The 72,089-nt window shown below is 39.2% G+C and overlaps 2 protein-coding genes and 1 long non-coding RNA gene across 4 annotated transcripts; 2 read left to right on the top strand and 1 right to left on the bottom strand.

The window, feature by feature from the left end:
• Positions 1–3,391: 3,391 nt before the first annotated feature.
• LOC110776491 (GCN5-related N-acetyltransferase 8) lies at positions 3,392–4,587 on the top strand. Its single transcript, XM_021981046.2, has one exon. The coding sequence runs from the start codon at positions 3,516–3,518 to the stop codon at positions 4,293–4,295; it is 780 nt and encodes a 259-aa protein (XP_021836738.1). The 5' UTR covers positions 3,392–3,515; the 3' UTR covers positions 4,296–4,587.
• Positions 4,588–6,535: 1,948 nt separating this feature from the next.
• Positions 6,536–7,771, top strand: LOC110776493 (pollen allergen Che a 1). Its single transcript, XM_021981047.2, has 2 exons — positions 6,536–6,807; positions 7,198–7,771. The coding sequence occupies exons 1-2, from the start codon at positions 6,645–6,647 to the stop codon at positions 7,539–7,541; spliced, it is 507 nt and encodes a 168-aa protein (XP_021836739.1). The 5' UTR covers positions 6,536–6,644; the 3' UTR covers positions 7,542–7,771.
• A 36,767-nt stretch (positions 7,772–44,538) lies between these two features.
• On the bottom strand, positions 44,539–48,973 carry LOC130460774 (uncharacterized). 2 transcript variants are annotated; one of them, XR_008920894.1, is made up of 3 exons: positions 48,681–48,973; positions 46,864–48,066; positions 44,539–44,740 (listed from the first exon to the last, which is right to left on the bottom strand). It is a non-coding gene; the product is annotated as an uncharacterized lncRNA (long non-coding RNA). The 2 variants fall into 2 exon arrangements; XR_008920893.1 differs by having other exon boundaries at positions 46,864–48,018.
• Between the last annotated feature and the right edge of the window lie 23,116 nt (positions 48,974–72,089).

The raw sequence follows: 72,089 nt of genomic DNA, 5'->3' as shown, positions 1-72,089 counted from the left end.
GATGGCGGTCTAGATGTGTGTGTTGACTTGACTGGGTCTTCCCTTATGACGCTATCTGGGTTGTCAGACTTCGTTCCGGGTCGGGTTGTGGCGGTTGCAGCGCAGCGGAAGCAGGATAAGTATGCGGCGCGTTGTAGGGCTTTGGGTTACGGTTTCTTTCCTTTTTCCTTCTCTTTCTTTGGGAAATTAGAGAAATGGGCTGTTTCGTTGCTGAAGCGGGTCCAGACGTACTCCAGGGCTCAGGACATTGGGGCACGGGCAGCTGCCCACATTTTCAGCAGGATCGGGTTTGCCATGGCTAGAGGAGGGGGGGCTCAGATTGTATCTCGGCTCCCCTCCAACTTCTTGTAGTTCACTTGATCTTTGTAGCTTGTTGAGCTTGTAACGTTTTGGTGTTTTTCCATAATAATAATAATAATAATAATAAATTGCTAAACAATATTTGTAATATTTAATTCAATTCGATATTCTAATAATATAAACTATATTCACTCAATAATTTGATCAAATTACCATATTAAGCATTTAAAATATGTAATACACAATATGGAAAAAAATTCGTATTGGATGAATATACACCGTATGTTAAAGAATTTTTTAATACGACAACTTTTTGGTAAGACCGTCTTACCGAAATGACTACTTTGGTTGCTTAAATTGGTTTCATTGCTTAACTAATTAGTTCTAGTGCTTAACTAATTGGTTTCATTGCTTAACTATTGATTTTAATGTTTAACTAATTGGTTTCATTGCTTAACTATTGATTTTAATGCTGAACTAATTGGATTGGGGTTTGGTACCATACATACAATTGGTGGAGGGGATAAAAGTTTTACGCGGGTACGGTTGTGGAGGCTCTATCCGCCCACCTCGAAGTCATTTATAGTCGAATAAAATAGATGGAGGAGGTAGGTGTTAAGTGATAGACTAATGAGATAGACGGTGAGGGAGTATTAGAGGAGTATCACTACCGAAGTATAGGGTGGATGAGAATAATTTTATGTTTGACACGGGTGATGAACGAGGACGAAAACAATCATATCTTTGTACCCTTATTTGTTTAATTTTTTTTTTTAATAAATAAGACATTAACAACATATTTTATCCATCATTAATTTTTAAATAGAAAATATTTATAAGTTCTATTTCTTTTTATTATAAATTGTTTGCAAATAAAATTTAGATTTCATGCAAATTTAATATTAGGATTATAAACCGTGCATCGCACGGGCACTATACTAATTTGATATAATAATGATGTAACTGAGGTAGTTGACAATAAATAAATATATTAAAAAAACAAGTGAGGTGTAAAAGTTATTTAAAATGGAGTTATTTATGATTTAAGTGTGATCATAAGAAAGTAAAAAATAATAAACAATTGAGAAATGAATGTAAAAGTACCAAAAATGGAAGTGTGATTCTTAAAAAAAAAATACGGTTTTTTCATGAAATACCCCCGAGGTTTGCAAAAACGCACCAAATACCCTCGCGTGTTTCGATTCACATAATATACCCCTATTTTTTTCCAAGTTTGCACCAAATACCCCTAAACCGACCTTCCGTTAGTCCTCCGTTAAGTCGTGTTTATAATTCACAGAATACCCCTATTTATAAACCTATTGCACAATATACACCTATTTTGAAACTAAGTTGCACCAAATACTCAAACTGGTTTTAAACTGCAGAATTTGATTTCCACAAATTGTTCACCTAATTAATCAAATTAATCAACCTAAAAGTTAAACATAAAACAAAAATAGAAGTAATAATCAAAGAAAATTGAAATGATTAAACAACAAATCCAATAAGAAATTGATTGAATTGAATTATATTGTTGGTGTACATATCGATCAGTGCATTAGTCAAGTTTAAAACTCCACCACCAAATCAGTGCGATTTTTTGGTGTAGTATTTACAGGTCAGGCGCTTAGAATGAATGATTTACTTCATTCGTATTAACCTTTTAAACTTATAGGAGCTACCTGTCGTCAATCCTAATCTTCTAGCTCTTTCCCAAAACTCCACCAAATCAGTTGCAATGCTACCGATCAAATTCCATGTCAAGTTCCCAATTTTACCACTTCAATATTTATGAAACAAATGGGTCCCAAGTACTATACCAGCAAGTCAGCAACATCTAAGTACACTCTACAGTCTACACCAACAAAATAATGGCAACAACCAATTTTTCAAATGACAGATTAGTTAATTCCTCTGAATCTCTGGTTGTTTGTCACCAAATTTTTTATCAGGACTTGGTGCCATGTATCCCAGTTACGCTTATGAAGGAACAGATTGAAGTGTGGAGAGGACCGAACCATGAACCTGTGGGGAATGGAACTTTTCTTTCAACGCGGGAGTCCGTTGAGAATTCCATCAAAAATTTGGTTTGGGATTCTTGAGGACACGAGCTTGTGTACGGAGTTGCTACAAGTTCAAGGGAGATCTGGGAGCAGTTTAGTATTTGCTTAATGTCACAGAAACTCAAGTGGTGGATCGAGCTGGGCTAAAATACCCGACCCAGCCAACACAAGAGCAACCACCCGCGCCAGCAAACCTATCCGTGGATGCGAAAGACCACCCAGATTCCACCACCCCCGTCGCATCCATCAGCAACCACCACCCTACTGTCGCAGCCATCAACAACCCCCTCCCAGCCAACACACCGCCGCGAAACTTCCGCGCCACCGGAGAATCGACAACCTTCCCAATGCGGCCACCGGAAAACGACCACCCTCCGCGAAGCCAAGTCGACCACCATCAGCATCTGATTTAAGTGATCCTCCGGATCACTGCCGGCGACCAGAGATCGGCCTCCGCCGGCGAGGAGAGAGAAATAAAAAAATATGAGATCGGACGGATCTACCCAGAATTACTGGGTTTCGAGTAGGTTGAAGCTTGAAGAACAGGGGAGAGGAGAGAGAAATAGAAGAATATGAGATTTTTTTTTTTGAGTTTCTGCCAAAGGGAAGGTAAGTAAATGGGGGTCATAACACAATTAAGGGCAAAATAGTAAAACTCCAATAACGGTAGACTAACGCCGTTAACTGTTAGGTGCATCTCATGAACAGTACGGATAAATAGGGGTATATTATGTGAATCGAAACACGCGAGGGTATTTGGTGCGTTTTTGTAAAGCTCGGGGGTATTTCATGAAAAAACCGAAAAAAATATGGCAAGAAGGAGTAAATGTGACTAAAAAAGAAAAAGAATTGAGGGAGTACGAATTATGGTAAAAAGAAATCGCGAAAGATAAAATATAGAGTAAGAATATGGAATATTCCCTAAGGCTAATAAGTACTCCGTAATAAGGAATTCACTATTACCAAATATTTTTTTTAATAAAAAGAATTAATTTTAATTCCTATAAATAGGGACACATCTGTGTGAACATTTCCCAAAAAAAAAAAAAACCTTAATTAATTCGTTCTCTCGTTGATTTCAAATAAAAAACACATAGCTAGCTACTTCTCCTTCCATTCCATTTAAGCATTTTCCACTTGGATCCATCAATGGCATCCACTGGCCCCACTGAAACAACCCTAGAACAAGCAAAGATGATGAACCTCCCAAATGAGCAGCAATTATTAAGTGATGATAATAATGTTATGTATGGTCGAGTTCGGCTGGCAACCGAAGCCGACGTTCCTTTCGTTAACAAACTCATCCATAAGATGGCTGAGTACTACGATCTCGTTAGCGAATGTGAAGCTAATGAAACTTCTCTCCATACCGCCCTCTTCAATTCCTCTTCAAAAGAAAACCCATTTGGTTGTACTGTCAGTGTGTTCCTCCTTGAAGTTTCCCCTACTACTCTCCCTCCCATCAATCAAAATTACCTTAATAATAAGGAGATTAACCCTGATCCAATTTACAAGACCATCAACCTTAATCACCTCATCAATGACCCCGAGGAGTCCCTTTTTTGTACTGAAAAGGGGACAATTATAGCGGGCTTTGTCATCTTCTTCCCAAGCTACTCCACTTTTCTTACCAAACCTGGTATTCATATGGAGGACCTTTTCATAAGGAAGGGTTATCGAAGTATGGGTTTCGGAAAGATGCTTATGAAGTCTGTGGCTAATCTAACGGTTAAGTTAGGGTATGCAAGAATCGAGTGGACAGTCGTTACTTGGAATGTGGATTCTCATAAGTTTTATGAGAAAACAGGAGCTCGTATTTTGCAAGATTGGCGTATTTTTCGACTTGATGGCGACTCCTTACTATCTTATAGTCAGCTTATTGATCAAATTCCTAATGCTGTTGAGGAATTGCCCAACAAAATTAATTAATGCTATTTCATCCAGGCCGATGATCGTTCGATCGACTGTTTTCAATTTCTTTGCAGTTTGCATGCATGTCGTTGTGTTATAATAATATTATGAATAAGGTGCGATCTAACCTTTGAATTTAATTCAAGGAAATTATCGCGCGTCGTTGCTAGTTCCATTCGTGTGTTTTTAAATCCTTTTTATTCATGTTTTAAGCAAGCTAGGTATACTAGCATTTTATGCATGTACGTTATAATTTAATTACGTTGAAGAAGTTGCTTTTTGCATGCATGCAAACTTTTATTTTGTGTCACTGTAATGTGTTTTTGATGGTTTGAACTTGTTATCTATCCACACGATTCAAATTTAATAATTATGATTCTATTTTGTAAACACTACGGGTGCGTTCTGTTCACCTTAAAAAATTAAGTTATCAAGAGATCATTTATAATAACGACTTCTGGAGTTACCTAGAGAATACATATTACTCTGTCCTTAATTTATAACATATTCTTATAGCATGTAGTATGAAAAAGAGAGTAGAGAAACTAAAGGAACGACGTACAACCAATTACGGGTAACATAATTTTTAAATTGTAATGAGGATTTAAAGCTTTAACAACCTTGTCCCTTTCCACCAATTGATTTTAAATTTATTTTAATTAATTTGTACTACCTCCGTTTTAGAAAGTTCTTTACGCTTTGGAAAATATGTCCGAAGTATGAAAATTTTGACCGTAAATTCCTACTATTATATATATCAAAATGTTACATGTAAGATCTTGTTAGATTGGTCTCGTTATTCATTTTGAGAATATTAACTTTTTATAATTTTTTTCCATACAAAATTGGATATATTAACGGTCAAACATTGCACCGGAGTCCGTACAAATAGTAAGTGTAAAAATCTTTTTGAAACGGAGGAAATAAGAATTACAAGAGGTTTTTTTAATGTCTAAAAAAAAAATGTAGCCACTATAATTTTGTTCAATCTTGACAGGACCTTTAATATTAAGGAGTAATCTCGACTTTAAAATAAAAAAGTAAAATAACAATAAAAACAAATTGCTTTCAGTGTTTCCTACTTTTCTTCGGTGATAATATATCGGCAGAAGATTGTATTAAACCGATATAACAATATAATTCAGATGGAGTCCCTAAGGAGGAGCATAGTATGATAAAACATTACGTTATGTACACACACATAAATTTAAGTACAATAAAGGGGGAGTCTCGAAACAGGATAGTCTCATTAATCAAGATCCATCATATCTGCTCATCTTTTGCCGTACCTTCCATCAGTGCCGGACCCAGGGTTTCAAGTTAGGGGTGACACATCTTACTTCTTAGTGTCCATAGTATCGTAATTTTTGGTGTAGAAAATGGGTAGTTCGTATGAATTTTTTAAGTTCAAATGTGTTAATGGTTGATCGTAGACGTTATAAAGTTCAAAACGATTATGATATTTTTTTTAGGAAAATTTCAAAATTACCACCTTATAAAGTCCACTTTTTCAATTTTACTACCTTATAAAATTTTAATTTAAAATTACCGCCTTATAAAATCACAAACCTTTGAATTTACCACATGTTAACAGATTTTGTCAGTTTTTATGTTAACAGGTGGTAACTTTGAATGTTTTTGATTTTATAAGGTGATAATTCTAATTACAAAAGTGGAAATTCTGGAGAAAAAACATAATAAACCTTCAAGTTACCACCTGTTAACGGAAAATTTGAAAAAATCCGTTAACATGTAGTAAATTTGAAGGTTTGTGATTTTATAAGGTGGTAATTTGAAATTAAAATTTTATAAGGTGGTAAGTTTGAAAAAGTGGACTTTATAAATATGGTAATTTTGAAAAAATCATTTTTTTAATCAATACTCCCCCGTCACTTTTTAATCAGATATACGTCGTACTACTTAGTTCTTATGTAATCAGATTATATTTTGTCTTGTTTGGTTGGAGTCTTTGATGACCTGTTAAGTTACAACCATCATTTTACTAAATTTGTATTTGCTTAATCTGCTTGCTGATGAGGTGATGAAGGGGAGCCAATAAAACTCTTTGTGAACCTCCTTATTTTAAGAGAATTAGGATAGCCCAAAATAACCATTAAAATTAAAGATGCGTCAATAATTTACCAAAATTAGTAAATGACCAGAAATTACATTAATTTAGCTATAATAAGCCCACCTTTAATCTTCTAAATAAAGTAATATATTTCCCTTATATCTTGTTTATAAGCCTAACAACATCTTCACCAATTATCTTAAGCTCCATCGTTTTGGACCTTGAGAATCACATTTCAAACATTCAAAGATTCAAAAGTTTAATTTGTTGATAACAATTAATTAAGTCTTAACGAAATGGCGAAATGTCAAGCTGTTCTTCTTTTGGTCGCTGCTCTCTGCGTCCTCTCTTTGGCCGGCTTCGCTCAGGCCAAAAACAGCCACTACAAAGTCCAGGGCACGGTGTACTGTGACACTTGCCGTATCCAGTTTATCACCCGCATTAGCACAATGATGGAAGGTGCGTTATATTTGATCTTAACTTAATTGACTATTTAATTTTGTACATCTATCTGTTATCTATCTATTACTATATACTAAAAAAAGACACCAGGAATGACACGTGTCAGATCCTAGTGCGAATTTTTTCCGCCAAAAATTTAGTTTATAAATAATAGCAATAATAGATACGGCGTAATGGAAAATATATCACTCAATATTTTGGTCAAATTATCATATTAGCATTTTAAATATGTGAATAAATTTAAACGAGTATGTTAAAAATGTTATAACTATGCATTAGTTTGTTAGATATTCAGTTAAATATTTTATGAAAAAAATAATTAAAATCCGTGCGTGCACGAGATCTAATCTAGTGCATTAAAATATGATGCTTATATTGCAACAACAGGTGCGACAGTGAAGTTGGAATGCAGGAACATTACTACACAGGCTTCGACATTCAAAGCTGAAGCTGTAACTGACAAGCTAGGGATGTACAGCATCCCAGTAGATGGTGATTTCGAAGATGATATCTGTGAGATTCAGTTGTTGAAGAGCCCAGACAGCGAATGCAGTGAGATTTCTCATGATGTCTACGCAAAGCAATCTGCTAAGGTTAGCCTAACAGCTAACAATGGTGAAGCTACCGATACCCGAAGCGCTAACGCTCTCGGCTTTATGAGGAAAGAGCGCCTTCCACAGTGCCCTGAAGTTCTCAAGGAGTTGGATCTCTTTGATCTCCCAGCTAATTAAGTATTTATCCAAAATGTTACCTTTTTTTTCCAGTTTAAATGTATTAATTACCAGAATAAGCATATGACATTTTTTTTATTATTAAAAAAATGGGTGTAAGGAACAAAAATATTTTTATTTATATAGAGGTATAATTATACATCAAGTTTTAAAAATTTGAAACTAGCCTTGTAATGTTAAATTATTGAAATTTCTTTGCACCCTTTTTGAGTTTGGTGTTCTATGTTCTACATGTAATGTCATTTTGCTCATTTTGGTACTGTCTCTATATATTTCCTCCCCTTTTTTTTTATTTAATCCATACAAAATACCTATTATTTAAGAACCACCGTTTATGCCACTTGTCAACCCCTCCCTTTACGTATTCATCCATTTGCTTTTTAGAAAAATCCCTTTAGTGTTTGCTCCGATTTCTCACGCTTCTTCCAATTTATCTTGATGGAGAAACGACATAATGTGCTAACTAGTTTGTAATTAATCAATAATTAACTCTAGCTAAAAACAATTAAGCAAGCGAACCAAGTATGAAGGTAGAAACAAGGGAATTACCGTGGGGATCGAAGTGTTGGGAGAAAATACATCAATCCATTATGCAACACATGTTGATGATGATGAACAACAAAAATAGGAACCTTTTAACCAGTGGTTGTTCCAATAAGGATTCAGTGGGTTCAATTGATCCCGTACTGGATTTTGAAAAATCTTATAACAAGTAGAGTAGAAATATAAGCTATTAGCAATTGCACACACAATTAATTCAAATAAACAAGGATGAGGCAGTAGTCTAAATTGCACTATGTCTCCAACTGGACACGAGATCAATTCCTGCCTTACTCTTTTCCTTTTCATTATCTAAAAACGTCTACTATCAAAGGACCAACTCAACCAAAAGCTTAAGCTGATGGTTGAAGCCCAAGATTAGTTTTTATACTCTATCACGCCCCCTCACATGAAAGCCCTTTTGGCTTGAAGTGTGGATGCAACATAGGTCTCCTCATACCCAGCGCGAAATATTCCACTTTGAAAAGGAGGGGTGGATGAGATTCGAACCTGTGACCTTTGCGTCACGTTGGCTCTGATACCATGTCAAAGGACCAACTCAACCAAAAGCTTAAGCTGATGGTTGAAGCCCAAGATTAGTTTTTATACTCTATCATCTACTTTTCTTTTCTAATAAATTATAACTATAAATTTGCATTAACAACACATTCACACCCAATATTACGGCAGTAAGCAATTAGGAAAATGATATATTATTTTTTTCATTATTTATTAATATCGATTTAAATTAAGTATTCTATTTTTTTAAAAATAAAAATTCCGCACCCTTAATTGAAAATTCCTGAAACCCCACTGCATTCAACAACCATAAATGTTTCCCTTTAACATCTCTCTATCACCTAAACCCTAAGTGTTGTGGGTAAATCTACCCGGCCTACGTGGCCCTACCCGTAAGTGCCACGTGGTCTTACTCAAACATGTCAGCAAGCCACTTGCCTCCCTTCCACTACTTAGTGGGGCACATATTAGGCAATATGCCCACCAATTCTTTTGGCCCATGGCCCAAAAGAGGAATATCTTGATAGTGACACTTGTCCTCTTCTCATTAATTAGCCAATCAGAACTTGCCTATTTAGGGTTAATCCTAAATATGACAAGTAGTATATAAATACCCCATTTCCCTAGAAAAGGGGGGAACAAGTTTCAACACCCAAATACCTCATCATTGATGACATCAACTCTCTCTCTCTCTCTCTCTCTCTCTCTCTCTCTCTCTCCCTTAATTTAATACTACTTTATTCTTCCAAAACCCCCAATCTTACTTAAGCATCGGAGGGAATATTCCTACGGGAATATTCTTGTTTTGCAGGTGATTTGGCCGGACGTGACGTGGACTTATCTCTACCTGGACTGCATACCTCATCGTCAGCAACATAAGGAAAAACTGTCACATCACTAAGTGTTTAAGATTCATTGAGGATAAACTTTTTAGCATTTCATAGTTACAAACTTATCGGGCGTACTTGAACATCTTTAGTGTAAGGCAAACAACATAATCTAATGGTTAAACATAATTTACTGTCACTCAATCAAAACACAAATAGGAAGGAAAACTATTGTCCCACCCGAGCCGGCGGGCGCAACATTTTAATTTCTGGGAGCTCAACCCATTTGAATGCGATGTAACTATATACGTGGAAGAGCTTCGAGATTTCCATCAAACAACCTGCGGGTTTGGCATTCGTCTTGCGCGCGCAATAGCTCATCCCCGTGGATTCATGCTAAATAGTCAAGTCCATGGTCTACCTTATGCCTTTTGATTTATTTGTGCATTGAACCCCATCTCCACATGGACAACACCTTTTCAAAACACAACACATATACCACATTCAACATCAATTCACCATTCAATTTGAAAGAAATGTGTTCTTCACCCAAAGTGCATTGGTCTAATACTACTTATCGCCTATATCATGGGCCAAGTAGCACGAATAATCGTATCGTACGACATTGGATCTTCAAGTATTATACGACATGCGGACAACGAGGAGCATCATTTCCATCCCACGAGCCAAGCACGCAAGCGCGCATGGCTTATGGGGCAGCATCGCGCTATGCCGCACAACAAAGCGCTAGGCGTACGCAAGCAGCAGACACATGGCCTTGTTGCGGAGCGCGTGCGGGCCAAGCAAAGAAATAACAACATAAGAACTGTTGTGAAGGGGCCAAAACAAAGGTTTTTCCAAATACATGGTTCAACAAATTTTTATTGCGGATGTGGCAATCATATTATGTAAAAGAGGAATAATCAGGTGGCCATAGCCGTTTTACTAGATCTTGGAATCGTCATTTAGTTTTCAACGACATTGAGGATAACTTACATAGCCCAGTTAGTGTGATACGCAAGTAGCAACCGAAACTTAGGCTCACGTATTTGACCACAACGGCCTTAGGTTCCCTAGTTTGGAGATCGCTCAATGTACGTACATCCGCAGAATAGGGATTGAGAGTTCTGGGGACATTTACTAATATGGGGAGTGCCCAGCATTAGCCCAATGTGACAATCTTTAATAGTTTAATTCACCGAAGAAAAGGACATGCGTTATACTACATTACTTATATGGATTGGTTTTCATGCACAAATATTATATAAACAACGACAAAAGAGTGATTTAGATTGATAAAAGGCGCTTAGCAAATAATCAAATTTGTCTAGAGATTATATTCTTAGGCATGAGTACTAAAGCAAACATATGTGAACAGATTTATAATAGTGATGAAAGCGATTAACAATATTATGCTTATTACAATGTAGTGGAGACTATATTGCGGTTCTTAGGAACACTTACCACACGCCTTAGCAAAACCTCATTTTAGCTTTATAACGACCTTTGTACTAACTGATTGATCCTTATCTTTCCTTCTATTACGACAGAGTAACCTTTTTGTTATTCTAGAGTATTAATATCCCCAGAGTAACGTTGAGGAGGTTCATATATGGGCAAGGCTAAAAATAAGATCAAAGGAATAATATTTGGGACGGGACTTTAGTAGAGATTCAAAATGCAAGGAGGAGAGAAGATAAGAGAGAATTCAGAATATTAGAAGAGTGAGACTGAATGTGGATGAATAGTTTGGAGTGCAAAAGGGTTATATTTATAGTGTAGACTAGTAGAGATCTGATAGAATTAGGATTTCTAATCTAGATGACATTGTGGTTGAATCGTATTCGAAACCGATGGAAACTATAATAGATCTGATATAATCGTACGCGTAAACATATTTGATTAGGCTTGAAACTGTGAAAAGCGCTAGAAAAACTAGCGCCGGTATGGAGAGCGATAGAAATTAATAGCGCTTGCCTTTCAGCGACAAATTTGTCTCGTGCTGGCATAATTGTTTCCGCGGATTCCAGAAACATCGTTCTTCAACAACTCATAACTTCTTCATACGAATTCGGATTCTAACAAATAATATCTTGTTGAAAAGCTACAAAATCCAAATTTCAAGTGGCACCACTTTTGCATCAATGTGATTTGTAAATCTCATGTTATGTCCCAAAGAGTGGAGGTCGGTCCATTTTGGCAAAGCCCAAGTAAAAGCTTTATAACTCATTCGCTTTATGATAAGTCTGTGGGAAGCTAATTCCAAGGCCTATACAACCATGTAATGGTCATGGTCCAAATCATAATTTATAAGAAAAACTTTAACTTTTTGAGGTTATATCATTTGCTAATGAGCTAACGAGCCTTTTCTAAGCACTCGTTAGCATGTTTAAGTAACTTGGGTTAACATTTTCATGTGTTGTGCCCAAGAATTATGAGTTCTGGAAATGTTATCATGGGAGCTATGTTATTCAAGATCCCAGAGGAAAGCAATAGAACATTGTGGCGCATGGAGGCATGCTGCACTGTGGACAATTACATTCTACCTTTCGAATGATGCGCAACCATGTATCAAGATGTATCGGGATGCTAATACGACTAAGTATGTGTCCAGTCTAGTTTAGGAGGCTTTCTATTTATGGAAGTTACTATATTTAATTTGTTCTGTTCCGGGTGGTCTCCTTAGTCAGTCTAGGGTAGTTCTTCAGCAAATCAGAGTGCATTATTGATGAGTGGGGTATAGTTTCATCATTGAACCTTCCAACACGGGACAAGGGGTAAAATTTCGGCATCTACGGTTAGCCGTCACTTTGATTGAGTCCAGTTAAGACGATGATCAAAGTATTGTGGATTAGGTGCGTTTGGGAATCTAGCCTTGAATGGACCAAATTCATGCGAGCTGAGGGTCTCACGAGCCCCCAAGTGATAACATTAAGGGTCATCACTTGGAATGTCAACATTTCTCCTCACGAGTCATTGGAGATCTGTTGACCTGAACTCATACCTTCTCATAAAGTCATTGAATATGTGCAGACGACGAATGAGACTTTTCGAAAACTTAGGTAGAAATTTTGAATGAAGAAGAATTACTGAAACTCTTTGACTTCAATTTTTTTTTTCCCAAAGAGAAATGAAAAACTCCTAGGCATTTTTACAACGAGAAGAGGAATGGATAAAACCCCTGAAATAGACATTTTTACAACGAGAAGAGGAATGAATAAAACCCCTAAAATAGATATTTTGACAACGAGAAGAGAAATGAATAAACCCTTTAAATAGACATTTTTCCAACAAGAAGAGGAATGAATAAACTCCCTAAAATAGACATTTTTTAAAGAGAAATTCAAGAAAACTGTACTACCTTCTACTACCTTATTTTGTAGAGAAAATGGGAAAAACTCATGAACACTTGTTTATTTAGGAAACGAAAACTATAATTTTCATTTTTCGATGAAAGAAATGAAAAAACTCATAATTATAAAATTTGATAAAATTGTCTTCAAGATTTTTTATTTTTAGGAATCAAACGCGTGAGAGCGCTTAAAGCCGTTACATATAAGTGGGTAACGGTTATTTCCTGAAATTTCATAGCCTGTAAGTAGGCTAACGGGACTTATTATTTTTCTATATATGTATATATTATAAAATAATTTTGAAAAGCTATTACTCTTCCCGCGGGAAGGGAGTGATAATGGTAACGTTTACTTGCATAGTAAAGTGGGCGACGTGGCCCGCTTTTGCTCAATGGATAAAACAACGCTAGAAAATTCTAGTGAGGGAGACGTCAGCGCTGGAAAAATCTCGCGTTGGACCGACTTGCGGTAGATTTTGGCGGATCTATTCGCCATTTCTGCCGCTATTCATGTTTATCTTTTTCACTTTCTTTCGACGTTCTTACTTATCTTGGTCATATTTTCATATGCGAAGAGTGTCTATAGGATGCAGCGTCACGAGTGGTTTGCCTCGTCGTTATCCGGGGTTCGCGGAAAAGGGATTGTCACGTGTGCCCCGTTTTATAGAAGAACTTGGGGTTTAGCCCCTGAGTGTTTACTTTTGCTTTTCTTTTTCTTGCGATAGGAAATTTCTTAATTCTTTTCATAGTCCTTTGAAGAAATGGTCGAACTGCATGAATGAATATGTGCAGAGTGATTTTCATGCATGTTCGCTGAAGTAGGATAATCGGAATTTTCATAAACTCGCGATGCTTTATTTCTCTGTTAATTTCGAGCAACTTTCATGTTCTAAGTAGAAACACCTTGCTTAGATTTTAGATGAGAGTTTTAGCAAATTAAGGTTTGGTTTATGCGATTGAATACTAGGATTTTCTCCCTAATACATATGTGTAGCATTAGCGTCAAGAATTTGCTATAAATTTGACGTTTGGAGAAGTTTTGAAGTGCTTTCCTCAAGTCCCCAAGCATGGCTACGGGATTGGCTTTGTGTTGTAATGCTGACCAAATGTCTTTTGCATATCCATGATGCTTAGAATGAACATAAGTCATCTCTCTATGAATATTTCATGAATAGTTTGAAGCATACTCGTTTAGTGCAAGGTATGTTCGAGGGACGAGTAGTAATTACTACTTGTCGTTTTTCCTTTGTAGGTGTGGTATTAAGCGATAGTGTCTTGGTCAAGGTTATCATCATGTTTAAGTCTGCCTTGACCAAGGCTAGGGTGATTCTCATTGATCAAAGTGAGGAATTTAAACTTGCACTCAAAGAAACAGACATAAAACGGCAACATGCACATTTCTAGTTTATGGCCAATAATGTCTTTTTTGCACATTTAGTAGATTTAAGACTGTAGAAAGATATAAATAAAAACGCGCAGATTTAGTTCTAAATTGAGAAGTCTGGTTTGTTCAATCATTTTTTAAGTAGAAGGATGGATATGTTGGCTTTAGCTAGCCCCTAGTATAGAGCAGAGCAATGGTTTTGCCACTTTTGAATTAGACATGGGACAAGTGTATCCAGACTTCGCTGCTTGATAGGGGATTTTCGTGTCTTTATACAAGCATCACCTAATTAAATAAAATTTGTAGAACACATAGCCTATCAACTATATTGACTATAGTGATCAGTTTTGGGATCGTCCCAACGAAATGGTAAGCAAGAGTCTAACTAGTTCGGGCTAGCTTAGAAGAGAAATTCAATTTGATTAATAACAGACGAGCAATTCTACACTAATTAGCAAGTGAATCAAGATGGAAATAACTAGGGAATCGGGAATCAACTCGGTTTCATTGGGAAAAGGTGAATAGAATTCAATCACAACAATGCAAAGACATGAATCATAAGGGTTAAACCATAATATAACACCCAACACCTCTCGGATAAGATGTAATATCCAACTAATTCCAATGGCACGCTCTCGCGTCACCTCAAAACTAGCAAAGCTCAAAGAATCAACGAGTTAACTCTTATGCTCTCACCAATTCTAAATCTCTTGACAAATTAGTGTTGAACATTCCAATCATATAGCTATCCTAGTATTTGCAACTAATATTCAAGCTAAACATGGAAATCCTATTCAACACATCACATTCTAATCACACAATCATCATGAAACTAACAAAGCCTCACCCCTAACCCTAGAATGAAACTACTCAAGAGCCATGGGAAAATAAATAAATATAAGTATGGAATTCAAACAATGAAGCGTATTAATCAATTAAAAACGAAATTTAAATCAACAATTCAAACAAACATGTTTTTGAGGTTTTCTTAATATGAAGGAAAAAGAAGAGAAATAACAAGTAGTGAACAATATCGAAAAGAAATAAAGGAAGAGCATAATGAAATATGACAAGATTATGAGGAAAGAATTTTACTAAAAGCTTGAGATTGTTCCACAATTGAAGTTGAAATCCAAAAGTAATGAACTAGGTTAAGTGTTTCTCTCTCTAAAAACTAAGAAAATATGGAAATTAGAACTAGAATGGAATGTGTTCAAAAATCAGAAAAAGATCGATATCTATTTATATGCTTTCCTAAATTAGCTTAAATTACAAAGGAATATCTGAAGGTGATATGTCCTTCACCCAAGATGCATTAGTCTAATACCAAGGTTGAGATTAATTACGAACAATTAATTCAGTGAGATCAAGTGATCAGAACAGCTAGCTGGAGCAATGCTTTCGATTAGTGAGTTATAATCTATATTAGGGTCACAACTTACTCTTGACTGAACCTATAAGGTCACACCAATGGCATGTGAGAGATCACCTTATTAAATGAATCAAAAATTCATTTAATAGCTTATCGGGAATTAGTTCGGAAAAACATAAATATACGATATGACTTTGGATCGGAATCGTATATCGTATCGCGAATATTCGTAATCTAGGCGAAATAAATAATCGTATCGTACGACGGTGATTCATCAAGAAGGATAAGATAAACAATAGCCGTAAGGCGTTGGTCGCGAATACGAGCCGAGACGAGGCTGCCGGCCCATCGAGCCAAGCGCGCATGCGCGCAAGGCCCAACGAGCCAGAAGCTCGCCTGCAAGCGAGGTGCCAGCCCGTAAGGTGTGGTCATGTGCGTGCGCGGAGATCAGAAAGGCAGCAGGCAAAGCAGCGAGGCCCAAGGCCCACGGCTGCGATGCCCGCGTGCTGCTCGTGGGCTTGTGGTGCGTGTGTGTGGCCGGTTGAGGCCTTGTGCCTTGGCCTGTCATGTTATAACCTTAGGGTTATAACACACCACCAAACTCTTATGTTTTTCCAACCCTATTGAATTCTAATTCTACGTAATTTCAGTTTAACCTAAATTAAAGAGAACCCTAATTCTCTCTTTGCCTCCGTTCATACATGTCGGTGAACCAAATAGAGGAACAAAAATTGGAGTTCTTTGTTCGTGAATCAATAAACTAGGGAAAACACGCTTCGAATGTAAGTTTGCTTAATCTGTACTTTATAGATGCTTCCTGGCATTGAGGATTGTTCCGCACATGTTAATATGTATTTAACTGTATTCCCATACAGTTGTATCAGGAGCCTTATGTATTAAAGTTCTTTTTAGAATGATTAATATGTTTTTGTATGTTGTCGAAAATTTCTGAATTTTTAATGAATTTACGAAATATTTTGGATTATTGGATGAATCGTAGAATATGTTATGAATTCCAAAAGTGCTGGAATTTCAATTTTTCTGACCCTAATCTGACTGAAAACGATTTTCTAAGATCAACTCATGAGAAAAGAATCGCAAAAATAGGCCTCGAATTTTGAGTTTTTGGGCGTTTTTGTTAATTAATGAATTAAATTAACAATTTTGGAAAGTTTTTTAATTAATTGCACGACCTAAGCTACTCAGAATTGATTGAAATTTTTCCCTACTGTTCTTGGGTATATTTTAAAATTATGGTAAAAGTTTCGGCCATAAATGTTAAGTATAAACCCTAATTTTATTTACCATAATTTTATTTTCCCTAAATTTGAAATTTTTAGATCGCAAATTGATTTTTTAAATAATTTAGATATGGAAATTTGGTTAATTGGGAAAGGAAATATAATTTCATGATAAGTGGAAGTTTTTAAAAATTATTGGATTAAAATTTTGATTAGATTCGTTAATTTTAATCGTCACTTAAACCAAATTGGTAAAAATCTGAAATTTACATGTTTAGAACGATTTAAAGTTTTAGATTAGATTATAAAAAAATTTCAAATTTTTGTTTACATTGTTCGTTCGTTAAATTTGAATATTGATAGCCAAGATTTAATAAATTTTGCAAAATTGGATTGTTGGAAAATTAATTAAATCACCCACTTTGTTATTTTTCGAAAATAAAAACGATTAATTTTGTTAATTTCAGGAAAAATAACTCATGCAAATAAAGTTTCGTGAAATTAAAATAATTTTTTTAATTAGTTGGCTCGTATGGCACGAGCCAAAGGCGCGGAGCGAGGGGTGTGCAGTGCGTGTGACTCGACGTAGCACATGCGCGTTGCCTCCCCGCAGCTTGGCGCAGCAACGCGAGGCAGCCAACAGCGAGTTGGGTGTGCCAGCGCGCGAGGGCCACAACAGCGAGCAAGGCAGTGACGCTGCCTTGGCTCAGCGATGGAGCAGCGAGCAAGCAAGGCAGCATCGATGCCCTTGCCTTGCGCGCAGCGACGAGCGAAGCAACCAGCAGCAGCGAGTGGGCTGCGGTGATGTGCGATGGGTTTTGCGAGGGAGGGGCATTGCTTCTCGTGGCCTCGTACGGCCACAACGCACTTGGCGATGTTGGGCTGGGCGCAAGCCTAGCTCGTGTTGCACGAAATTGGCAATTTTGTTCGTTTGGGCGTTAAATTTTATTTTTGAATGAAATGGCTACCGATGGATATTTATTTAATTATTTTATTTAACTTGGGCCGGGCCGTGAGTTTAATTAAATATTTAAAATTAAATTATCCAAATTAAAATATTGGTTTGAGTGGGAGCCGCTTAATGAAATTAAAATGAAATAATTATTTTAATTATTTTTGTAGGGCACTATTATTTTCATTAAATTAAATTTTGATTAGAATAAATTCTAAGGATTAATAATTCGGAATTGATTAATCTTTTAGGACGCGTTTTATGTGAACGTGATTTTTAAATAAATCATGTAAATACTTGCATATTTATTTGGGCCATTCGTTTTAGGATACGAATGGATCAATGCATAGAATGTATATTTTATGTATTGCAGGTACTCAAGTGACTAGTATGGCCAATCTAGGAGAGTTAAATACGGTCTGCGAACCGTTTTATCTTTGAATGTAAAGTTTTAAATATGGTCTGCGTACCATTGAAATTTTGATGTATATTTTAATTATTTCAAGTATTTCTAGTTTAGAACTTTAAGTTAGCTTTTTAAGTTAGCTAACAAGGTGAAGAAGATTGGATGCTTCAAGACAAAGTTTTGGGCCATACTAGTCACCAAGTTTATTTATGCACTATATATATTGTGAATGAATGTATATTAGGCATGAATGTTGTTTGTATGCTCGATTAGATTTAGTTCACTAAATAATCGAACCAACATAGAAACAACTAGGTCCAAGTAATATTGAGTTTAAAATTGCCTTTCAAATCAAGCACTTACAAAATTCTAAGGATCTAACGTAGTAGGTCTCCGCCAAAGTGAGGTGCTATTTTAGTTGACTTAGATGGTAAGGTATCCCAATGGAACACGTTGATTGTGGTTTTAACTCAAACAACAATGGCATATGTTGTGGCAACGGGATAAATTATGGTATTAATTTATTAACCAAGAGTAATTTGGAGATTACTAGCAATTGGTTTTGCTTACCTAGAATCTTAAAAGACTTAAGACATGTCAAAGCTGCTTAAGGATTTAAGACTTTTAGGGTCTTGGAATCGTTTCATTCATTCTGGGCCATGTTTTATTTTTGCATGAATGAAATGTTTAATAGCTTTAATGATTGCCTGAATGCTTTTATTCAAGTTATTAAAGTATGATAAATGTTTTCTTTACTAGTTCATTTTGTAGAATTATAAGTCTTCAATCTTATTGCGTTCGGATAATAGAACTACAATATTCCCTCCATTTATTGGTCACTAATTTTGAGAGCGGTTCTCAAAGAAAAGGAGAATAGGAGCATATCTTGAATGCTATTTTCTTATAGTGATCTTCATGGTTGTTTTCAAAGTAAAATTTGAATGGTAGACCAATTGGACCTTATATACTCAGAATACTGGGTAGTTTTGGAATAATGAAGTATTGGGTTAAAGGCTCATGTATAACCAATGGTTAACAACCAATTTTCTTTTGATTCGATAAATGAACTAGACTCATTGGATGTTGTCATTCAAAGTGAATGAAAGAAAGGGACTTTGTAAGCATAACAAAATAAGAAGATCAAGCAAAGAGTAAAATCTTTTGGACTATAAGAAAACGTGCTAGAAAGGATAGGAAAGGGGAACGAAAGGAATGAATTTAGATATTCTATTTCTACCTTGAAGTTTATGTTAAAGAGAAACGACTAAGAAAATAAACTCCTATGGTATAAGATTACCTCTTGAGGTTCTAACTCTTGTTAAGAACTCTAATTCCGGGAGCTAAGTTTGGTTATTGACCTACAAGTGGGAAATGAAGCAAAATTGTGCTACATTAATTGTATGGTCATCATGTTTGTTTTAAAGTCCTTTCAAAGGCTGGAACTTAATGGAATTATGTTCCATTAATCATCATAAATAATTTATGTTTGGACAACAGAAAGACTCACATTCAAAGTAAACAAAAACATTCGTGGAGTGTTTATTTGAAAGTAATGGTCATTTAAGGGTTGAGTCATATGATTGATTAATAAACAAACAAATCTCTTCACACTCAAACTTCAAAAGGTTCAAATCAAATATTTTGATTTGTGTTCCACATATCTTTGGCAATGTCATGCGACCATATCAACAAGACAACATTCTAAGTTTCCATGGCATGGATTTCTGAAAGTTGGTTAATTTAAGACACGTGGGTCTTGCTTGTTGAACATGACATCGAAATGGACTATTGTTAGAAGAGTTTATACAATTATGTTCGTGGGCCAAATATGGATTTTATGACTTACCTATTTCACAAGAATTGAGAAAATATGGCTATATTTACTCAAGGTGAAATATGTAAAATGCTTCAATGCAATTCACAAAAGGGTATAAAATCAACTTGGCAAGAATTTTGGAACATCTAGGCTGGGTCAAGGTGATGTTTGCATGAGCCAAGAAAGATTATCTAGATTGTTTATATGGCATTATAACAATCGAAGCTCCATAAGAATATGGTATGTCCAAATGGAGAAATCGGAATCTATTCGATTAACGATAATCACAACTTTTTTTCCTATATAGTTTCTAAATGATACTCTCAAGCGACTGTCACACTAAACAAAGTTGTCAAAGCTAAGGATAAGATGTCATAAGGATTAAACTTCGGTTCAGTACATCTTTTCAGCATATATATATCTAGGGTTGTCAAACCCAGTGGGAGTTAGTGTTTACATCAAACAAACTCAAGAATAAAATAGATATATGTTTCTTTTTGAGCGACTCATAGAAACAAAAGGTATTGGTTCTACCACCAATCTGAGAACATATGGTTGTTTCTCTAGATAATGTCTTTTAGGAAACCATCATATTTCCAAAAAGGCAAGTGGGAGAAAAATGACCTCGAAGTGACCTCAAAAGAACTTTGAGTCAAGCAACAAACAAATGTAGGATTCTTAGGAGTCTTTGGAAAAGCTCCGTACTTAGAAGCCTTTGGAAGAGCTTCAAGAAGACTTTGGAAGTGCTTCAAGAGAACTCTAATACTCAAAGGACTTGAGTAATGTCTTTATAGACACTAACGTTTGATGTTCAATACCTAGGTAAATCATATAAGGAATAGAATTCAACCAAGATAGATACATAGATATCTTGAGGAATGAAAACTATGAAGACTTTGGAAGTGCTTCAAGAACATACGAGTTACTGGTTAGCTACGACGAATTGAAAATTCCCAAGTATGTTTGAGGCCATCAGAAACACAAGTATGGTTTGAGGCCATCAGAAACATAAGTATGGTTCGAGGCCATATAAAATGGTTTGAGGCCATTTTATCCAAAGTATGTTCATCTTAAAGAATCAAATCTATGATTTGGTTGATTTTCATAAAGGGTTCACTCCCATTGGTTGCAAACATACATGTTTTCTAAACATACAACGTTGATTTGCATAAAGGGTTCACTCCCATTGGTTGCAAACATGTTTTCAAAACATACACAGATGATATTGTATACACATACAAAAGAAAATCTAGATTGGTGGTTAAAGATTATAAACAACTTCACGGCGTTGATAATGTTGAAATCTTTTTCACCAAGTCGAAATGCTTGAACTATTTTTGATAAATCTAGTGCATATGGCAATATGGAAATTGAAAAATGAAACACCTTCCTCAATTGGACTTGTAGAAAGGAATTGTGTACATCACACAATGTAAAAGTTTTGGATGCTAGATAAAATAGCAAGCTTAAGAAATATATTCGTAGACTAAAGCACGCAAGTGGGAATTGGACCATGCTTTTCAACAAGGCTATTGAGCAATCATAGCTTTATGAAAATATGGATCATCTTATAGATGAGGAGTTTAGTGGGAGCTAAGTCAAGTTTATTGGTTCTATATATATGAGATACACATCTCTATTAAAAATGACATTCAAATTCTAAATGGTTAGATTTGAAAGTAATTGTCAATATTAGAACCATGGCGAAACATAGAACATACTGGGTTAAAGATCTATTGGATAGTATCTAAAGCGTTGTTTGGATTCTGTAAAAGTAATTACTAAATCAAACACAATAGAGAAACTCAAAAGAGACTCTCAACCCATATGAGTAAGTCTAAGTAATAAATGATTTAACTAAGTATAAAGCTAGGCTGTTATTACTAAAGTTAAACATGAAGGACCTTGAGGAGGTGCCTTCACCTTATATCACATGGAAATGCCAAGAGTTTAGCAAGATTCAGTATCTCTTGATTTTAAAATGCGAATGGTTTTTGCATTACAATCAATCATGTATGTTGTGATATATAGATCGTCTCGTAAACATTGAATCGTGACGAGTTTATACCAATCTCTATTGATCAAGATCAAAGATCATTAGAACAATATCAAGAACATCCAATACATTTGGATATGTAGGATGACCACTTGATAAGAGGAAGTGAAGATGAACTAAAGTTTTGATGCTACATGCATTTTACCTAAGAAAAAGTTGAATCTTGTTGTTAGGAAAACCACAAACATACACGGAAAATTAGGCGTCGTGATTAAAAGGTGGTAACATAGGTTCTAAACCATATGTGATGCATGGGAAACTGAATCAATGATTAGTTTCCAAGTTCTCAGTTGAAAGATGTATCTCCCACATCTCTGTGAACTGGTTGGAGTATTCCAAAAGAATAGTATCATTTATAATTCTATATAATTGAAATGAATTCATCATTGCCTAAGAAGCAATGAAAGGGAATTGTTTCTAGTGGGATTTCTTCAATGAACTCAGTTTGATCACAAGCCTGCTATCTGAATGGTTTTCTACTTTAAATATGATTATCATTCTAAACAGCAATGAAATACTAGATCATTCTATAAACATATTCAAATATCTTTTCATCTTACATCGAAAGGCTTTCGATAGAAAAGATGCTAAGAATAGAAAAGTATGATAAACTAAACCTCTGCATCGAATGAGATACAACACTCATATGCAAAAATGGAATCAAGTTTAAGCTCCATGAATGTTTTAAGTATTGTGTGAAAGGCCTATATTTGTAAAACATTAAATGCTTGATTTTGGGTTAGAGGCCCACAAATTTGTAAGCATTTGGTTTAAACATTTATCATTTTATTAAATTATATTTCATAGATCATTTAATCTTGGTTTAGTATTAAATGATGAAGTCCAAGTAATTCAAACATTCAAATGGGATGTCAAGATGGATTCTTTTACAAAGAAACACCCATAAGTGAACTTGAATATTGAAATCACAAAAGGATCCCTAATTCAAGTCATTGAAAGGTTGGACGACCAATGACTAATGAAGATTAGATTGCAAGTTGATTTATAGTTCAGTTTGTTGAACTAGATGGACTGGATGTCAGAAATCATTTGCATAGATACTTATTGGATCTTGTATCGGATTGACCATGAGAACACTTTAAGAGATTAAATTCATGTCATACGTAGTTCTCATTAATGGTGATTGGAACCTATTCCTCGGAACCTGATTAGTTATGGCTTATTGTTTGAGAATTAGTTCGCTTTGATGCTCGCTAAACGTCGCACCGTAAAAGGGGACTATAAAAGCAGTTATTAGGCGTACTATAAATCGAAGTAAGTTGTTGATAAGTTACAAGAAGGGATTGTCCTCCTATCTTTGATAGGATATGGTGTTGTTGTTGTACAAGGCCTCTCGAAGAGTTAGATACGGTGAAAATGCATGGCCGTGCTCAGAATGGTTAAGGCTTAACCTTCTGTAAAAGTGTATCAGTTGAACTCCGTAATTCGAGAAAGACTTCTGGACCTAATAAGGATGGCTTGGATCTTACCTTATGTTCAGTAAGTAACAACAACAGACAAAGGAATCAGAATGCACACTTGTCTGAATGAAGAGTGGGAGGCTGAAGGAAATATGTCCTTCACCCAAGGTGCATTAGTCTAATACCAAGGTTCAGATTAATTACGAACAATTAATTCAGTGAGTTCAAGTGATCGGAACAGCTACCTGGAGCAATGCTTTCGATCAGTGAGTTCTAATCTATCTTAGGCTCACAACTTACTCTTGACTGAACCTATAAGGTCACACCAATGGCATGTAACAGATCACCAGATTAAATGAATCGGAAATTCATTTAATAGCTTTTCGGGAATTAGTTCGGAAAAACACAAATATAAGATATGACGTTGGATCCGAATCGTATATCGTATCACGAATATTCGTAAGCTAGGTGTGAGGGGGTCGAAAAAGCGCGAGGCTAATGCGTGACCTCGTCCCTCGTGGGTGTGACGATTCTTTTTGTTCAATCAAGTGTAATTGGATTTCCTGTGAGTACACACCCAATTGACTAGTAATATAGGAGTCGCCATTCAGTTTTTAACGACAATGAGAAAAACTGACAAAACCCGGTTATCGTGACATAAAGGGAGTACAATTATGTTTGACCACGACGGCCGTAGGTTCCCTTGTGATCCCTGGTGTGGGGATCTCTCAATATACACCTGCAAGGTAGAGATTGAGGGTTCGGGGGACTGTAACTACCGAGAGGAGTGCTTCGCTCGTCGATAACTCCAGAGGCAGGATATCCTTACTAGCTCAGCATAAATAATTGAAGGGACATGCGTTAACTATTAAACTAATCTGAGTTGATTTTAGCAATATGCAACATATAATACTAATTCGATCGTGATTATCTGATTTAAATAGCATTAAGGGACCTAGCATGATAATCCGATTTCCCAAAAATATTATATTTGTTAGGCGTGATAGAACAATCAGATTAGGTTAGTTTAACAGCTCATAAAAAAAGGGCGAGGAAAGCAGTTAAATCATCGAAAAGGGACGCATTACGACGCACCCTTGAGAGGTGCGTCACGGTTCTCAGAAAACTAACCACTTTGACTTTGGTATTTCTCCTTTTTATTTAACGAATCTCAATTATGGGACAGGATACGTTCTGTTCGATTTATGGATCGATTGTGACAGAACGCGTGAACAATTTCGCAGCGAGAGGCTTAGGCTAAGGGTTGGAGTCAATACTCAGAATATAATTATGTGTTGTTGTGTTCCTTCACGTCGAATTTAGGGGCCTATTTATAGGGAAGAGTTCGTGGAAAGATAGAATTGCAGAGTTCTAATCCACAAAGAATTAGGAAAAAACACGTACCCAGGTATTTTCAGCGCCCAGGGCTGGGCGTCAAAGATTTCGGCGCCCATCTCTGGGCGTTGAAAATATGATCCAGGCAATTTCAGCGCCTAGGGCTGGGCGTTGAAATAGCTGTTTGGGCCGTTTCTTTGTTAGATTCGGATTCCTGAAATCCGTAGAGTTTGAGATTAATTCGAGTCTTTTAGCGCGTATCAATTTTATGACGGAATGCGTCTGGGCCCGTTACGAACTCTAGGCTAGTTAGGATTTTAATTAATACGTAACTCTTATTTCCGAATCCTATTAGGAATAGGATTCTCGCAGTTTTCTATCTCATTTAGGATTTATGTTGGAGTGCAACACCTAATTCTGACAAGTTTCTATCTTTTATGATTTGCCACTTTTAGAAGCTACCCTTTACGGCAGTTTACTATTTTTAGCAGGTTTCCATAAATAGCAGGTTTCGGGTAAAATGAAATGGGGAATCGAGATTCGTTATTTTATAGGAGATGCGTTGTCAAGTGGAGATTTATGCCTTCATCATCGAACCTTCCCTTTCGGGAATGGGGACAAAAGTAGGTGTCTACAGTTAGCCCCCACTTTGACTGAGTCTTGGAGTAAGACGATGGTCAAAGTATTTGACGGAGTGCGTCACACAAGCCACAGTGTATTGTGACCTGTTTTGCGAGGGTCTCACGAGCCCCCGAGTGATAACATTTGACTTAAGGGTCATCACTTGAAGTGTCGACATATCCCTCACGTGTCATAGGGATTTGTCAACTGATAGTATAGAAACTTCCTCACTTTGTCATTGGAAGGATCTAAAGGTGCGTAGAAACTCCCTCACTTTGTCATTGGGAGTAGCTACAGAGTTTTTCGAAATCAAAGCTATAAAGTGTAATTGGGCCTGGCCAAGCCCAATCACGAGGTAAAAACGTTTTTTAAAGATTCTCATTTTCAGGGCTAGCTAAACGAGAAAACCCCCTTGTTTTTATAGGACGTAAAACGAAGGAAAATCCAGCAAAAGTTATCGCTGCAGCGACTAAGGACCTGCGCGGTTAGTGACGCAGACCCCGCCAGCTGAAGATGGCGAGCCTGTCCGCTGAGGGTGGATGCCCCGTCCGATAGAAGTGGACGAATCTGTTTTGATGTTTTGAAAATAAGGACCTACGCGGTTTGTGACGTAGACCCCGCCGGCTGAAGATGGCGAACCTGTCCGCTGAGGGTGGACGCCCCGTCCGATAGAAGTGGACGAATCTTTTTTGATGTTTTGAAAATAAGGACCTACGCGGTTTGTGACGTAGACCCCGCCGGCTGAAGATGGCGAACCTGTCCGCTTAGGGTGGACGCCCCGTCCGATAGAAGTGGACGAATCTATTTTGAAATTTATTTTGCTTTTTTTTGAAAATAAGGACCTACGTGGTTTGCGCCGGAGACCCCGCCGGCTGAAGATGGCGAGCCTATTTTAAATTTGAAGATTTTGTTTCTGTCGAAAACTGAGGACCTGCGCGGCTAGTGACGCAGACCCCGCCCGCTGAAGGTGGGCGAACCCTGTCCGCTAAGGGTGGACGCCCCGCTTGCTGGAGGTGAGCGAACCTGAATTCGTCTTTTCGATTTGGGATTCGTGTGCCGCGATCTTGCCTGATTGAGGTGGGCAAGTCCCTATGTCATTTCTTTTCTTGTGATTTCTTTTGAGAATTTATTCTTCCAGGAGCGAATTCTTTCGAGGGATGCTCGGATTTAGTTGCAACCTGAATGTGTGTTGACAATATGCTTAGACGGACCATTGTCTTGTGTTCATCATCCTTTATGGTTTTGAGTTAGTCCTTACGGCTCAATTTTGCCACTACCTGGGTCCTTGATTAGGGGACTATGTATAGGTATCAACGGCGACCTTTGTCTTGAGGTCGTAAACCGGTTTATTTTTTATTTTTTGAGACATCCAAACACGGGACTTCGTATAGCGTAGTCTGGGAATATTATTTTTAACTTTGTATACTTTATATTTTCTTTCGAGCCCCCAAGAATTCGTGCTTGACGGTCATTTCTTGTTGAAGAGGTTCCTTGGGGATACGCATTTTGTAATGTCCTTGATCGTGTTTGGGATTGCGCTCGTAAGTGCGAGCGATCTTTGTAGTGGTGTGCTACTTTGACAAAGTCGTGAGGTGCGACTTTCGGCAATTTTCAAGTCGAATGAGTATGGCAGGGCCCACTAGAAGATAGGGCCTTTTTTGAGCCTGGGTTCATTTTCGGCGCCCAGGCCTGGGCGTTGAAATAATTCACGCCCAGGTGGGGCGTTGAAAGTGTTGTTTAGGCTGGTCTTTTGATAACACAGTTGGCCTCTTGTTCATTGGTTTATTTCACTTGGAAGTTCTATGTATTCTCTTTTCTTTTGTTTTTTCTTTGTTTTTAGAACGTGATGATTTTATTGAGAAGCCATAGCCGATTGGTGGACTACGGTGCTTGTCGCTTTGGGGCGATTTTTTTAAGGAACTGTTGCTCTTAAGGCGTACAGTTATTGCGATAGTTGGGCGAGTCTATATGGCCCGAGGAACATACCTTGAGGCGTAAGACTTTGACCGCTCTTGTTGTTGTATATTTTTCCTTTTGAACGCGTTCGTGAATGTTCAATACTTAGAATGATGATATGTATGTGCGAACGAGTATTCATAGAATGGCCGTTGTGTGCGGTCCATTAGTCAGTTTGCTTGAATCATTTTTTGAACAATGACTGATTTTGAATAGTTTGCTTAGAAGCTTGATAGGGGTCAGGCCCATTCATGAAGTGGGCTCAAACATCATGCCCTTTCGATTGTTCGAACATTTGTTTCGAGATTTTTTTTATTTTGCTATGGTGTAGCTTGGAGCCCCCAAGTATACATGTTGGCATGCTTCCTTTTGGCGTACGATTTTTGGTAGGTTCTTTTGAGAAAGATGCCTTGGGGTTCCGCTCGTGTAGGTGCGAGCTATCCCTTCCGTGGTAGGTAATATTTTGCTACCTTTAATCCTTAATTTAGAAGTCGTGTGGCTTGCATTTTGAATTTGGGCGATAAGTAGTCTTTGCCTCTTTTACACATGCTCTTGGTCGTGCCTGCATTAGTGCAATATGCCTTACTCTCTTTTTTTAGACTTGTACCATGGGATGGTTGAACTTATGGTGCGACTTAGGCTTGTGTGGCCTAACGGCGTGTCTTAGAACATTCCTCCAGGCGTTGGGATATCATTATTATTTTTGCATTGGAGTATTTCATCATGCCTCGTTCAGGTGTTTGAACAAGTGTAACATCTTCTGCGTGGGTTTGCACGTCTTATTACTTCGTTCGATGCGAGGATTCATAGGTGTTTCTTTCTTATTTTTATATCTGGGCAAAAATTGGCTAGCAGAAAGAATCAGCGCCCAGGCTGGGGCGTTAAAGATATCGGCGCCCAGCTCTGGGCGTTGAAAATGATTTCTGAGTATATTTTGACAGTTCTTATCCTTGATTTTTTTTCTTTCGCTTTTGCTTTGGAACGAGGTAGACTGTGTAACGGGCGCTTGTAGGGCGAGCGTTATGTGCAGTAGTTTGATCGGAGTTTTGGTGACTCGCGATTTTCAGTTGCCCTTGTTAGTGGGGTGACTTTATGTATTCTAAGTAGTGTTTAGAATTTGGGAGGGGTTGTAGCCATTCTAAGGTTCGTTTTATATGATCAAACCTTAAGATTGTGCCCCTATGACGTATGTATAGCATTAGCGTCGAGAATGTTCGATAAAATCGTCATTTCGAGCATTTTTAGAGTGTTTTTCTCAAGCCCCCAATTGTAGCTACGGGATTGGCTTGGTGCTATAATGCTTTGCATACGTTTTTATGCATTCATGGTGACATGGATCATGAATAGTTTGAACCAGACTCGTTTAGTGCGAGGTACGTTCGAGTAGTGATTTTGCTGCTTCTCTTGTAAATGTCGTATTGTGCGACATTGCCATGGTCAAGGTAGTCACATGTTGAAGTGTGCCTTGTCCAAAAGCTAGGTGCCTTTCTTTACCCATAATCATATTTGGAAATCTTTTGACTCACTTGCAACATTGAGATAAACACATACTTAGCTTAAACCAACGACACTTTATTATGTTCGAAAAAGTCTTTGAAAATTATTTTAAAATTCGAATCCTACTGTGTACAATCCGAGGTGTCCTAAGTAGGTTGACTTATAGAAGGGTTCGTACAGGATTACATGAGTGAATCAAAATACTGTTACGATTTTTGGAATGCTGTCTAAGGATTTGCTGGAAGCCAGGGTGCAGGCGTCAAGATATACTTGCGCCCGTTCGGCATTTTCTTTAGGCTTTTAGGGCCGTCTTTTCCGGAATTTGCGGGAATACAAACCGTTTTCAAATCGACTTAGATTTACTTGGTGTATGTCTGCATAAAAGGTCAAGGTATACTTAGTTCTTTCCCTAGCTCTTTCATTTCAATTTTTGGCCCCCAGTTGCTGTTATGTCTTCCCATTAATGATGCTTTCAGATTTCGATTTTAGATGCCCGTGTCATATGTCTGAGTGGGGTGAGCCTTGGTTAAGTGCCAAGTCCTATTGACAATGTCTGATTTTTTTCAAAGGGGATTCGCGAGCATTTGAGTTACCATGAACGGGTGCCCTGAGCTCGAAGGAACGATGGGGCGACGCCGTAGAACAATCCTCTTTATTGCAAGCTTACTGCCCTTATTACTTGTTGGCGATTATGACTGTGTCTTAGTGGTGAAAGAAGGTTTTTAAGCGAACGACTATGTCTAGTGGTGAAAGAAAGTCTTTAAGTGAGTTAGTTCGCTTTATGGGGGGTCAAGTCGAGTACTTTAGAGGTCATGGACGCTTGCGCTAGCCCCCATTCAATTGAGGCAAAGCGATCTTTTGAGTCTTGGCTAAGTGCCTAGGAGTGTGAGTGCTCCTTCTGGCAAGGGTACGTGCCCTTATTATTTTTCGATGTGTGCTCATTAATTTTGGCATCTTTATGACTTGGATTCTTCTTTTGACTTAAGTTTTTCTTTCGACTTGGATTGCAAGTAATTAAATTTCAATAAGGGACTTCTATTTTTATATTCTTGTTTTTCTATAGGCTTTAATATTTTTGCAAATCGGTTGGACCGAATCATGGATTGCCTACGTATCCGCCTTAAATAGATTTAATTTGGAATCAGGTCTTGCGTAGTTCTTAGCCAGAAAATGGTTTCTTAGAATTGAATGCCGAATTCGATAAGTATGTTCTGAGGTGGAAACATATTATTTGAAACGGTAGAATAAGTGAAGTTTATTATTATTTTAATCTGCTGCCTTGCCGTAAGCCAAAAATTTGTTTTATATAATTTTTTTTTAAGTACATGTATTTTTTGGTGGTACGTATGTCTGAATACGTGTTGTACCCCTCCAAGTGTTCGTTGTTTTTCCGTGCATGTGCGGATAAAATGACGAGCACTTCTGGACAAAATTTAGCAAGCAGGGAGATTTAGCGCCCAGGCTGGGGCGTCAAAGTTTTCGGCTCCCAGGTGTGGGCGCTGAAAATTATTTCTGGGCGGATCTTTTTTTGTGCGCTAAATGCTTCTTTATTTCTTTTTAGACTAACTTTAGAGGCGCTTTTGCAAAGTTTCTTTTTTATTATTCACATTTTTTTTGTGCACTTTTCATTTGTCTTCCTTTTTTTTATTTGTGACTCAAGACGGTTTGATAGGATAATTTGTATAGGTATTGGTCAAGCATGAGGATTATATCTGCTAGGACTCACAATTTGTAGTCTCAAGCTAGTGTCACGAGTTTACATCAACTAAGGCCGATGAGTAGCATGGGGACGGCTCACAGGTATATCAACAGGATGTATCCAAACAAGTTATATGGTCATTATGCTAATGGTGGTGTAAGAGCAGGTTTGGGCTTTGGGAATAATGAGTATGACGCACGTGTCAATGGCCGTGTATGGTTTGCAAGAGTCGAGGTAATGGTTTCTTGGGTTATGGCAATGAGAACATGGATGGGTTAAATGAGCTGAACAGGGGCCCCAGAGCGAAGGCGTCTAAGAACATAAGGATTGGAAAGGGTAGATATCGTAGAATTTTATCATTTGGATTGGTTGACTCAATTCTTTTCCTTCGTTTACTCGGGTAAATTTCGCACTTTGGGAGGTACGGGCTAAGTATTTCATGGCTTGCTCTTTTCGCTCTCCCTTTTTTTTCTTTCTTTTTAAGTATTCTTTTTGCTTGGGATTTCTCCCCAACATAAATCCTTCAAAAATTTTATTTGGGCTAAGAGGTAGGTGGTTGTGGTCTTTGAGTCACGAGGCGAGACTGAGTGAACCTCATTTAGTAGGCCTATAGTGGACCTTTAATTTTAGTGGGCCTAGGGTGGACCTTTAAATTGACTTACTTTGCAAGCGTGTTTAGTCGTTTCTTAAAATGTGCAAATAGCGTAGATTCAAAATGTTATTTTACCTTATTGAATTTTAACGAAAGAATTACATCGAAGATAATTTTTGCTTCTTTTCAGATTCCGGTTTCCGGGATTTAACTGGAAGTTGTGATTTTGACTCAAACTTTCATTAATCTTTCTGATTATAACCCGTGTATGAATACAAGGAGGTGGCCTAGACTCAAAATAATGACATGGCGTAAGCCTATAATACTTGACCAAGCGACTCTCAGACTTAGGCTAATTGGACCATAACTTTCGTTGGTTGACACTTTAGATTTTAACCCTTGGGTGTTCATTTGTCATGCGCCATTTTGCTTAATGTTGGCAAGGTAGTTAATTGGGGAGATCGAATTTTTATTTTTGCAAGACTAGAATCATTAGTGCGGCTTCTCTCTTAGTGTGTATTGCTTTACCCCAATGGTAGCCTTATGGTATGCCGATTTGGGTATTTTCATGGTTGGTCATGTTGCATTCATGGAAAATCTTTTAGTCCGTACTTAGTAGTATTTCAAGGAGCGAGTGACTCGAGAGGACTATGATAGTCGTGACCCAATGTGATTATAAGCCTCGGGGCCATTAATTTTTTCTTTGCCAATGGTATTAACACCTTAGGTTCACTTTGGGGGTTGTGCGACTATGGGGGAATGATTTCAAGAATGTGACCGTTTCCATTTTGCAAATACTATAATATATTATTTTTATTGGTGGGAGTGAGTATTGAGACCGTAGATTCTTAGCAAGGAATGACAATTACATATGGGTGCTCATTGATTTAAATAATAGGGAGGGAGACTCAATATCGTTTAACCTTTTAACTTGCAGAACGACACCAAGCATTAGGACCGATTCTATGGATAAGACAACTAAGACTTAGGATTTGGATTGTACTTTGGCATAGCCTAGTCTAGACTCGGATTTATTTGAACATTTATTTTTTTTCTTGAAGACTTTATTCGAACATTATTTTTTGAATAATTCGCCCATGTGACATTCATAATTATTAGCATGTTTGGTTTTTAGTGCCGAGCATTGTCGTCGTAGGAGGCCTAACAACGACGCAAAGAGTCATTAATTTTTTACGAGTCGCTTTTGAAATCCAGTACTTTTCTTACGCCCTCGTAGCAATTTTTTCGAAAAGTCTTTTTTTTTTTGCTACGTATATATTTTTTATGCGCGTGCACCGAGGCTGCTGTGCCTGACCAAAAGGCCAGGCAGCAACTTCGGCGCCCATAAGTGGGCGTGAGAAATTTTGGCGCCCAGCCAGGGGCGCTGAAAATGCGTCCCTGACTGGTACTCGTTTTCAGTTTTCGTCTACTTTTGTTTTTGCGACTTTAGTTTTGCGTGCTTGCCTTATAACGTCCTTTACGCGTTGTGCAGCGTTTGTGGAATTCGTTACAGGCCATCCCGAGCGTCGCTTATTTTTGTGGCGATCGTTCGGGCTTGCGGAACACGTATGTTGGTATAACTCTTTGGCCAATTGGTTCATGAATGTTTGGGCAATTTTTAAGGTCGTTGGTTTTCTAGCATTATTTGTCTAGCATTATTCGTACGCACAATCATAACATAGTCACATAGTTCGCTACACATAACTACATTACAAACATGGATTTGAAAATTAAATATGTCACGTAGTTTATGATAGGCTTCTATGGGTAGTATTTGCGCCTGGCTTGGTACCGCTTCTATCGTAGATCCAACACATGCCCCGGTCGAGGTAGTGTCTTCAACAGACGAATTTCGCTCAAGAGGCCAACCCGCAAGTGCAAGCCAAGGGGGCATGTAGGCGAGAGGGACCTAATGAGCGAGCGATTGGATTCGGGATAGGTGTACTACCTGCACAAGTACCGAGTGGGCAACATGCGCGGCGTATGCACCCCCCTATTGGCGAAAAAAGGTATCCATAGTCCCAACTCCCGATGGAGCCGAGATTCGTTATGCGGTTCTGCCCGTTCACATTCATATGCTGATTTTCAGGTCGTCCCAACTTGATGGGGAAATAAACGCGGGGTAGGATCGTTTCACCCTTCGGCTATTTTGATTACCTACAAGCACGAGTATTTCCTTCACTATCCCCAGCGGAGTCGCCACTGTGAGGGGGTCGAAAAAGCGCGAGCCTAATGCGTGACCTCGTCCTTCGTGGGTGTGACGATTCTTTTTGTTCAATCAAGTGTAATTGGATTTCCTGTGAGTATACACCCAATTGACTAGTAATATAAGAGTCGCCATTCAGTTTTTAATGACAATGAGAAAAACTGACAAAACCCGGTTATCGTGACATAAAGGGAGTGCAATTATGTTTGACCACGACGGCCGTAGGTTCCCTTGTGATCCCTGGTGTGGGGATCTCTCAATATACACCCGCAAGGTAGAGATTGAGGGTTCGGGGGACTGTAACTACCGAGAGGAGTACTTCGCTCGTCGATAACTCCAGAGGCAGGATATCCTTACTAGCTCAGCATAAATAATTGAAGGGACATGCGTTAACTATTAAACTAATCTGAGTTGATTTTAGCAATATGCAACATATAATACTAATTCGATCGTGATTATCTGATTTAAATAGCATTAAGGGACCTAGCATGATAATCCGATTTCCCAAAAATATTATATTTGTTAGGCGTGATAGAACAATCAGATTAGGTTAGTTTAAATGCTCATAAAAAGGGCGAGGAAAGCAGTTAAATCATCGAAAAGGACTCCATATGAGTTATGCTTTGGAAAGCCTCCAAATGTGTCTTTTCTTAAGATTTGGGGATGTGAAGTATACGTCAAACGATTAATTTCAGACAAACTTCATCCAAAATCTGACAAATGTATCCTTGTGGGCTATCCAAAGGAAACAAAGGGGTATTACTTCTACAATACATCTGAGAACAAGGTGTTTGTTGCTCGAGATGGTGTCTTTTTGGAGAAAGATCACATTTCCAAAATGACAAGTGGGAGAAAAGTAGACCTCGAAGAAATTCGAGTCGAACAACAAACCCTAGAGAATGCTCAAGATGACATTCAGGATGAAACTCAGAGATCTTTAGAAGAATCTGGTGAGAATCATGGTCAATCTAGAAATGTTACCCCGCGTAGGTCACAAAGATATAGATCTCAACCGGAAAGGTACTTAGGTATTTTGACGAACGAGAGCTATGACGTTCTATTACTTGAAAGTGATGAACCTGCGACTTACAAACAAGCTATGACGAGCCCTAGCTCCAAGCAATGGCAAGAAGCCATGCAATCTGAATTAGACTCCATGTCTGAAAACCAAGTATGGGATTTGGTCGATTTTCCAGATGGCTACCAAGCCATTGGAAGCAAATGGGTTTTCAAACTGAAAAAGGACAAGGATGGGAAACTTGAAGTTTTCAAAGCTAGATTGGTTGCAAAAGGTTACAGGCAAGTCCACGGTGTGGATTACGATGAAACCTTTTCACCAGTTACAATGCTAAAGTCTATTCGGATAATGTTAGCAATCGCTGCATATTACGATTACGAAATATGGCAGATGGATGTCAAAACTGCTTTCTTAAACGGCGTTTTAACAGAAACTGTGTTTATGACACAACCTGAAGGTTTTGAGGATCCAAAGAATGCTAAAATGGTATGCAAGCTAAAGAAGTCAATCTACGGATTGAAGCAGGCATCCAGGAGCTGGAATATACGTTTTGATGAAGCAGTCAGTGACTTTGGTTTCATCAAGAACGCAGACGAATCTTGTGTATACAAGAAGGTCAGTGGGAGCAAAATTGCTTTCCTAGTATTATATGTCGACGACATATTACTTATTGGAAATGACATTCCTATGTTGAACTCTTTCAAGATTTGGCTTGGGAAATGTTTTTCGATGAAAGATCTAGGAGAAGCGCAGTACATATTGGGCATCAAGATTTACAGAGATAGATCTAAAAAGATGATTGGACTTAGTCAAAGCACTTATATCAATAAGGTGCTTGATAGGTTCAAGATGGCGGACTCCAAGCGAGGATACCTACCCATGTCTCATGGAATAACTCTAAGCAAGACTCAGTGCCCAAAAACACTTGATGAGCGTAGACGAATGAATGGGATTCCATATGCATCATTGATTGGTTCAATAATGTATGCTATGATATGTACACGCCCGGATGTTGCGTACGCACTCAGTGCTACGAGCAGATACCAGTCAGACCCAGGAGAGGCGCATTGGACTGCTGCCAAGAATATTCTGAAGTACCTGAAAAGGCACAAAGATGACTTCCTGGTCTATGGTGGAGATGATGAATTCATTGTTAAAGGCTATACGGACGCAAGTTTCCAAATCGACAAAGATGATTTCAGATCACAGTCTGGGTTTGTCTTCTGCCTCAACGGAGGTGCAGTAAGCTGGAAAAGTGCTAAGCAAAGCACCATTGCGGATTCTACAACTGAAGCGGAGTACATTGCTGCACATGAAGCAGCAAAGGAAGCTATATGACTAAGGAAGTTCATAGGTGAACTTGGTGTAATCCCCTCCATTAAAGGACCAATAGCCCTGTATTGTGATAATAACGGAGCTATTGCACAGGAAAAGGAGCCTAGACACCACCAGAGAGTCAAGCATGTACTTCGTAGATTTCACCTTCTAAGAGAGTTCGTTGAAAGAAAAGAAGTCGAGATAAACAAGATTGGAACTGATGACAACATATCAGATCCATTGACTAAACCTCTGCCGCAGGCGAAGCACAACTCGCACACTGCAGCTATGGGAATCAAGCATATTAGAGAATGGCTTTGATATCCCTGTTTAATGTTTTAAAGTTTTAGAGTTTAAATCTTTGTAAAACATTATTGGTTAATCATTCACAATAAATGCAGAGAATTCATTTTTCCATTTAATTTGTGGTTTATTAAATGATGAGTCCCTTCAATTTGACGATATATTCAAGATAGACTGTCAGGACCAGTCCTGTGACTAAGAAATGTCTATCAAGTGAACTTGAATGTCAAAGGTTGAAAATGGTCCCTAGTCGGAGTTTTCTATAAAATTGGACGCATAGAAAACGTTAGACGATTAGAATGCAAGATGACTAGTAGTTCTGTTTCTTGAACTATGTGGACATGGTAATGTCATAATCATTTGCATAGATACTTACTTTGGGAAGACTAGTATCGGACAAGACCTATGAAACTTTACTGTAAGAGATGAAAATCTGTCATAAGTAAATTTCATTAAAATTATTAGACACTAAATCCTCAATACCTGAGTGATTTGAGATTACTTGTTTGAGAACTGGTTGCTTTGACGTTGACCAACCGTCGCACCGTAAAAGGAGGCTATAAAGGCAATGCTCAGGTAATCACCTATCAAACGAAGTCTAATCTCAAGATCGCAAGATTGGGATTGTCCTCCCATAAATCGGGATGAGATGCTTAAAAGTTGTACAAGGCCACTCGGAGAGCTAGAAACTGTGAAATGCATGGTCGTGCTCGGATGAATCATAGGCTATGATTATCTGTTTATTTGATCAGTTGAACTCTGAAACCGAGGAACACCTCTGGACATAATAAGGATGACAACTCTTACCTTATGTTCAAGAGCAAGCATCGAGCGACAAAGGAATTAGGAAATGCACACTTGTCCCTAAGGACAAGTGGGAGACTGAAGGAAATAATGCCCTTGGTCCAAGTATGCATTCTATGTTAAGTCTAATAAGTGCGGTTCAGTATTAATTAACAAGTTAATAATTCAGTGAGATCAAGTGAGCTGAATGCCTAGCTAGAGGTCGCTTCAGTTCAAGTGGAATTAATGATATTAATCCACAGCTTACTCTTGGCTGAACCCGTAGGGTCACACAAATAGTACGTAAACGGATCAAGTATTTAATGACATTAAATACTCCATCCATGGATATTCGGAATCGACGGATCTTGGTTTCAGTGGGAGCTGAGATCGTCACAGGCAAGAAATGAATACTCCAGAAACGATGATATTACCGGAAACGGAAATATGGATCGTATCGGAAATATAAATATTATCCAAGTCGTAGATGTTGCCGGAAACGGAAACATGGTACGTATCGGAAAATATTATCGGAAATGGAAATATTGCCGGAATCGGAAATATTGCCGGAAACGGAAATATTGTCAGAATCGGAAATATTATCGGAATCGAAAAATAATTCCGGAAACGGAAATATTAAATATTTGTTCGAAACGGAAATTGATTCCGGAATCGAAAATATTAAATATTGTTCGTATCGGAAATGAATTCTGGAACCGGGAATTTAATCGGAAGCGCATCGTACGAATAAACATCGGACGAGCTTGCTAGACGCAAGGCCTAGCACGAAGCTAGGCCCAACGCCTAGCGAAGACCGCGCGCGACCAAAGCAAGCAAAGCCCAAACGCGAGAGCAAGGCCAGCAGGCGCGCGCCTCTCGTGGGCTTCGAGCACTTGCTGGGCCTGGGCTCAGCGCGCGCGCGCGCATGGCGCCCCTCGTGGGTTGTTGCGCCTGCGTGAGTGTTTGTGCTTGCGTACGAATCCTTGATCGGTTAGGATTCGTATAAGATTAATTTCCTAAGTCTACTAGATAAATTAAGTGATTGAATTTTAGATTCACTAAATCGTTTCCTAGTAGGATTCTAATATACGATACCCATGCCCTATAAATAGGTGATCAATGCTCACAATTTATATCGAGTATTCAAGTATTCAAAGTGATTTTTGAGAGCAAAAATTCAGTCATACAATTGCCTAATAAGTGCCGAAAATTCTAAGTACCTTAAGGGCGATCCTAGTTGGTCAAGCTTAAGGCGAATCCGGACGTGCTGTGGACTATCTACGGAGGGACGACACTTGGAGTCCTAAAGACTTGTTCTTGTTCGGTTCGGGCGCAGCTAGGGAAGGCACGCAACAAAGAGTATGCATCTAAACTATGCTAAATGATTACGTGTAAATAATATGCCTTCCTGGCTTTATGGTTTTTCCGCATGATTTATGAATTGTCATATGTATCATAACCTAACACTAACTAGCTCAGCATAAATAATTGAAGGGACATGCGTTAACTATTAAACTAATCTGAGTTAATTTTAGCAATATGCAACATATAATACTAGATCGATCGTGATTATCTGATTTAAATAGTATTAAGGGACCTAGCATGATAATCCAATTTCCCAAAAATATCATATTTATTAGGCGTGATAGAACAATCAGATTTAGTTAGTTTAACAGTTCATAAAAAAGGGCGAGGAAAGGAGTTAAATCATCGAAAAGGGACACATTACGACGCACCCTTGAGAAGTGCGTCACGGTTCTCAGAAAACTAACCACTTTGACTTTGCTATTTCTCATTTTTATTTAACGAATCTCAATTATGGGACAGGATACGTTCTGTTCGATTTATGGATCGATTGCGACAGAACGCGTGAACAATTTCGCAGCGTGAGGCTTAGGCTAAGGGTTGGAGTCAATACTCAGAATATGAATTGTGTGTCGTGTGTGTTCCTTTCACGTCGAATTTGGGGATGTATTTATAGGGAAGAGTTCGTGGAAAGATAGAATTGCAGAGTTCTAATCCACAAAGAATTAGGAAAAAACACGTACCCAGGTATTTTCAGCGCCTAGGCCTGGGCGCCGAAGATTTCGGCGCCCAGAGCCAGGCGTTGAAAATAGGGTCTGGGCTGTTTTCTTAGTCAGATTCGGATTCCCGAAATCCGTAGAGTTTGAGACTTAATCGAGTCTTTTAGTGCGTATTAACCTTGCGACGGGATGCGTCTGGGCCCGTTACGAACTCTAGGCTCGTTAGGATTTTAATTAATACGTAATTCTTATTTCCGAATCATATTAGGAATAGGATTCTCGCAGTTTTCTATCTCATTTAGGATTTATGTTGGAATGTAACACCTAATTCTGACAGGTTTCTATCCTTTATGATTTGCCACTTTTAGAAGCTGCCCATTACGGCAGTTACTATTTTTAGCAGGTTTCCATAAATAGCAGGTTTCGGGTGAAATGAAAAGGAGATTGAGATTCGTTTATTTTATAGGAGATGCGTTGTCCGGTGGAGATTTACGCTTTCATCATCGAACCTTCCCTTTCGGGAATGGGGACAAAAGTAGGTGTCTAGAGTTAGCCCCCACTTTGACTGTGTCTTGGAGTAAGACGATGGTCAAAGTATTAGACGGAGTGCGTCACACAAGCCATGGTGTATGTGACCTGTTTTGCGAGAGTCTCATGAGCTCCCGAGTGATAACATTTGACTTAAGGGTCATCACTTGAAATGTCGACATATCCCTCACGTGTCATTGGGATTTGTCAACGGATAGTATAGAATACTCGCTCACTTCGTCATTGGAAGTATCTAAAGAGGCGTAGGAACTCCCTCACTTTGTCATTAGGAGTGGATACAGATGTTTTCGAAATCAAAGCTATAAAGTGTAATTGGGCCTGGCCAAGCCCAATCACGAGGTAAAAATGTTTTTAAAGATTCTCATTTTCAGGGCTAGTTTAGGGTTTTAGGGACGTAAAACGAAGGAAAATCCAGCACATCGTTCTTTTTTGAAAAAACGGAAAACCAATCCTTTTAATTTTTGGAAAAAAGGGAAAACCGAAAAAAGTTATCGCTGCAGCGACTAAGGACCTGCGTGGTTAGTGACGCAGACCCCGCCGGCTAAAGATGGCGAGCCTGTCCGCTAAGGGTGGACACCCCGTCCGATAGAAGTGGACGAATCTGTTTTTGAAATTTGAAAATAAGGACCTACGCGGTTTGTGACGTAGACCCCGCCGGCTGAAGATGGCGAACCTGTCCGCTAAGGGTGGACACCCCATCCGATAGATGTGGACGAATCTATTTTGAAATTTGTTTGTGCTTTTTGAAAATAAGGACCTACGCGGTTTGTGACGTAGACCCCGCCGGCTGAAGATGGCGAGCCTGTTTGTGTTTTGAAGATCTCATTTTTTGAAAACTGAGGACCTGCGCGGTTAGTGACGCAGACCCCGCCGGCTGAAGATGGCGAGCCTATTTTGAATTTGAAGACTTAATTTTTCAAAAACTGAGGACCTGCGCGGCTAGTGACGCAGACCCCGCCCGCTGAAGGTGGGCGAGCCCTGTCCGCTAAGGGTGGACGCCCCGCTCGCTGAAGGTGAGCGAACCTGAATTCGTCTTCTTGATTTGGGATTCGCGTGCCGCGGTCTTGCCTGATTGAGGTGGACAAGTCCCTATTTCATTTTGTTCTTTGTGATTTCTTTTGAGAATTTCCTTTTATTCATTCTTGCAAGAGCGAATTCTCTCGAGGGATGCTCGAATTTAGTTGCAACCTCAATGTGGGTCGACAACGTGCTTAGACGGACCATTGTCTTGTGGTCATCATCTTTCATGGTTTTGAGCTAGTCTTTATGGCTCAATCTTGCCACTACCTGGGTCCTTGATTAGGGGACTATGTATAAGTATCAACGGCGACCTTTGTCTTGAGGTCGTAAACCGGTTTTATTTGAGACATCCAAACACTGGACTTCGTACAGTGTAGTCTGGGAATATTGTTTTAACTTTGCACACTTTCTTTTGAAATATATATTTTCTTTCGAGCCCCCAAACATTCGTGCTTGACGGTCATTTCTTGTAAAAGAGGTTCCTTGGGGATACGCATTCTGTAATGTCCTTGATCGTGTTCGGGATTGTGCTCGTAAGTGCGAGCGATCTTTGTAGTGGTGTGCTACTCTTAACAAAGTCGTGAGGTGCGACTTTCAGTAAGGACATCGGCAATTTTCGAGTCGAATGGATGCGGCAGGGCCCAATAGAAGTTAGGGCCTTTTTTGAGCCTGGGTTCATTTTCGGCGCCTAGGCCTAGGCGTTGAAGTAATTCACGCCCAGGTGGGGCGTTAAAAATGTTGTGTGGGCTGGTCTTTTGATGACACAGTTGGCATCTTGTTCATTCGTTTATTTCACTTGGAAGTTCTATGTATTCTCTTTTCTTTGTTTTTTCTTTGTTTTTAGAACGTGATGATTTTCTTGAGAAGCCATAGCCGATTGGTGGACTACGGTGCTTGTCGCTTTGGGGCGATTATTTTAAGAAACTGTTGCTCTTAAGGCGTACAGTTATTGCGATAGTTGGGCGAGTCTATATGGCCCGAGGAACATACCTTGAGGCGTAAGACTTTGACCGCTCTTGTTGTTGTATATTTTTCCTTTTGAACGCGTTCGTGAATGATGACATGTATGTGGAAACGAGTGTTCATAGAATGGTCGTGGTGTGCGGTCCATTAATCAGTTTGCTTGAATCATATTTTTTTGAGCAATGACTGATTTTGAATAGTTTGCTTAGAAGCTTGATAGGGGTCAGGCCCATTCATGAAGTGGGCTCAAACATCGTGATTGTTCAAACATTTGCTTCGAGATTTTTTTTTATTTTGCTATGGTTTTTTCGTAGCTTGGAGCCCCCTAGTATGCATGTTGGGATGCTTCCTTTTGGCGTACGATTTTGTAGGTTCTTTCGAGAAAGATGCCTTGGGGTTCCGCTCGTGTAGGTGCGAGCTATCCCTTTCGTGGTAGGTAATATTTTGCTACCTTTAATCCTTAATGTAGAAGTCGTGTGGCTTGCATTTTGAATTTGGGGCGATAAGTAGTCTTTGCCTCTTTTACACATGCTCTTGGTCGTGATGTATTAGTGCAATATGCCTTACTCTTTTTTAGACTTGTACCGTGGGATGGTTAAACTTATGGTGCGACGTAGGCTTGTGTGGCCTAACAGGTGTCTTAGAACATTTCTCCAGGTGTTGGGGTATCATTATTATTTTTTGCATTGGAGTACTTCATTACGCCTCGTTCAGGTGCACGAACAAGTGTAGCACATTCTGCGTGGGTTTGCACGGTTTATTACTTCGTTCGATGCGAGGATTCATAGGTGTTTCTTCCTTATTTTTATATCCGGGCAAAACTTGGCTAGCAGAAAGAATCAGCGCCCAGGCTGGGGCGTTAAAGATATCGGCGCCCAGCTCTGGGCGTTGAAAATTATCTCTGGGTATATTTTGACAGTTCTTATCCTTGATTTTTTCCGTCGCTTTTGCTTTGGAACGACGTAGACTGTGTAACGGGCGCTTATAGGGCGAGCATTAGGTGCAGTACTTTGATCGGAGTTTTGGTGACTCGCGATTTTCAGTTACCCTTGTTAGTGGGGTGACTTTATATATTCTAAGTAGCGCTTAGAATTTGGGAGGGGTTGTAGCCATTCTAAGGTTCGTTTCACACGATTAAAGCTTAGGATTGTGCCCCTATGATGTATGTATAGCATTAGCGTCGAGAATTTGCGATAAAATTGTCATTTCGAGCATTTTTAGAGTGTTTTTCTCAACCCCCGATTGTAGCTACGGGATTGTCTTGATGCTATAATGCTTGGCATATGTTTTTATGCATTCATGCATTCATGGAGACATGGATCATGAATAGTTTGAACAAGACTCGTTTAGTGCGAGGTACGTTCAAGTAGTTTTGCTACTTCTCTTGTAAATGTCGTATTGTGCGACATTGCCATGGTCAAGGTAGTAACATGTGGAAGTTTGCCTTGACCAAAATCTAGGTGCCTTTCTTTACCCATAATCATATTTAGAAATCTTTTGACTCACTTGCAACATTGAGATAAACGCATACTTAGCTTAAACCAACGACACTTTATTATGTTCGAAGAAGTCTTTGAAAATCATTTGAAAATTATTTAAAATTCGAGTCCTATTGTGTACAATCCGAGGTGTCCTAGGCAAGTTGACTTATAGAAGGGTTCGTACAGGATCACATGAGTGAATCAAAATACTGTTACGATTTTTGGAATGCTGTCTAAGGATTTGCTGGAAGCCAGGGTGCAGGCGCCAAGATATACTTGTGCCCGTTTGGCATATGCGTTAGGCTTTTAGGGCCATCTTTTCCAAAATTGCGGGAATATAAACTGTTTTCAAATAGACTTAGATTTACTTGGTGTATGTCTGTACAAAAGGTCAAGGTATATTTAGTTCTTTCCCTAGCTCTTTCATTTCAATTTTTAGCCCCCAGTTGCTGTTATGTCTTTTTATTAATGATGCTTTCAGATTTCGATTTTAGATGCCCGTGTCATATGTCTGAGTAGGGTGAGCCTTGGTTAAGTGCCAAGTCCTATTGACAATGTCTGATTTTTTTTCAAAGGAGATTAGCAAGCATTCGAATTACCATGAATGGGTGCCCTGAGTTCGAAGGAACGATGGGGCGACGTCGTAGAATAATCCTCTTTATTGCAAGCTTACTGCCTTTATTACTTGTTGGCGATTATGTCTGTGTCTTAGTGGTGAAAGAAGGTCTTTAAGCGAACGACTATGTCTAGTGGTGAAAGAAGGTCTTTAAGTGAGTTAGTTCGCTTTAGGGAGGGTCAAGTCGAGTACTTTAGGGGTCATGGACGCTTGCGCTAGCCCCAATTCAATTGAGGCAAAGCGATCTTTTGAGTCTTGGCTAAGTGCCTAGGAGTGTGAGTGCTCCTTCTGGCAAGGGTACGTGCCCTTATTATTTTTCGATGTGTGCTCATTAATTTTGGCACCTTGATGACTTGGATTTTTCCTTTGACTTAAATTTTTCTTTCTACTTGGATTGCAAGTAATTAAATCTCAATAAGGGACTTTTATTTTTATTCTTGTTTTTCTATAGGCTTTAATATTGGTTGGACCGAATCATGGATTGCCTACGTATCCGCCTTAAATAGATTTTAATTTGGAATCAGGTCTTGCGTAGTTCTTAGCCTAGAAAATGGTTTCTTAGAATGCCGATTTTAAACAAGTACGTTCTGAGGTGGAAACATATTATTTGAAATGGTAGAATAAGTCACTAGAGGAAAAAACCTCAAGTGCGGGCTCATTTTAAGGGGTTTAGTGCGGGTTTTACATGTGCAGCACATGGCCTGCCCGCACTTGATATTTCTCAAGTGCTGCCAAAATATTGGCAGCACTTAATATTTCAAGTGCTGCCAATTTGGAAAATGAGCCCGCACTTGACATATTTTGTGCTGCCAATTTTAGAATATGACCCCGCACTTGATATATTTGGTGCTGCCAATTTTGAAAATGAGCCCGCACTTGACATATTTGGTGTTGCCAATATTGAAAATAAGCCCACACTTTACATATTTGGTGCTGCCAAATTTGAAAATGAGCCCGCACTTGACATAGAAATGGGCAGCACAAACATAAAAATGAGCAGCACTTGGCCTATAAATGAGCCGCACTTGATCTAGATTTGTTGCATAACCGATTTCCCTGCTACATATTACAATTGGACCACGCCACTGATTAACCTCCATACGTCATACAAAAAGTATCCAATTCTATAGATAATTAAATTAAATAGTATATAATTGAAAATATAAAAGTCGATTACATTACAATCATATGAAAAACTAGCTAGCATCCATCATTTAAGATTCAGTACAAGAAAATATCATAGACAATCACTGGTAATGAAATTTGCCAACATTTCTCGAACTTCATCTATCTCCTCAAAGGTGAAAAGCCGCTCCCTCGGATTATTGAATACCTTAAAAAGATCAACCATCAAAAAATATATATACACTTTAGTTATATTATAAATATTGAATCGTACAATAAATTAAGACTTAATTTGTTCATAATAAAGAAATAATGAACCGTATAATAATAAAATTGGTTAATTTCGGTCCCACCTTTCATCTAATGAACTTAAATAAATATCTTAAAGTCCTTCCATGTTTAATAAACTTATTTTTATGTTTCAAAGGCTCATTCTCACCCATTTTAGTGAAGTTATGCACATTTAAGTCTCGTTAGTTCATTATCGGCCACATTATGACTAAAATGGCTAATTTCGGTCCCAACTTTCAACTAATGAACTTAAATGAGTCTTTTAAATTCTTTCCATGTTTAATACACTTAGTTTTATGTTTCAAAGACTCATTCTCACCCATTTTGGTGCATTTATGCACATTTAAGCCTCGTTAGTTCATTATCGGTCATATTTTGACTAAAATGGCTAATTTCGGTCCCAACTTTCAACTAATGAACTTAAATAAGTATTTTAAAGTCTTTACATGTTTGATACACTTAGTTTTATATTTCAAATACTAATTATCACCCATTTTGGTGAAGTTATGCACATTTAAGACCCATTTAATCATTATCGGCCACATTTTGACTAAAATGGCTAATTTCGGTCCCAACTTTCATCTAATGAACTTAAATGAGTATTTTAAAGTCTTTCCATGTTTAATACACTTAGTTTCATGTTTTACATACTCATTCTCACCTATTTGGTGAAGTTATGCAGATTTAAGCATCGTTAGTTCATTATCGGTCACGTTTTGACTAAAATGGCTAATTTCGATCCCAACTTTCAACTATGAACTTCAATGAGTATTTTAAAGTCTTTCCATGTTTTATACACTTAGTTTTATATTTTAAAGAGTCATTCTCACAATTTTGGTGAAGTTATGCACATTTAAGCTTCGTTAGTTCATTATCGGTCAGGTTTTGACTAAAATGGCTAATTTTCGGTCCCAACTTTCATCTAATGAACTTAAATGAGTATTTTAAAGTCATTCCATGTTTAATACACTTAGTTTTATGTTTCAAATACTCATTCTCACCCATTTGGTGAAGTTATGCACATTTAAGCATCGTTACTTCATTATCGGTCACATTTTGACTAAAATGGCTAATTTCGGTCCCAACTTTCAACTAATGAAATTAAATGAGTATTTTAAAGTTTTTCCATGTTTAATACACTTGTTTTTATGTTTCAAAGACTCAATCTCACCATTTTGGTGAAGTTATGCACATTAAAGCTTCGTTAGTTCATTATCGATCACGTTTTGACTAAAATGGCTAATTTCGATCCCAACTTTCAACTAATGAACTTCAATGAGTATTTTAAAGTCTTTCTATGTTTAAAATACTTAATTTTATGTTTCAGATACTCATTCTCACATACTTTGGTCAAATTATGCACATTTAAAACTCGTTTGATCATTATAGGCCATATTTTGACTAAAATAGCTTATTTCGGTTCTAACTTTCAACCAATGAACCTATACAAGTATTTAAAACCCTTTAGATCTTTAATATACTTAGATATATGTTTCAAATACTCATTCTCACCTACTTTAGTCAAGTTATGCATATATGAAACTCGTTTGATAAGTATAGGTTACATTTTGACTCAAATGACTTATTTCGGTCCAAACTTTCAACTAATGAACCTAAATGGTTATTTTAAACCCTTTACATGTTTATTAGATTTATTTAATGTTTCTAAAACTCATTTGTACCTACTTTAGTTAAGTTAGGCACATATATATATATCAGGCTCGTTGATCATTATAGGCCATACCCTAGGGGGTGGGTTAACTGTTAAGGTGTCGCGTGTTACATCTATAAGTTGGGTTAACACGGTTTTCAACCAAATTCTGAATTTTTAGTTCAAATCCTAGTTGAAATTTCGTTCACAAGCCACAATGAATATAGCCAAGACTATCAAAACAAACAGAAACATCTTCAGCGTATTCTTTCATTTTTTTTAACCTCCCCCCCCCCCCCCCCCCAAACCCAACACAATGACTAACTATTGCCAAAATATTTGGATAAGATAACACTTGAAGAAACATCATCGGTGAAAACACAACTCACCAGTGCTGAATTTGAACGCCGAGTCTTTGATGCCTTTGCCAGATGGGTCGCCTACTTGAGCGTTCTCAACATTGGTTCCAAAATCATATATGCAAGAGAATCATTATATTAAGTATTGCCACAAATGTTTTTTCCTACTAGTGAATATCAAGCAATAATCTATACAAAGTACAACCAAGCAATAATCTATGGAGCATGGACACCATATATAACTAACTAGGTTTGTACTGACACCATAGAAGGCAAGACGTTCACTTACATGGTCATTACATGTACATAGAAGAAGAAAAGGGGGCAGGGGAGGATTAAAAGGTTAATACTAAAGACTATAGTCTTCAAAATCTGCAAGGAACTACATAGTCTAAACAGTAGACGTTTCCTATTCGATACTGGTACTTCTTATTCGAGTAGCAAAGTTGATATTTAAATAAATCTCAACTGCAACTATCAGTGGACAACAGGTATAAACAACTATTATGAATAACTCTTGATTAAGCTACTAGTAATATTACAATTCAGTAGTTGGGTCATCTGCAAGACCGGAACTTTCCAAAGGACATTTAACTTGAGACTTTGACTACATTATAGGATTCGATAATTATAAGCAGTCATTATTTGATTAAGAGACATCAAAAAGTAAAGTATCTGGATTAAACATGGTTACATATAGTATACATAAACTTAAAGTACTCAGATACATATATAAACTACATAATCATATTAAACAACCAAGTTGCATTGCTGAAAAAACATATAGATCAGTACCATATTTAACTTTGAACAACCAAGATTACAAATTTTTGTTTCTAAGTAATGCCCAAATTTGAGAATTCTTCTAAGCATTTTAAAAACATTTATCACAAATTCACAATTATAGAAAGAGGAATTAACAACCAAGATACAAGAATGTCCACCCGTAAATGGATATGGCACAACAGAAGGTTAACTTGACAATGATGCAAGCTGGTTAATTCCTCTTTCTGTAATTGGAGGAGGCAATCAACATGTTCAATAATAAAGGAAGATAGAAATATTAATCTTACATAAACTTACGCAAAAGCATACTTCCAAGGATGAGAAGATTCCCGGTGACTCACCCAGCAATAAATATAAGGCCTTTCAAAGAGTTATGCACAGTTGTACACTAACAGTGGCCTGCAAGGAATGTAGTTGGATTTCAGAGACCAGGAGATAATCTCTCAGCTGCGTGAATGAACAATCAGTGAAGTTTCTGCAATTCTAAACAAACTGCACATGAAACAACATATAGAGAAATAACACTAGCCTAAGTTGAAAAAGAAAGATCATATTTTTCAACAGAAAATAGCAACATGCTCCCAGTAATTCAGTAAAGACAAAAACTAACAAACTCCCAATTAACTTGAAAATTAAAATTCAATCGAAGTAGATCAAATAATCAAATAAATTACTCATGATCAACAAAATAGAATATAGAAACATTGAAGATTAACAAAAAAATCAGAGCTAAATGTCAAAAATTGAAACAACAAAAGACTCCCTTAATCACATACAAGCTTAAATAAGCCAGACAGGCGAAATTTAGAAAATAAATATGAACCACTTAATACAAAATCTATAGTTTTGATGCTTCAAGTATTACGTCAAAAAAGAATTTTAAATATAGTATAAAATCATAGAAATCAAACCCAAAATCAAAAATTTCCGAAACAACCCTAAATTATATATGTACGGAATGAGAGAAACTAAAGCAACCCCAAATTCCTATCTACGAAAATCAAGGGACTGGAACTTTAAAATTGGGCGATATGAGAACTAAAATATATCAAAAAATTAACCGGCGCAGCAGCAAGAAGACCAGGGTGGTAAAGAGACTGCCGTTGATTAGAGCTTGCGGCATCAAAGATTGCTACTGTTGCTTCATTCTTTGGCTCTGCATTCTTAATTAACCCAGGAATTGAAATTAATTTGGGGAAAATTGAATAAATGGGGGATAAATTAGGGTGAGGTCTCTGGGTATTTTATTTAGGGTTAGAGAGGGTTTTGACGTCAGAGAAGAACACCCTTGGAGAAATTTTGACTCCATGGTGGTGGCGGGTTACCGACAAAAAACACCAGAGGGAAGAGAGAGGGGGGGGGGGGGGGGGGGGGGGGGGGGTTTGAGGTGAAGAGAGAGACTGAGAAAGGAGCATGTCATTATATCCCTTTATTTTGTTTTGTGCGGCTAATTTGTGAAATGAGCCCGCACTTGAACTCAAGTGCTGCCAATTTTCTAAAATGTGCCCGCATTTGTGAAAATGTTTTTTTTTGGCTCTCAAGTGCTGCCAATTTATTAAATGGCCCGCACTTGAAGAGAAGCACATGACGATTTTTCCTCTTTTGAGTGAAGTTTATTATTATGCCCCTCTGCTGCTTTGCCGTAGGCCAAAATTTTGTTTATTTGTTTTAAGTACATATATTTTTTGGTGGTACGTATATTTGAATACGTACATGTATTTTTTTGGTGGTACGTATATCTGAATACGTGTTATACCCCCCAAGTGTTCGTTATTTTTCCGTGTATGTGCGGATAAAATGACGAGCACTTCTGGACAAAATTTCAGCAAGCAGAGAGATTCGGCGCCCAGGCAGGGGCGCTAAAGATTTTGGCGCCCAGCCGTGGGCACTGGAAATTATTTCTGGGCGGGTCTTTTTTGGTGCGCTAAATGCTTCTTTTTCTTTTTAGACTAACTTTAGAGGCGCTTTGCAAAGTTTCTTTTTTATTATTCACATTTTATTATTTTTTGCAATTTTCATTTGTTTCCTTTTTTTGTGTTTGTGACTCAAGACGGCTTGAAAGATGGGTTGAATGAGATAGGGTAATTTGTATAGGTGTTGGTCAAGCATGAGGATTATATCTGCTAGGGCTCACAATTTGCAGCTTCGTGCTAGTGTCACGAGTTTACATCAACCAAGGCCAATGAGTAGCCTGGGGACATTTCAAGGGTATAGGATGTATCCACACAAGTTATATGGTCATTATGCTAATGGTGGCGTAAGAGCAGGTTTGGGCTTTGGAAATAATGGGTATGACGCACGTGTCAATGGCCGTGCGTGGTTTGCGGTTGACATCAAGTTCGAGAACAAGAGTCGAGGTAATGGTTTCTTGGGTTATGGCGATGAGAACATGGATGGGTTAAATGAGGTGAACAAGGGCCCCAGAGTGAAGGCGTCTAAGAACATAAGGACTGGAAAGGGTAGACATCGTAGAACTTTATGTAGCTTTGTGGCATGATTTGGATTGGTTGACTCAGTTCTTTTCCTTCGTTTACTTGGGTAAATGTTGCACTTTGGGAGGTATGGGATAAGTATTCCATGGCTCGCTCTTTTCGCTCACCCTTTTCTCTTTCTCTTTTTTTTTTCTTTTCGCTCGGGATTTCTTCCCAACATAAATCCTTCAATCAATTTGGGCTAAAAGGTAGATGGTTGTGGTCTTTGAGTCACGAGGCGAGACTGAGTGAGCCTCGTTTGGTAGGCCTATAGTGGACCTTTACCTTTGGTGGGCCTAGGGTGGACCTTTAATTTTAGTAGGCCTAGGGTGGACCTTTAAATTGTTTTACTTTGCAAGCATATTTAGTCATTTATTAAAATGTGCAAATGGCGTAGATTCAAAATCTTGTTTTTACTTTATTGAAATTTAACGAAAGAATTACATCGAAAATAATTTTTTTTGCTTCTTTTCAGATTTCAGTTTTCGGGATTTAATTAGACTCAAACTTTCATTAATCTTTCTAATTATAACCCGTGTATGAATACAAGGAGGTGGCCTAGACTCAAAATAATGACATGGCGTAAGCCTATAATACTTGACCAAGCGACCCTCAGACTTAGGTTAATTGGACCATAACTTTCGATGGTTGACACTTCAGATTTTAACCCTTGGGTGTTCATTTGTCATGCGCCATTTTGCTTAATGTTGGCAAGGTAGTTAATTGGGGAGATCGAATTTTTATTTTTGCAAGACTAGAATCATTAGTGCGGCTTCTCTCTTAGTGTGTATTGCTTTACCCCAATGGTAGCCTTATGGTATGCCGATTTGGGTATTTTAATGGTTTGTCATGTTGCATTCATGGAAAATCTTTTATTCCGTACTTAGGAGTATTTCAAGGAGCGAGTGGCTCGAGAAGACTATGATGGTCGTGACCCAATGTGATCATAAGCCTTGAGGCTATTAATTTTGTGCCAATGGTATTGATACCTTAGGTTCACTTTGGGGGTTGTGCGACTATGGGGGAATGATTTTCAGAATGTGACTGTTTCCATTTTCCAAATACTATCATATATTCTTTTTATTGGTGAGAGAGAATATTGAGGCCGTGGATTCTTAGCAAGGGATGACAATTACATATGGGTGCTTATTGATTTAAATGTTAGGAAGGGAGACTCAATATGATTTAACCTTTTTACTTGCAGAACGACACCAAGCATTAGGACCGATTCTATGGATAAGACAACTAAGACTTAGGATTTAGATTGTACTTTGGCATAGCCTAGTCTAGACTCGGATTTTTTTTTTATTCGAACATTATGCACCCCCCTATTGGCGAAAAAAGGTATCCTTAGTCCCAACTCCCGAGGAAGTCGAGATTCGTTATGCTGTTCTGCCCGTTCACATTAATATGCTGATTTTTAGGTCGTCCCAACTTGATGGGGAAATAAACGCGGGGTAGGATCGTTTCACCCTTCGGCTATTTTGATTACTTACAAGCACGAGTATTTCCTTCACTATCCCCAGTGGAGTCGCCACTGTGAGGGGGTCGAAAAAGCACGAGGCTGATGCGTGACCTCGTCCCTCGAGGGTGTGACGATTCGTTTTTATTCAATCAAGTGTAATTGGATTTCCTGTGAGTTTACACCCAATTGACTAGTAATATAGGAGTCGCCATTCAGTTTTTAACGACAATGAGAAAAACTGACAAAACCTGGTTATCGTGACATAAAGGGAGTGCAATTATGTTTGACCACGACGGTCGTAGGTTCCCTTGTGATCCCTGGTGTGGGGATCTCTCAACATACACCCGCAAGGTAGAGATTGAGGGTTCGGGGGACTGTAACTACCGAGAGGAGTACTTCGCTCGTCGATAACTCCAGAGGCAGGATATCCTTACTAGCTCAGCATAAATAATTGAAGGGACATGCGTTAAGTATTAAACTAATCTGAGTTAATTTTAGCAATATGCAACATATAATACTAGATTGATCGTGATTATCTGATTTAAATAGTATTAAGGGACCTAGCATGATAATCAAATTTCCCAAAAATATCATATTTATTAGGCGTGATAGAACAATCAGATTTAGTTAGTTTAACAGTTCATAAAAAAGGGCGAGGAAAGCAGTTAAATCATCAAAAAAGGACACATTACGACGCACCCTTGAGAGGTGCGTCACGGTTCTCAGAAAACTAACCACTTTGACTTTGCTATTTCTCCTTTTTATTTAACGAATCTAAATTATGGAACAGGATACGTTCTGTTCGATTTATGGATCGATTGCGACAGAACGCGTGAACAATTTCGCAGCGTGAGGCTTAGGCTAAGGGTTGGAGTCAATACTCAGAATATGAATTGTGTGTTGTGTGTGTTCCTTTCACGTCGAATTTGGGGCTGTATTTATAGGGAAGAGTTCGTGGAAAGATAGAATTGCAGAGTTCTAATCCACAAAGAATTAGGAAAAAACACGTACCCAGGTATTTTCAGCGCCCAGGCCTGGGCGCCGAAGATTTCGGCGCCCAGAGCCAGGCGTTGAAAATAGGGTCTGGGCTGTTTTCTTAGTCAGATTCGGATTCCTGAAATCCGTAGAGTTTGAGACTTAATCGAGTCTTTTAGTGCGTATTAACCTTGCGACGGGATGCGTCTGGGCCCGTTACGAACTCTAGGCTCGTTAGGATTTTAATTAATACGTAATTCTTATTTCCGAATCATATTAGGAATAGGATTCTCGCAGTTTTCTATCTCATTTAGGATTTATGTTGGAATGCAACACCTAATTCTGACAGGTTTCTATCCTTTATGATTTGCCACTTTTAGAAGCTGCCCATTACAGCAGTTACTATTTTTAGCAGGTTTCCATAAAAGGAGATTGAGATTCGTTTATTTTATAGGAGATGCGTTGTCAAGTGGAGATTTACGCTTTCATCATCGAACCTTCCCTTTCGGGAATGGGGACAAAAGAAGGTGTCTACAACTATACTTCGATGGCACGTTCAACCAGAAGGGATGCGGCGTCGGAGTTCTCCTAGTCAGTCCCGAAGGGGCCCATATACCAATTTCCGTCAAACTTGACTTCGAGGCCACAAACAACGCCGCCGAATATGAAGCCTGCATAGTTGGGCTAGAGGCCGCAGTTAGCCTCGGAGTCAAGCAGCTACAAGTCTTCGGGGATTCTTCCCTAATAATCAACCATATATCTAAAAGATGGAAAGTCCGAAGCACTAGTCTCTCAAAATATCAAGCTCACTTAGACCAAATAGTCGAGAAATTCGATAAAATTGAGTATACGTACTTACCAAGAGACAACAACCAATTCGCGGATGCACTAGCAAAGCTAGCTTCAATGCTCAACATCCCGAATGAATGGGACGGAATGACCCTTCGGGTCGAACGAAGGAAAGAGCCGGCTTATTGCTGTGCCATAGACTCCGAACCTGAAAACACCGAAGAAGAACCATGGTATACGGACATCCTTCGTTACAAAACAAATGGGGAATTCCCCCCAAACACCTCCCCGCGAGCACAAAAGGCCCTACGCCTCCTCGCTTCACAATATAGCATAATTCTGGGGGAACTGTACAAATACACGCCGAATAAAATCAAGTTACTTTGTCTCCACCAAAACCAAGCCCAAAGACTAATGGAAGAATACCATAACGGCGTGTGCGGACCCCATATGAATGGAAAAATGCTATCCCGAAAAATATCCCGCTCGGGGTACTATTGGACCACTATGGAAACCGATTGCCATCACTTTGTAAAAACTTGCCCAAAATGCAAAATCTTCAGTAACCTTAACCACTTGCCTCCCTAAGAACTATACACCTTCACTTCTCCGTGGCCCTTTTCCACCTGGGGTATAGATATAATCGGCAAGGTAACACCAACAGGCGTAGGGGGACACGAGTACGTTTTGGTCGCAATTGATTACTTCACTAAATGGGTAGAGGCAGTCTCCTATGCAAAATTAACGGCCAAACATGTCGCTCGATTCCTAGAAAAGAACATATTCTGTCGATACGGGGTTCCGCATGAAATCATAAGTGACCAAGGTTCCCACTTTAGGGCCGAAGTCCAAGACCTGCTCGAAAAATATCATGTCAAACATCATAAATCCTCTCCCTACAGGCCGCAAATGAACGGCGCGGTAGAGGCGGCCAACAAAAATATTAAAGTCATAATCGAAAAAATGGCCGAATATTATAAGGATTGGCCCAACAAATTACACTTCGCATTGTGGGGCTATCGAACCTCAATCCGCACCTCCATTGGAGTAACACCCTATTCCTTGGTATACGGGATGGAAGCAGTTCAACCGACCGAGTTGGAAATTCCCTCCCTCCGGATCGTCCTAGAAAGCAAGCTGCCCGAGGCCGATTGGGTTCAAGCTAGGTACGACGAGCTCGTCCTTTTAGACGAACGGAGGTTGAGAGCTTTACATCACGTGCAAGTGTATCAAAAGCGCATCGCAAGGCAATTCAACAAAAGAGTCAAACCTCGAAATATCAAAGAAGGCGATTTTGTATTAAAAGAAGTCCGCGCACCTACTACGGACCCTCGAGGAAAATTCCGGCCTAACTGGACAGGACCATATTTTGTAAAGACCATCCTACCTGGCGGAGCAGTCCAACTAGCCGACATAGATGGGGCGGAATTCGCTAACCTCACGAATTTAGACCAATTGAAAAAGTACTATATGTGATCAAATTCAGTGCGGAGTTAAGGCATCTAATAAAACACATTAAGACTCATAAGCAAGCATTCTGCACGTTACTCTAAGCAAACGGCATAAAACTCGATAAAGTAGAAAAAGGCGAAGGACAAAGTTTCAACGCCCAGGACTGGGCGCTGTTATTTTCCACGCCCAGGCCTGGGCGCCGATATTTCCTACGCCCGTGAATAGGCGTCATTCTTTCTCGCCACCTACCCTCCCGCTTCTGCAAGTGTTCGTACTCCTTTTTTCGGATCATCAAAAGAACCACGGACACTTGGGGGGGGGGGGGGTAGCAGATGTGTAATGAACGCCCCTTTCAAAAATTTCAAAAATCATAGCTAGAACTACGCGCGACCTGATTCTGACAAGATACGTAGGCAATCCTTATCAAGGATTCGGTCCAATAAAAATAAAAAAAATACTAAAGTCATGGAGCACATCAAGACAAAAGGGTATTACAAAGGGCACTATACCCCAACCCATGCACGGGCAAGGCCAAATAGAATGAAAACAAAGACACAAGAATTTTCAGGAACAAACCCAACAAAGGAGTATGGCACGAGTGGGCAAAAAACGAAAAATAATGAACATGCATATGTAATACCCCAAGTAGTCGGCTAGTCTAAAAATATGTGTGCACTCTTGTATGAACTCATTATTTTTATGGAATTCTTTCTCTTTTCAAAATTCGTCGTTGGTTTAGAAAGCTAATATTACTATAATATGTTAAGGCAAAGCCCATGGAGGGCTCGAAACATTCTTGCACCCAAAATTCGCAAAAAAATTATATATTTATACATGCGGAATACAAGAATGAATATATACAAAACAAGAGGCAAGCCTAAGACTCGTCATCGGCTTCATGTCTCCAAGCCTCGCCGGTCCACCCACTCCACTCCCCGTGGTATGAGGACCCCCAGCCAGAGTCACCCCAAAAATGAGGCTGTGGCTGCAACTCGGGGCTAGGCTCTCGAGCCACCGACACGGAACGTCGCCTGCGCTCCGGCTCGGACCTCTCCCCGGAAGAACTCGTCCCCACATCAGAACGGCGATGCCGTAGGGGCGAGCGCCGTGCCCTCTCTCTCTCCTCACGACCGCGTACCCCACCCGAGGGACCTGCGTCGTCGGCCCCGGCTTGTCCAGCGTCTACAAAAATAAAAGAGGGTGAGTAACGGAAAACCAAACAAAAGGTACAGATCAAAAAAGAGGGCACATTACCCGAGTAGAGTGGGGGCTCCTGCAAGAAAGGGCAGATCGGGCCCGAACCAACGCGGACTTCAACCGGTTGATCACCCCCACCATCGCGTTGGCCGTACGGGCCGGAACCTGAAACAAGAATGTTAGTAACAAAAGAAAAAGAAAGATATAAGTGCACAAATAAAAGGTGCATACCGCCTGTACTCCCTCAGGGAGCGGAGCATGGAAAACCCGGTCTTCCGGGAAAGTCTCCACAATCTCGGATCCACTCTCTCCGGTATACGAAATCCGAGCATCGGGAAGCACCCATCCCCCTAACGAAGGGTCAGGATACTCCTGCACGAAACACAGTAAACATAAACACATGGGCACGAGCATGAAAACACTAAAATCAATACAAAACGAGAGAGAGCAACTCACAGCGCCAGGCTCCGGGAGACGAAGGGAATCCTGGATAAACTGATAATAGCTAGCTCCCGCTATCACCAACTCCGTCGCCGGCATACCAGCCCTCGAGTAGACCCTCCACGACTCGCCTATCGAACGAGTAGACAGCATGGTCGCAGGTGGAGGCTTAGGCACCCAAAAAACCCCGACCGTCTGCATACGTACCCGCTCTCCCAGGTACCTGACAGAGTCGCGGCGGCCAACGAACAAGACCCGCATCTGGCTTAGGGCATAACTATCCCTGACCGAAGCATGAGTACCCCTAAAGGAGAGCCATGAGGTCCAAACCACCTGTTTCGTACGGACACGGTCAGATCTCGCACATAAAAAATAAAAGAAAAAATGACGAAATACGAGATAGAGGATAAGATTCTGTACATGCTCAGGGTTCCCGTCCCGAATGAGGTCCCACACGGTATCGGGCGGTGGACGCGCAGTCAGCTTCTTCTTCCAAACCCAACGACGACCGGCAGGGTACTCCAAAGGCCTCTGCCCCTTTCGGGGAGCCAGCCAAGGCAAGTGCTCAAAATCCCACAGCTACAAAAGAAAAAGACAATAATACTGTTAGGTTATGATACATATGACATTACATAGATCATGCGGAAACAACCATTAACCCAGGAAACATATTATTTACACATAATCATTTAGCATAGTTTAGATGCATACTCTTTGTTGCGTGCCTTCCCTAGCTGCGCCCGAACCGAACAAGAACAAGTCTTTTAGGACTCCAAGTGTCGTCCCTCCGTAGAAAGTCCACAGCACGTCCGGATCCGCCTTAAGATTGACCAACTAGAATCGCCCTTAAGGTACTCAGAAAATTCGGCACTTTTGGGGCAAGATGGGTGTTTGAATTTTCTCTCAAAAACTCACTTTTGAATACTTTGAAACTTGTGTATAAATTATGACCCCTAGGCCTTTATTTATAGAGTTATGGAAAAGGAATCGTAATCCTAGTAGGATGCGAATTAATTGGAATTAGAATTCTACATGAATTCTACTTAATCAATTTATCCAATAGGAATAGACATTTAATCATACACTGACTCTTGCAGATTCAGGAATCTCGCATGAGCTCAAACTCACACACACACGGCAGCCACAAGGGCTGCCCACGCATGCGAGCAGCAGCCCACGCAGCGCGGCCCACGCATGCGTGGCCTTGTGCGCGCTGGGCTGTGGCGTGCGTGCTTGCTGGGCGATGGCCTGGCTTCGTGCTGGGCCTTCGTCCGGCAGGCCTCGTCCGATGCTAATTCGTACGATACGCTTCCGATTAAAATTCCATTTCCGGAATCTATTTCCGATACGAACAATATTCAATATTTCCGATTCCGGAATTAATTTCCGTTTCGAACAAATATTTAATATTTCCGTTTCCGGAATTATTTTCCGATTCCGGTAATATTTCCGATTCTGACAATATTTCCGTTTCCGGCAATATTTCCGATTCTGGTAATATTTCCATTTCCAACAATATTTTCCGATACGTACCATGTTTCCGTTTCCGGCAACATCTACGACTTGGATAATATTCATATTTCCGATACGATCCATATTTCCGTTTCCGGCAATATCATCGTTTCCGGAGTATTCATTTCTTGCCTGTGACGATCTTAGCTCCCACTGAAACCAAGATCCGTCGGTTCCGAATATTCATAGATGGAGTATTTAATGCCATTAAATACTTGATCCGTTTACGTACTATTTGTGTGACCCTACGGGTTCAGTCAAGAGTAAGCTGTGGATTAATATCATTAATTCCACTTGAACTGAAGCGGCCTCTAGCTAGGCATTCAGCTCACTTGATCTCACTGAATTATTAACTTGTTAATTAATACTGAACCGCATTTATTAGACTTAACATAGAATGCATACTTGGACCAAGGGCATTATTTCCTTCAGTCTCCCACTTGTCCTTAGGGACAAGTGTGCATTTCCTAATTCCTTTGTCGCTCGATGCTTGCTCTTGAACATAAGGTAAGAGTTGTCATCCTTATTATGTCCAGAGGTGTTCCTCGGTTTCAGAGTTCAACTGATCAAATAAACAGATAATCATAGCCTATGATTCATCCGAGCACGGCCATGCATTTCACAGTTTCTAGCTCTCCGAGTGGCCTTGTACAACTTTTAAGCATCTCATCCCGATTTATGGGAGGACAATCCCAATCTTGCGATCTTGAGATTAGACTTCGTTTGATAGGTGATTACCTGAGCGTTGCCTTTATAGCCTCCTTTTACGGTGCGACGGTTGGTCAACGTCAAAGCAACCAGTTCTCAAACAAGTAATCTCAAATCACTCAGGTATTGAGGATTTAGTGTCTAATAATTTAATGAAATTTACTTATGACAGACTTTCATCTCTTACAGTAAAGTTTCATAGGTCTTGTCCGATACTAGTCTTCCCAAAGTAAGTATCTATGCAAATGATTATGACATTGCCATGTCCACATAGTTCAAGAAACAGAACTACTAGTCATCTTGCATTCTAATCGTCTAACGTTTTCTATGCGTCCAATTTTATAGAAAACTCCGACTAGGGACCATTTTCAACCTTTGACATTCAAGTTCACTTGATAGACATTTCTTAGTCACAGGACTGGTCCTGACAGTCTATCTTGAATATATCGTCAAGTTGAAGGGACTCATCATTTAATAAACCACAAATTAAATGGAAAAATGAATTCCTTTCATTTATTGTGAATGATTAACCAATAATGTTTTACAAAGATTTAAACTCTAAAACTTTAAAACATTAAACAGAGACATCAAAGCCATTCTCCAATATGCTTGATTCCCATAGCTGCAGTGTGCGAGTTGTGCTTCGCTTGCGGCAGAGGTTTAGTTAATGGATCTGATATGTTGTCATCAGTTCCAATTTTGCTTATCTCGACTTCTTTTCTTTCAACGAACTCTCGTAGAAGGTGAAATCTACGAAGTACATGCTTGACTCTCTGGTGGTGTCTAGGCTCTTTTGCCTGTGCAATAGCTCCGTTATTATCACAATACAGGGCTATTGGTCCTTTAATGGAGGGGACTACACCAAGTTCTCCTATGAACTTCCTTAGCCATATAGCTTCCTTTGCTGCTTCATGTGCAGCAATGTACTCCGCTTCAGTTGTAGAATCCGCAATGGTGCTTTGCTTAGCACTTTTCCAGCTTACTGCTCCTCCGTTGAGGCAGAAGACAAACCCAGACTGTGATCTGAAATCATCTTTGTCGGTTTGGAAACTTGCGTCCGTATAGCCTTTAACAATTAATTCATCATCTCCACCATAGACCAGGAAGTCATCTTTGTGCCTTTTCAGGTACTTCAGAATATTCTTGGCAGCAGTCCAATGCGCCTCTCCTGGGTCTGACTGGTATCTGCTCGTAGCACTGAGTGCGTACGCAACATCCGGGCGTGTACATATCATAGCATACATTATTGAACCAATCAATGATGCATATGGAATCCCATTCATTCGTCTACGCTCATCAAGTGTTTTTGGGCACTGAGTCTTGCTTAGAGTCATTCCATGAGACATGGGTAGGTAGCCTCGCTTGGAGTCCGCCATCTTGAACCTATCAAGCACCTTATTGATATAAGTGCTTTGACTAAGTCCAATCATCTTTTTAGATCTATCTCTGTAAATCTTGATGCCCAATATGTACTGTGCTTCTCCTAGATCCTTCATCGAAAAACATTTCCCAAGCCAAATCTTGACAGAGTTCAACATAGGAATGTCATTTCCGATAAGCAATATGTCGTCGACATATAATACTAGGAAAGCAATTTTGCTCCCACTGACCTTCTTGTATACACAAGATTCGTCCGCGTTCTTGATGAAACCAAAGTCACTGACTGCTTCATCAAAACGTATATTCCAGCTCCTGGATGCCTGCTTCAATCCGTAGATTGACTTCTTTAGCTTGCATACCTTTTTAGCATTCTTTGGATCCTCAAAACCTTCAGGCTGTGTCATAAACACAGTTTCTGTTAAAACGCCGTTTAAGAAAGCAGTTTTGACATCCATCTGCCATATTTCGTAATCGTAATATGCAGCGATTGCTAACATTATTCGAATAGACTTTAGCATTGCAACTGGTGAAAAGGTTTCATCGTAATCCACACCGTGGACTTGCCTGTAACCTTTCGCAACCAATCTAGCTTTGAAAACTTCAAGTTTCCCATCCTTGTCCTTTTTCAGTTTGAAAACCCATTTGCTTCCAATGGCTTGGTAGCCATCTGGCAAATCGACCAAATCCCATACTTGGTTTTCAGACATGGAGTCTAATTCAGATTGCATGGCTTCTTGCCATTGCTTGGAGCTAGGGCTCGTCATAGCTTGCTTGTAAGTCGCAGGTTCATCACTTTCAAGTAATAGAACGTCATAGCTCTCGTTCGTCAAAATACCTAAGTACCTTTCCGGTTGAGATCTATATCTTTGCGATCTACGCGGGGTAATATTTCTAGATTGACCATGATTCTCACCAGATTCTTCTAAAGGTCTCTGAGTTTCATCCTGAATGTCATCTTGAGCATTCTCTAGAGTTTGTTGTTCGACTCGAATTTCTTCGAGGTCTACTTTTCTCCCACTTGTCATTTTGGAAATATGATCCTTCTCCAAAAAGACACCATCTCGAGCAACAAACACTTTGTTCTCAGATGTATTGTAGAAGTAATACCCCTTTGTTTCCTTTGGATAGCCCACAAGGATACATTTGTCAGATTTTGGATGAAGTTTGTCTGAAATTAATCGTTTGACGTAAACTTCACATCCCCAAATCTTAAGAAAAGACACATTTGGAGGCTTTCCAAACCATAATTCGTATGGAGTCTTTTCGACAGCTTTAGACGGAGCTCTATTTATAGTGAGTGCAGCTGTATTTAGTGCATGTCCCCAAAATTCTAATGGAAGTTCGGCCTGACCCATCATTGACCTGACCATGTCTAGCAAGGTTCTGTTCCTCCGTTCTGACACACCGTTCCATTGTGGTGTTCCAGGAGGAGTCAATTCTGATAGAATTCCACATTCTTTCAGATGGTCATCAAATTCATAGCTCAGATATTCACCGCCTCTATCAGACCGCAGTGCCTTGATCTTCTTGCCTAATTGATTCTCTACTTCACTCTGAAATTCCTTGAATTTGTCAAAGGATTCAGACTTATGCTTCATTAGGTAGACATAACCATACCTACTGAAGTCATCAGTGAAAGTGATAAAGTAGCTGAAACCACCTCTAGCATTTGTACTCATTGGTCCACATACATCTGTATGGATTAAACCCAATAGTTCATTTGCTCTTTCTCCAACTTTAGAGAAAGGTTGCTTTGTCATTTTGCCAAGTAAACATGATTCGCATTTACCATAATCCTCTAAGTCAAATGGTTCTAGAATTCCTTCCCTTTGAAGTCTTTCTAAGCGTTTCAAGTTTATATGGCCTAATCGACAATGCCACAGATAGGTGAGATCTGAATCATCCTTTTTGGCCTTTTTGGTATTTATGTTATATACTTGTTTGTCGTGATCTAATAAATAAAGTCCATTGACTAATCTAGCAGATCCATAAAACATCTCTTTAAAATAAAACGAACAACTATTGTCTTTTATTATAAAGGAAAATCCCTTAGCATCTAAGCAAGAAACTGAAATGATGTTTTTAGTAAGACTTGGAACATGGAAACATTCTTCCAGTTCCAAAACTAGCCCGGAGGGCAACGACAAATAGTATGTTCCTACAGCTAATGCAGCAATCCGTGCTCCATTTCCCACTCGTAGGTCGACTTCACCCTTGCTTAACTTTCTACTTCTTCTTAGTCCCTGTGGATTGGAACATAAGTGTGAGCCACAACCTGTATCTAATACCCAAGAAGTTGAATTAGCAAGTATACAGTCTATAACGAAAATACCTGAAGATGGAACGACTGTTCCGTTCTTCTGATCTTCCTTTAGCTTTGGACATTCTCTTTTGTAATGGCCTATTCCATCACAATAAAGACAGCTTGATGTGGACTTGTCCTGCTTTGATTTAGCATTGCCCTTGGACTTTCCACCTTTCTTGAATGGTCTCTTTCTAGCCTTGAGTAAATCCTTGGATTCACAGTCCAGTACTATTTCAGCCTTTCTGACAAGGTGAATAAATTCTGCAACTGTTTCTTCTCTTGGTTCACTTAGGTATTGTTGCTTGAAGCGACCAAACCCACTGTGTAGTGAATTGAGCAAGACAGAGACTGCCATCCTTTCGCTTATTGGTGTTCCTAGTAGACTTAGGCGATCAAAATATGAACACATAAGATCCACATGGAACCTCAGTGGGACGCCTACCCTCTGTTTAGTGCGAAGGAGCTGAACATGTGTTTCTTGGACCTCCATCCTATAACACCTGTTGGGAGAACTAACCTTTAGCCCAGACATTGATTCAATCAACTCATGGACGTTCAGGTCCCTGTCCTCCGTACTTCCACGACAGATATCCCTCAGATTCTTGATGAGCGTAAAAGGTTCATAGGCTACAAACCTTCTAGCCCAATCATCAGGGATATTGTTCAGCATGAGACTCATAACCTTTTTGAGATCCGCATCCCAGGCGTAAAATCTCTCAGGGGTCATGTCTCTGGCATAGTAGCTTGGCATGGGATGTGATAGTACATACTCAAGTCCATTGAGTTTGACTATTTCAACTAGCTTAGCTTCCCATTCAAGAAAATTTGTCAGGTTCAGCTTGACCATAAGCTCAGAACCCATGATGATGTTTTGATTGTTGTTTGCCATATTAAAACTACAATTGAAAAGAATAAACAAATAAATAACCATTCACAGTTTCTCTTAATAAACTTAAATTCTAGCATACATGCATAATTCAATGTTTATTAAGCATTTTATTCAAGTTATGTGTTCCGGCAGGTGTGAATAAAATGATTCCAAGATCCTAAAATCATTGAAGAACTAAGCACAGTTTGTCGACTTAATCCTAGAACATCTTAGGTAAGCAAAAGCCTTTTGCTAATAGTCTAGAAACTATTCTTGGTTGATAGGTACGTCTAAGAACTTATTAGGTAAACCTATCGAATTTGCCACGACATAAAAGGACTCCTTACTTATATCGTTGAGTTTCACCAAAACTAACATGTACTCACAATTATTTGTGTACCTTGCCCCTTTAGGACCAATAAGTAACACCTCGCTGAGCGAAAACTATTACTAGATTGATGTAAAGGATATCCAAGCAAGTGTATATTTTGGCATGGCACCTTTTAACTCAATTTTTAAGTTTGGAACTTAAGGCTCTTACTATGTTGGTTAGATTTTAAGTGAACTAAAATCCTTAATCATGCAACATAATCAAGCTTTTGATCTCATGCATTTTAAGACATATTTAAAGCAATAAATAACTTAAAACATGCATAAGATATTTGTGATCTAGTATGGCCCGACTTCATCTTGAAGCTTTGACTTCAAAGTCCGTCTTGAAAATCTCCGTGGGAGGCACCATTTTCTTCAAATAGGATAAGTTATAACTAATTACAACTATTTGATGGTACGCAGACCATATTTGAATTGAAAAACAACTTTGGTACTTTAGACCAATTACATTCAAATTAATGGTACGCAGACCATATTTTCTATCCTATTTGGGCCATACTAGTCACTTCATAACCTGCAAAACAGTACATATACAATATATACCATTCACCCATTCATTATCATGAATGGCCCACATAGCTGGTTAGTTAAACACATTATGCATCACGTAAACATTTGCAGCAATTAATCAAGGGCACCAATAATCTACCAATTATTCAGTCCTTATTAATTCTAATCGAGTTGTTTTAACCTTAAGGATTTGTAGACCTAATCAAGAGTTTATGACTAAAAGCACTCCCACTCAAACCAATAAATTCATATGCTTTACTAATTTTAAACATAAAATTGTATTTCTAGTCTAACCGGAAACATACAAATTTAATTAAAATTTAAAGCTCATATAAATTTATAATTGAATCCAAAAATTTAATTTTAATTTCAGTCACATTTAAATTAATTTATGATTTTAATTTTAGTAAAATAATTAGAATAAATGCCATTTATTATAATTATGATATTCAAAATTAAAATTCAAGAAATTAATTCAAATTATTAATTTTAAAATCAATTAAAAATTACGTGAACTGAAATTTTCAAATTAAACATTCAAAACGATCTAATCGTAACGCAAACACCCTACGCGTTGCACGCCCATGGGCTGTACGCACACAGCCATTGCTGGCCATGTGCGCGCAGCCCATGCGCTCGTTGCATAGCTGCTGCTGTCCCATACGCAAGCCTCCGCACAGCGCCCACCGCACGCGAGCTATCGCTCGCAGCGCGCGCGCGTTACCGCGCTCGCTGGTGCGCGCGAGCCATCGCTCGCTGGGGCGCTGCATCGCTCGCTGGCGCGCGAGATCGCGCGCTGGCGCGCGAGATCGCTCGCTGGTGCGCGCGAGTGATGCTGGGCGCAGCGCTCGTGGCACGCGAGCTTGCGCTCGCTGCGCACGAGGCTGCGCGCTGTTGTGCGAGGCAGCGCGCGCTGTGGCGCAGCTCGCTTGCTGCCCACACGCGACTGCCTTGGCTCGCCCCTCGCCCATGCCCATCCGTTCATTGCTCGTGGCACACGACACAAGGCAGGGCTGCTGCCTTGTGCTCGTGCACTACGCCCTTGCTCATTGCATTCGTGCCGCACGGGCGACGAGCTCCCTTGCTCGTCGTCGCATGCCCGCATTATACAACACCCCTTAAGGGTAACACGAAGCGTCCATTGCTTCGTGCGTGCAAGTTATTTGAACGAATCGCATAAAATTTAAAATTTATATTTAAAATTAATGACAAATTAATAAATAATATTAATTTCATAATTTTAGGGCGAAAAATCGAAAATTTATTATCCAATTGATTTCCGATTGATATGGATTCAAGTCTAGGTCATAAAAATTTAAAATTTATCGTAAATTTACAATTTTTATGGTGGTTTTTAATCATAGGTTTCTAATTAAATTACAATTAATTATGAAAATCAAATTAATTCTAAATTATTCTAATTTTCAACAAATTAATCATAATTACAAATTAGATTGCATAATTAACAAGACTAGGCATTCAAACTTGTTAAACATATGCAATAGGTCAATCAAAAATTCAAGATTTATCAACAAGAATCGCAAATATTTAATTTAACATCTTAAATTTACGAAATTTTGCATTCGAAAAACTAAAACCTTCGAAAAGTCATAGTTAGGCTTCGAATTTTAGAATTCTGGGTTCGGCAGAAAAATATTATTTTTGTCAAAATTTTAGAATGCCTTTTACATGCGGAATTGACACAAAAATCACTCAATTCGGATGAGTAATGAAGAAACTGCCGAAAAAACTGCGTACGTATAATTAAATAAACGCAATTTGCAACTAATTAACAATTACGAAAATTAATCACCCCTTTTAATTCTTGCAAATTTGTAATATTTAACCATGTTCATGCAATTTAGATTATGAAAATAATAAGGGGCTCTGATACCACTGTTAGGTTATGATACATATGACATTACATAGATCATGCGGAAACAACCATTAACCCAGGAAACATATTATTTACACATAATCATTTAGCATAGTTTAGATGCATACTCTTTGTTGCGTGCCTTCCCTAGCTGCGCCCGAACCGAACAAGAACAAGTCTTTTAGGACTCCAAGTGTCGTCCCTCCGTAGAAAGTCCATAGCACGTCCGGATCCGCCTTAAGATTGACCAACTAGAATCGCCCTTAAGGTACTCAGAAAATTCGGCACTTTTGGGGCAAGATGGGTGTTTGAATTTTCTCTCAAAAACTCACTTTTGAATACTTTGAAACTTGTGTATAAATTATGACCCCTAGGCCTTTATTTATAGAGTTATGGAAAAGGAATCGTAATCCTAGTAGGATGCGAATTAATTGGAATTAGAATTCTACATGAATTCTACTTAATCAATTTATCCAATAGGAATAGACATTTAATCATACACTGACTCTTGCAGATTCAGGAATCTCGCATGAGCTCAAACTCACACACACACGGCAGCCACAAGGGCTGCCCACGCATGCGAGCAGCAGCCCACGCAGCGCGGCCCACGCATGTGTGGCCTTGTGCGCGCTGGGCTGTGGCGTGCGTGCTTGCTGGGCGATGGCCTGGCTTCGTGCTGGGCCTTCGTCCGGCAGGCCTCGTCCGATGCTAATTCGTACGATACGCTTCCGATTAAAATTCCATTTCCGGAATCTATTTCCGATACGAACAATATTCAATATTTCCGATTCCGGAATTAATTTCCGTTTCGAACAAATATTTAATATTTCCGTTTCCGGAATTATTTTCCGATTCCGGTAATATTTCCGATTCTGACAATATTTCCGTTTCCGGCAATATTTCCGATTCTGGTAATATTTCCATTTCCAACAATATTTTCCGATACGTACCATGTTTCCGTTTCCGGCAACATCTACGACTTGGATAATATTCATATTTCCGATACGATCCATATTTCCGTTTCCGGCAATATCATCGTTTCCGGAGTATTCATTTCTTGCCTGTGACGATCTTAGCTCCCACTGAAACCAAGATCCGTCGGTTCCGAATATTCATAGATGGAGTATTTAATGCCATTAAATACTTGATCCGTTTACGTACTATTTGTGTGACCCTACGGGTTCAGTCAAGAGTAAGCTGTGGATTAATATCATTAATTCCACTTGAACTGAAGCGGCCTCTAGCTAGGCATTCAGCTCACTTGATCTCACTGAATTATTAACTTGTTAATTAATACTGAACCGCATTTATTAGACTTAACATAGAATGCATACTTGGACCAAGGGCATTATTTCCTTCAAATACGTCAAAAAAGAAGAGGCCTGGTAAAAACAAAAGAAAGGCTAGGCACATACCTCGATCAAACGCGTCACTCCCGCCAATGTAATGACAAAGTGACGTCTACTCGGGTCCGAGTCGCGCACCGCCAAACTCATCTGGCCAACGAGCGTCGCGTAGCCCAAATCGCCCTAGCGATAGTCACCCAGCGTAGACACGTCCTCCACCATGCCTATCCACCTCGGGTCAAAGGTGTCAGTCGGACCCGATAGAAAAGTGGAAGTAATAAAATGGAGGTAGAACAGCCGGGCCTGTCTCAAAGACGACTCCTCCACCCCATGCTCCAGGGCCCACATCAGGTCAGCAAAAGGTATCCCACCAGGCTGGTGCGAAGGCAATCTCATGCCCATCCACGAGCCCAGGAGCCTGGTACCCTCAGCAATAGTCGGCGGTGGGCCATCCGACCCCAGGCGAACGGGGTTCCCTGTAAAGGTCAAGCCCGTCAAAGCCGTATAGTCCTCAGGAGTGATCGTCATCTCACCCCAAGGAAAATGGAACGTGTTGATGGTATCCCACCACCACCTCATGAGCGACCGCAGAAAGGACAGGGAGATGTTAAGCCGCAGTATCTCCCAGAAGGTCTCGACCACCGGAAACAATGAGCTCGCCCTCACCAAAGCCTGGGCGTCCGAGCTCAGGAAACCAAAGACAGTCTCGCTCGTCCCTGCCCCGTAGCCGCAAACCGTAGTCTCCCTCCTCGCGTGAAGGCGGGTAGTCACGTGGTGCTCTAGGTCGTAGTGCAGGTCCCGACCGTCGTAGAGCTCAGGATCCACCCATAGTGGTCCCGCGCCAGTAGACTGACGCGTCATGCCACGATCCTCGTGGCCACCTGAAGGAGGTGACGACTCGTCAGGCATGCTGATCAATAATACAACAAGGCATTATACCTTTAACAAAATTGGCACTCACACCAATCACTAAAAGAGTGCATTCCACTCATAAAATGGAGTCATATAATTTTTGTTCCCTAAAAAATGATACTAAGTTCATATTGAGCAAAAATTCCCTAAGTAAAAAAAAAATTATTAATAAACTCCAACAAAATAAAAATTCTTCCATAATTTGTCATTCATGAATTGTGAGGAACGCAAGCAATATACCAAAAACACCTACATTGTAAGAAAACACTAGAGTCGTAGGTATACTTGGGGGCTAGTATAAAAATGCCCAAATTCAACAAAGAATCAACATACTTGCGAAAATTAACATGCACAAACTAATTAACATGTTATGTAGAACATTTCCAACTATCTAATTGAAGGAAAGGGGCACAAAATCAAAAACCCCCAAATCAATTTCATGCATAAAAATACTTGACAAAAATACTGAAATTGACAAAAAAGCTCAAAATTACTGAAAATTACTTACATTGGGAAGATTAGGAAGTGATTTGGAGTAGAATTCGTGAAGAAAAGTGAAGAAAACGAGCAAAAATAAGTAGAATGAAATGAAGAGTAAGAACGAAAATGGCGGAAATGAGAAGAAAAAGAAGACGGTCGCGTCTTTTAAAGACCGTCCTCCCCTTCGCATTTTCAACGCCCAGCACTGGGCGTTAGAAATTCTCGCGCCCAGAGCTGGGCGCTGAAAGTGCTTCCCAGACAGCGAATATTCGCTGTCGGGCACGCACAATCCCCTATTTGTGTAAAATATCCGTTATCTTGATATTTCTTTCCCAAAAACGGTACTTTGCAATATCGTTAACACAAAAATTATATACACAGTGTGGGCCCACTTATAGGACACACCTAATCAGGAAATATTGCGACCCACTAACAGGTTGTAATCACAAAGCCCTTCTACATAGGCAAAATGAAAAGAAAGTAAGAAATTCAAAATGGGCTCGCCCACCTTCAACGGGCGGGGTCTGCGTCACTAGCCGCGCAGGTCCTCAGTTTTCGGAAAATAAAGTCTTCAAATTCAAAATAGGCTCGCCATCTTTAGCCGGCGGGGTCTACGTCACGAACCGCGTAGGTCCTTATCTTCAAATTTCAAAAACAGATTCGTCCACTTCTATCGGACGGGGTGTCCACCCTTAGCGGACAGGCTCGCCATCTTTAGCCGGTGGGGTCTGCGTCACTAACCGCGCAGGTCCTTAGTCGCTGCAGCGATAAACTTTATCGGTTTTCCCTTTTCCAAAAATTAAAGGATCGGTTTCCCCTTTTTCCAAAACTTAAAGGATTGGTTTTTCGTTTTTCCAAAAAAGAACGATGTGATCGGTTTTCCCTTTTTCCAAAAATTAAAGGATTGCTTTTCCGTTTTTCCAAAAAAGAACGATGTGATTGGTTTTCCCTTTTTTCCAAAAATTAAAGGATTGGTTTTCCGTTTTTCCAAAAAAGAACGATGAGATTGGTTTTCCCTTTTTTCCAAAAATTAAAGGATTGGTTTTCCGTTTTTCCAAAAAAGAACGATGTGCTGGATTTTCCTCCGTTTTACGTCCCATAAAAACAAGGGGGTTTTCTCGGTTAACTAGCCTTGAAAATGAGAATCTTTAAAAACATTTTTACCTCGTGGCTGGGCTTGGCCAGGCCCAATTACACTTTATAGCTTTGATTTCGAAAACATCTGTAGCTACTCCCAATGACAAAGTGAGGGAGTTTCTGCACTTCTTTAGATCCTTCCAATGAAAAAGTGAGGAAGTTTCTATACTATCCGTTGACAAATCCCAATGACACGTGAGGGATATATCGACACTTCAAGTGATGACCCTTAAGTCAAATGTTATCACTCGGGGGCTCGTGAGACCCTCGCCAAAACAGGTTGCTATGGCTTGTGCGACGCACTCCGTCTAATACTTTGACCATCGTCTCACTCCAAGACTCAGTCAAAGTGGGGGCTAACTGTAGACACCTACTTTTGTCCCCATTCCCGAAAAAGGAAGGTTCGATGATGAGAACGTAAATCTCCACTTGACAACGCATCTCCTATAAAATAACGAATCTCATTACCCCTTTTCATTTCACCCGAAACCTGCTATTTATGGAAACCTGCTAAAAATAGTAACTGCTGTAATGGGTAGTTGTTAAAAGTGGCAAGTCATAAAAGATAGAAACCTGTCAGAATTAGGTGTTGCACTCCAACATAAATCCTAAATGAGATAGAAATTGCGAGAGAATCCTATTCCTAATATGATTCGAAAGTAAGAGTCACGTATTAATTAAAATCCTAACGAGCCTAGAGTTCGTAACGGGCCCAGACGGACCCCGTCACAAGGTTAATACGCACTAAAGGACTCAATTAAATCTCAAATACTCCGGATTCTAGGAATCCGAATCTGACTAAGAAAAACAGCCCAGACCCTATTTTCAACGCATGGCTCTGGGCGCTGAAAATACCTGGTACGTGTTTTTTCCAAATTCCTCGTGGATTAGAGTTCTGCAATTCTATCTTTCCACGAACTCTTTTCTATAAATAGGGCCTTAAGTTCGACGTGAAAAGGACACAACAACACACAATTATTATTTTGAGTATTGACTCTAAACCCCTAAGCCTAAGCCTCACGCTGCAAAACTGATCACGCGTTCTGTCGCAATCGATCCATAAATCGAACAGAACGTATCCCATCCCATAATTTGAGATTCGTTAAATAAAAGGAGAAATAGCAAAGTCAAAGTGGTTAGTTTTCTGAGAACCGTGACGCACCTCTCAAGGGTGCGTCGTAATGTGTCCCTTTTCCATGGTTTAATTGCTTTCCTCGCCCTTTTATGAACTGTTAAACTAACTAAAATCTGATTGTTCGATCACGCTTAATAAATATGATATTTTTGGGAAATTGGCTTATCATGCTAGGTCCCTTAAAATAATCTAAATCAGATAATCGCGTTCGATCTAGTACTATGTGTTGCATATTGTTAAAATCAACTCAGATTAGTTTAATAGTTAACGCATGTCCCTTCAATTATTTATGCTGAGCTAGTAAGGATATCCGCCTTTGGAGTTATCGAAGAGCGAGTACTCCTCTCGGTAGTTACAGTCCCCCGAACCCTCAATCTCTACCATGCGGGTGTACGTTGAGCGATCCCCACCACCAGGGATCACAAGGGAACCTACGGCCGTCGTGGTCAAACATAATTGCACTCCCTTTATGTCACGATAACTGGGTTTTGTCAGTTTTTCTCATTGTCGTTAAAAACTGAATGGCGACTCCTATATTACTAGTCAATTGGGTGTATACTCACAGGAAATCCAATTACACTTGATTGAATAAAAAGAATCGTCACACCCACGAGGGACAAGGTCACGCATTAGCCTCGCGCTTTTTCGACCCCCTCACGCGTTCTGTCGCTATCGATCCATAAATCGAACAGAACGTATCCTGTCCAATAATCGAGATTCGTTAAATAAAAAGGAGAAATAGCAAAGTCAAAGTGGTTAGTTTTCTGAGAACCGTGACGCACCTCTCAAGGGTGCATCGTAATGTGTCCCTTCTCGATGATCTAACTGCTTTCCTCGCCCTTTTTATGAACTGTTAAACTAACCTAATCTGATTGTTCTATCACGCCTAACAAATATAATATTTTTGGGAAATCGGATTATCATGCTAGGTCCCTTAATGCTATTTAAATCAGATAATCACGATCGAATTAGTATTATATGTTGCATATTGCTAAAATCAACTCAGATTAGTTTAATAGTTAACGCATGTCCCTTCAATTATTTATGCTGAGCTAGTAAGGATATCCTGCCTCTGGAGTTATCGATGAGCGAAGTACTCCTCTCGGTAGTTACAGTCC

This window comes from Spinacia oleracea, chromosome 5 (assembly GCF_020520425.1).
Source record: "Spinacia oleracea cultivar Varoflay chromosome 5, BTI_SOV_V1, whole genome shotgun sequence".
Taxonomy (NCBI): Eukaryota; Viridiplantae; Streptophyta; class Magnoliopsida; order Caryophyllales; family Amaranthaceae; genus Spinacia; species Spinacia oleracea.
Note: the sequence above shows the minus strand (reverse complement) of the source record. Positions and strands in the feature narration are given on the sequence as shown.

Excerpts from the sequence above, each read along its gene's own strand:
- LOC110776493 (XM_021981047.2), top strand. The coding sequence starts at position 6,645 with ATGGCGAAATGTCAAGCTGTTCTTCTTTTGGTCGCTGCTCTCTGCGTC. Across the intron at positions 6,808-7,197 it reads CATTAGCACAATGATGGAAG|GTGCGACAGTGAAGTTGGAA; the intron begins GTGCGTTATATT and ends TTGCAACAACAG.
- LOC110776491 (XM_021981046.2), top strand. The coding sequence starts at position 3,516 with ATGGCATCCACTGGCCCCACTGAAACAACCCTAGAACAAGCAAAGATG.